At 52.1% G+C, this 70,163-nt stretch overlaps 1 protein-coding gene across 2 annotated transcripts; it reads left to right on the forward strand.

Annotated features, from left to right (window-relative positions):
- Positions 1–9,957: 9,957 nt before the first annotated feature.
- CTCFL (CCCTC-binding factor like) lies at positions 9,958–37,373 on the forward strand. 2 transcript variants are annotated; one of them, XM_047068987.1, is made up of 11 exons: positions 9,958–10,494; positions 11,190–11,415; positions 11,883–11,960; positions 15,442–15,612; positions 15,931–16,064; positions 18,790–18,910; positions 20,271–20,420; positions 22,571–22,731; positions 25,577–25,759; positions 31,371–31,494; positions 37,219–37,373. In XM_047068987.1, exons 1-11 carry the CDS (start codon positions 9,958–9,960, stop codon positions 37,371–37,373), a joined length of 2,040 nt encoding a protein of 679 aa, XP_046924943.1. The 2 variants fall into 2 exon arrangements, with proteins under 2 accessions (XP_046924943.1, XP_046924944.1); XM_047068988.1 differs by lacking the exon at positions 11,883–11,960 and adding an exon at positions 35,170–35,217 and having other exon boundaries at positions 11,205–11,415; positions 37,273–37,373.
- The last annotated feature ends 32,790 nt before the right edge of the window (positions 37,374–70,163 follow it).

Genomic DNA, 70,163 nt, shown 5'->3' on the forward strand with positions numbered 1-70,163 from the left:
CAGCGTGCTGGGTGTGATGTTGCACAGTAAATACGGAAGATGTCGCTGTCTGGGGAGAGTGGGCAAAGGGGACTTTTTTTTGCAACGTTCTGTGAACCTATAACTATTTTCACAACCAAAAAATTGAGAAACAGAGCCAGAATCCTTATGGTGGTCTCTGTGCCCAAGCTCCCAGTTTGGGCTAATTCCGTGCAACCTCACAGACGTGGGGCCCGGCCTGCACGCGTGCACACACACACGCACACCCCAAACCATGGCCCAAGGCCTTTGTGTGTGCAGAGCTCGTTGGCGGTTGGGAGGAGATACCCACCGCCTGTCGCTTACCAACATAGCCCTGTAAGCGATGTTCGAGCCATCTCCCAGGATCCCTGGGCCCTCCCTGTGCCCCCTTCCCCTCTGCTCTTCCCCCCCCCCCCACGCCCCATCCCTTCAAACAACAAACCAACAACAAACGCAAAACCAAAACAGGTGAATTCTTCCCTTCTGACCAGAGCGGCTCCGTTACCGCGTAGACGGGTCCCCTTTCCACCCGCAGTACGCGGACGGCTCCGCCTCAGGAGTGCGGGCCCCGGTGGCTCTAAACGGAGTCCTCTCCCCTCGGGTCAGCGGCAGCCTCTGTGACCCCAGTTTATCGGCCAGCGCCGCCACACTCATCCAGAGCTTTCATCTGCTTTTCTTCTCTTTTCTATATATATGTTTTAATGTTAATTTATTTTTTGAGAGACAGAGACAGAGCATGAGAGGGGGAAGGGCAGAGAGAGAAGGAGACACAGAATCCGAAGCAGGCTCCAGGCTCCGAGCCATCAGCACAGAGCCCAACACGGGGCTCAAACCCCCAAATGTGAGATCATGACCTGAGCCGAAGTCGGCCGCTTAACCGACTGAGCCACCAGGTGCCCCTCCAGCTGCTTTCCGAAGTGTTCACTCCTCCCTCCCTCCCTTCCCCCTTCCTCCCTCCCTCTCTTCCTCCCTCCCTCCCTCCCTTCCCCCTTCCTCCCTCCCTTCCCCCCTCCCTCCCTTCCCCCTTCCTCCCTCCCTCTCTTCCTCCCTCCCTCCCTCCCTTCCCCCTTCCTCCCTCCCTTCCCCCCTCCCTCCCTTCCCCCTTCCTCCCTCCCTCTCTTCCTCCCTCCCCCCTCCCTCTCTTCCTCCCTCCCTCCCTCCCTCCCCCCTCCCTCTCTTCCTCCCTCCCTCCCTCCCTTCCCCCTTCCTCCCTCCCTCTCTTCCTCCCTCCCTCCCTCCCTTCCCCCTTCCTCCCTCCCTTCCCCCCTCCCTCCCTTCCCCCCTTCCTCCCTCCCTCTCTTCCTCCCTCCCTCTCTTCCTTCCCTCCTCCCACAAATATTTGGCTGGGAGCACAGCCCTGAGGACCCCCAAGTGAAAAGCAGACTGTTCACAATAGAAGAGCAGCTTCTCAGCAAGCGGTCCACAGCCATGGATGGGGCACCTGGGGGCTCAGTCGGTTAAGCATCCAGCTTCCACTCAGGTCACGATCTCATGGTTCGTGAGTTCGAGCCTCACGTCAGGCTCTGTGCATCAGGCTCTGTGCTGACAGCTCAGAGACTGGAGCCTGCTTCAGAATCTGTGTCTCCCTCTCTCTCTGACCTTCCCCTACTCTGTCTCTATCTCTCAAAAATAAACATTAAAAAAAAAAAAGAGAGCGGTGTCTCGGCAGGCAGCCCACAACCACGGAGGGCAAAGCCGCCTCTCCCGAGTCCTCTGTCACCCTAGACGTAGACCCTTGCCCCGAGCGAAAACCGTCCCTTCGCCTTTCCAGAGTAACGATCCTGACTTTTAATTCTGTAGAAATGAATGTTGGGACGTGGGTCAGTCAAAAGCCAAAGCTAGCCTGGGCAGACCAGGTAAACTCTGAACATACTCTCAGCTCAGTCGGGGGGAGTCCACATCATACTGTTTTATTGTGACACGCGGCCTTTACCCCTTCTACAAATGGAGATCTTGAAGGAACGTCAGACGCCTCTGACGTCAAACAATATCGACAGCGAAACGGAACGGTAAACCGAGCCCACCGCTCGTTTGTTTTGGACACTCAGCTCGCAGGACCAGGTAAAACTATTGTGTAAAATGATTGCTCAACTCTCCGTTCGTGTTCATTCATTCGGCAGACAGCGGGCGAGTGCCTCACAGGTGGCGGGCGTCGATCCAGTCCCGGGGAGGGAGCAAACAGCAGAAGGTGACACGGAAAGGCCCCTGGCCCTGGGCGGAGCTGGCATTTTGGCAACATTTGTCGTTAGCAGACCATGAGCATTCAGTTTGGGGGGAAGGTGCCAGCAACATTCAAAAGCTGAAGAAAACGGGGCTGCCGAAGGACTATGGGGGTTTGGTGTTAAACAGAGAGATCAGGGGCGCCTGGGGGGCTCAGTCAGTTGATCACCCGATGTCGGCTCAGGTCATGACCTCCTGGTCCACGAGTTCGAGCCCCGCGTCGGGCTCTGTGCCGACAGCTCGGAGCCTGGAGCCTGCTTCGGATTCTGTGTCTCCCTCTCTCTCTGCCTGTCCCCTGTTCGCGGTCTGTCTCCCTCTCTCAAAAGTAAATAAATATTTAAAAAAAAATTTTAAAACAACAACACAACAAAAAAGCCACAGGGAGGTCAAGAAGGCCGCGGGGAGGGGAAGGTTGAACACCGTCCCGCAGGGGGTAGAGGAATAGCCACCCTGTTGAGGGAGCCGGGGACCAGAGGGATGGGGTCTCCGGGTGCAAGGGTACTAGTTTCGTGCTGCGGATGTAACACAGAGCCGCCCGCCGAGTGGCCTGAAGGGACACGCGTTTGTTCTCTCGCATTCTGGAGGCCGGGAGTCTAAAGTGAGTCAGCAGAACCACACGCCTTCTGGAGGCTCTACAGCAGAATCCGTTCCCTGGTCTTTTCCAGCCTCCCGAGGTGTCCACACGCTTTAGCTCCTGGCCCCTTCCTCCTCCTTCGAAGCCAGCAGTACCCCCCCCCCCCATCTCTCTCTGCTTCCATGACCACGTGTCCTTTTCTCTGGCTCTGTCCCTCCTGCCTCGTTCTTACAAGGCTCCTTGTGATGATACCGCGCCCCCCCCCCCCAGCTAGAGATGAGGAAATCTCCCCGCATCAACATCCCTAACTTCGTCACGTCTGCAAAGTCCCTTTTGCCGTGTAAGCTCACATAGTCACACACGCAAGGGAGGAGCCGCGTAGGAGAGAGGAGCGAGTGGCCCACGGTATTAAATGGCCCCGGAAGGTCGAGTAAGGTGAGTCCTGGGAACTGAGCATAAAGCCGTGACTTCGGGCTCACCTCTGACCTTGGCAGGAGCAACTTCCGTGGAAAGGAGGACATCCCCGAAGCGTCCTCGGCGCCAACGGGTGTCGAGCGTCACCGCCTTCCAGTTCTCGGCGTATCAGCCTCTGGTTAGCACACAGCCGGGCACGACTGAACTCTGCCACCAAATCTAGACCTTTCTCTAGTGCTAAACCTCTTTGAGAAATACACAAACGTAAAAAGAAGCTCTCCATCTGCCCTATGCCAGGAGATTTAGGGATGGCGTTCTTTGGGTTTTGTCGGTTTGTTTTTATTTTTTTATTTTTTTATTTTTTATTTTATTTTTTTTTTCAACGTTTATTTATTTTTGGGACAGAGAGAGACAGAGCATGAACGGGGGAGGGGCAGAGAGAGAGGGAGACACAGAATCGGAAACAGGCTCCAGGCTCTGAGCCATCAGCCCAGAGCCCGACGCGGGGCTCGAACTCACGGACCGCGAGATCGTGACCTGGCTGAAGTCGGACGCCTAACCGACTGCGCCACCCAGGCGCCCCTAAAGTTTATTTATTCATTTTGAGAGAGAGAAAAAGCACGAACGGGGGAGGGGCAGAGAGAGAGGGGAGAGCGAGAATCCCAAGCGGCGTCCGCACAGGCGGTGTGGAGCCAGACGCAGGGCTTGAACTCACGGACTGTGAGACCGTGACCTGAGCTGAAGTAGGACACTTAACCGACTGAGCCACCCAGGCGCCCCAGATCACCTCTTCTTTTGCACCAGCCACAGGTACTACTTAAAGAAATTATGCAGAGAAAAAAAGTCCTTAATATGGGCTCCTTCAGCCCCCCAGCCCCCAAATTAACCACCGTTAATGGGCTGCAGTACGCATATCCAGATTTCTCCCCCAAGATGTTTGTTTTCAGACTCCCTTTCACCAGACTAAATGTAATAAAGCTTTTACTTATGATCTATTTATTTCCCAAGTGCTGCTTCTCGTACAAGCAGGACAAGGCAGAAATTTTAAGGATAAAGTTCTAGAGAGTTCCGGAACACCTGGAACACGTTTGCACGATAGTCACGTTCCCCTGCTTGGACCCTGCCTCTTCCCTTCTCAGAAACATTCTACACAATTTTAAGAATTCTTTTCTGTGCCTCCTGTGTCCCCAAACCCCTCACCCCTGTGGCCAAGTCCATGAGTGATTCCGAACTGCTCATTAAATAAAAGTACATACGCTCTGTGTTCACACCAAAGTTCAAAGTGTAACGATCCATATAAAAAACAGCGTTTGCCCAACAGGTTAGCTGGCGTGTTCGAAAACGGATACTCCTTTGCCACCCATTGGCTGAAATCAGTGATAGCAAAAACTTAGGCAGAGGAGCTAGGCTGTTTATGTACTTTTTGGGTACAAGTTATCTTTATGACTTAGGGGAAGCCCAACGCATCATTAAGAGTGGATTAAATCACAGTTCACATACCAGTTGTTATCAGGCTTCAGAGTAACATAAATAAATTGAACAGCCAGCCGCGCGGAAAGAAGAAAAAGTTGGGGCCTCCTCTCCGATCCTAGTATCGGACAAAGTAGTAATTAACTCTCCTCTTCTTCCTGAGAATTGAGCTGATCATAGTAGCACGTTTCTTAGCCTTTCTGTTCTCTTCACTGGAAAAAAGGGGGTTGTGACATCGCCCCCTCCTAGGTTACCCGGATGATTCGAGAGCTAACTCAGGCCAAGTGCTTAGCTCACTCGGCTCACGGCCCCTTCCCGGTGTAGACCTGCTGACAATTCCAGCCCTTCTCACACCATTTCATCATTGAGCTCTTTTTCCCCTTGGGAACTTCAGATACCGAAGCGCTTACCACGTGCCTTGGGAAGATTCTGCGCTCAGGTTAGGGGCCTAGGGAGCTGTTGAGCGGCAAGGCTGGTGACACTACACTTGGGAGGCACAGAGCAGACAGAAGAATTTCGAAAGACGGCGGTAGCACCTGCTGGCCTCCCTCGTTCCCTGCTGCCCTACAGGACCCTGACTTATTTCTAACTTCCAAGGTAGTTTTATATTGGCCGTTTCCCTATCTCTGTTTAAATCTATGACATTTCTGAGTAGCATTATGGATCATATCCGTCCCACACGTGGGACATGCCTGCTTGGTCGCAAGCATGCCCTGGAGGTAATGCTGGTAAGCCAAGAGAGCCGTCTGAACAGAAGGTACTCGAACATCTGCTTCCCGCAGCCAAGCCCTAGCGTGGCCTTCCCCACTCGCTGTATTTTGTGTGCTATGCACCATATACTCGGCCAGGACCCTTCTCCGCTTGGAGCCACGCTGGCTGACTGAGGGCTGATGACACGGACCCCCCCCCCCCGGGAACAATACCGCCCCAAACGCTAAAACGGCAATGTTACAGAGGGCCGCGAGAACCTTCAAGGAACCCGCCGGGCGGGCAGGGGACCCAGGACAAAAGGCATCACTGTCAGGGGGAGGCAAGTGACCGACAATTGTACGACAGGCACCGAGTGAAACCGGGCTGGCCCATCACCACCCTGGGCACCGTGAGGAGACAAAGGAGCACTTGCCTCCGGGAGAGGATGCCATAGCCGCGGGCACACCGGGGGCCACCTACGACGCGCAGAGCAAAGCTCCGGGTTCGAGGCCCAGCAGACACACAGCCCAGCTAACGTCTGTCGAGGCCACTTGAGGGGTAAGTAGGAGGCGGGTCGTAATGGAGCGGGGACCGGGAATCGCTGGAAAAAGGTTTGGGAAGAGGGACATGGGAGGGCAGATCAAGGAAGGAACGGAGGCGAATCTGAGGAGTGTGGGTTGGACGAGAAGGTCGTGGGCCCGGGAGTTAATTGTTTATTTCATTCTAGACTAAATGCAGGCAACCTGCCTCGTGCTCTATCTCGATGCCCTAAGCAGCAGGGATCGTGAGTCCACCTGGCAGAAAGCGCCGCACACGCTCAGGGACAAATGGGATCCCACCTCTTACATTTCTAGTCTACTGGGCTCCCCAGGCCTTTTGGCAGAAAGCCAGCATCTCCCTCCTGGGGTGTCTCCCTCCAAATGCTATCCGCCAACACAGGGAGGTCTGTGGAGTCCGAAGGGAAGAGTCAGTTCAGATTCCACAGGGAACGGGGATCGGAGGCGGCGCGTACTTACAGCCAGTTGCGGCCCGAAGATGCCGACACTGCTGAAATGTGACCTTGACCTTCCAGATTCTTCCAGAGACTGCCAGACGTGCCCACTGCCTGGGGATCGAGTCCGGCTACACGGCGGCTCCAAACACCGTTGCCCAGATCTTTTAACCCCATCCACAGGCACAGTCAGGCTGGCAGCCTGGCCCGGGAACGCTGTTTCAACGTCGGCCACCTCACGGCCCCGACGGTGGTTTTCCTTCATCGTGATCCACTCGCAAAGGCTCCTCTCCTTTCCCTGGTCAGTGGGGCTGCCTGGACCCTCCTGAAGGAAGGCGACCTTCTGAGGTGTCCCCTCAGAGGCCCCTCAAACAGGGCCCCTCAGAGGCTCCAAAGGGGTTTTCCTCTGCAAGCCCCCTAATGGGTTCCAAGATGGCTTCCCCTGGTGGCTCCCAAGAACGTCTGCCAAGAGGAAAGAAAACAAATACAATCTTTGGGGCAACTTCCCACTTCAGGAGCAAAGTTTAGAACACCGTAGGTTTGTCTCTTCTGCTTTACCTCCTGCCTCCCTTCCATCCATGTCACCCTCCCCGCCCCACCCAGGCAGCTCTCTTCCTGCCGTATCTCCTTGCCACCCCCCTACCCTCCACTCATCTCTCCCCGTCTCTCCTTAAGCCCCTACATTTCTCCTCCAAGTCTACCTTGGTTTCCCCTCTCCATGGCCATCCTCCCACTTGGCCTTATATCTCCTTTAAAATTTTCATTTTTAATTGGTAGTTGAAATTTCTTTTCTTTTTTAATATTTTTTTTAGTGTTTATTCACTTTTGAGAGAGAGCGACAGAACACGAGCGGGGGAGGGGCAGAGAGAGGAGACACAGAACCCGAAGCAGGCTCTAGGCCGCTCTAGGCTCTAGCTGTCAGCCCAGAGCCCGACGCGGGGCTCGAACCATGAGATCGTGACCTGAGCCGAAGTCGGACGCCCAACCGACAGAGCCCCCCAGGGGCCCCAGTAGTTGAAATTTCTAATCACAGATTTGTGGCCTAAACACTGGCAAAACTTTCTAGCTGCGAGAGTGTTGGAGCAATAACGCAAAATTACCAGAGAAGGCACTAAGTAGGTGGGGATTGTTCAAGCAGAAAAACTCATTTAAATGATCTAAAAGCGGTTGTTAGAACACGCTATTTTCCCATGACCTTCAAAGAACTATCTCCCCCATGGAGTACTTACTGTAACAGAAACCCCAGACATAGTATTTAAAACCGGCGATCCGAGAATCTAAGTCACAAAGGCATTACTGCGGAGTGCGAGCCCTGCATCAGGCTCTGTGCTGACAGCATGGAGCCTGCTTGGGATTCTCTCTCTCCCTCTCTGCCCCTCCCCCATTGCACTCTCTCTCAATCTCTAATTAAACAATAAACTTTAAAAAAAAAAAAAAGAAACTATTTCTCCTCTGAGGCTTTGGAAACCCATCAGAGCCTTCTCAAGACTGTCTCCTGAGTTGTCTGTACAGAACCCCTTCCCCCCATCATCCAAATAAGTTTATCCGCAATCAGCAAAGAAGAAAATTCCATTAAAATTGTATTCAAATCTTGAAAAAAGCGAAAACAAAATAGGATGATTCCCTGGAATGTTGTAAAACCATACCTTAAAAAAAAAAACAAAATCAACGTACGGCAGACTATCTTAATCACCCTTTGCTCCAAACTTGCATCGATTTTGGACCTAGCTGAAGACACCAACCAACTCCTTCTGGAGACCATCAAAATTATTAATTTCCATTAAAAAGAATTTATTGAGGTGAAATTCGCACGACAGGCAAGCCGCCCTTTTAAGCGAAAAGCCCGGCGGCGCACGGTGCGCTCCTGCCGGGTCCCTTTCTCCTTCGCTTTCCCCCCCGCTTCTCCCGCCCGCCCTGAGATGTTGGGGAAAGAACTTCGTAAGGTCTGGAAGGTCTGGAGATCGGGAGAAGACGCCAGCTGACCTGCAGCTCCCACTCCCGCCCGAGCCCAGCCCTCCCTCCCCTCCACGCTCCCACCAACCCCACCCGCTCCACCGGCTCCACTCTGCTTCCTTCGTGCCCCCTGTATCTCCTCCCCGGCGCCCCTTCCTACCTCTCCCCTTCTGTTCCATGGACTTCCACGCCCCACCCTTGTCTGGGCTCCCTGCCATTCTCAGTCCCGCTCACCAGAACCTCCGGAGCCGCCCCCCCCCCCCCGCCACGGGCTCCCCCACTGCCCATCCACCGCCCCTGCCCATCTACCCACTCGTGCTTCCGAACTCCTCGGAGTTCTCCCTCCCTGGCACGCCCCCACCTTATCCACGTTCCTACCCCAAGTCTCTGCACCCCCCAGGTGGTCCCTCTACTCCCCCTTCCCATCCACCTGCCCCCGGGATCTCTCGGCGCCCCCTGCAGGTCCTGCTGCACGTTCCCTCCTCGTGCATTCCCCCCCCCCACCCAGGTGCCCCCACCACTCCCCTTTCCCATCCACCTGCCCCCGGGGTCTCTCGGCGCCCTTTGCAGGTCCCATTTCCCTCCCTCGTGCATTCCCCCTCCCCCATCTTAGTCCCTCCCCCACCCAGGTGCCCCCACTACTCTGTCCCTAGGGTCTCTCAGCGCCCCCTGCAGGTGCCCGTATACTTTCCCCCCTATCCGTCCACCGTGTGCCCCTTGCAGGTGGCCCCCATTTCCGCTCCATATCTATCCGGGTCTCGGCTCCCCCTGAGGGTGCCCCTCCCCCTCCAACGCCCCCATCGTCCCTTGCATAGACACTCTCCCCTGGCTCCGCCCCTTGCACGCTGAGCCCCTCTTTCCCGCCCAGCCCAGCGCCTGCGCGCTGCCGCATTGACCCTCGCATCCAAGCGGCCTGCGAGCTGCAGGCGGTAGCTGACGGCACACGGCTCGCGGCTGGCTCGAGGCGGAGGCCACCCCGCTTCGAGAGACGGGTGGGCTTGGCGCCCAGGCCACGCCTCCCGGGTGAGGGGCCGCCCCGGGGGCTGGACGCCAGGCCCCTCCGGGACACAGGCTGGTGCCACGTGGGCATGGGCGGGCGGGGCTGGGGGCTAGGCGTGGAGGGCCGGGGTCGGGTGGGACCGGGAGTGGGGGCGCCCCAAACGCCGAGGGTGTGCGTGCCCGGGGCTGAAGCTCCGCCGAGATTGCATGGGCTCCAGGCCCAAAGTGCACGCGGCACAGACGGCGCTCGATCTGGACGTGCCTGGTGGTGGAAAGTTTGCTCAGGACCCATCCCCCCCCCCCCCCCCCTTGCACATGCGTTTGCTGAAAGCCCGCTCAGACCCGAGCTTTCTAGGCCTAGCGGCGTGCACGGCCCCGGACCCTGCTAAGCGCCCCCCCCCCCCCCTTTGCTAGGCCTGGAACGTGCATTTGCCAAAAGCCGACTTCAGGCCCAGCCCCGTGGGTTCTAGAATCTTCTGGACTAATGCCGGCTTTAGCGTAAACCCTGTTTAGGCTCAGCCCCTTCCAGGCCTAGGCTGAATCAACTTAGTCCTGACTCGTAGGCCAGGACCTTGGCATGCCTTGATCGAACCGCCCTGTGCCCTACCAAGACGGCTCGCTTCTTTCTTTCACAGGCCACGTCACGATGGCAGGGACTGAGCTCTCCGTCCCTTCTGAGCAGTTTACCAAAATCAAAGCATGGGAGTTGATGCCACCAAAAGCCCTGGAAGTGGTGCAGGAAGAGGGAGCGTGCAGAGGGAGGGAACACCTGGGCCCCGGAAATGTGGAGGCCCAGGGCACCTATGGGCTCCTCGAGGCCAAGATGCTGGAGGGGGAGCGGGGGCTGGTGCTCACCGCGGACGAGAGCGAGAAGCACATCGTGACCCTGCAGACGGTGCACTTTTCCTCCGAAGACGTGCAGCTACAGGACGTCGGCTGGCTGACACTGCAGGGCCGGGAAGGGGTGCAGGGGGCGGTCTGGCAGGCCAGCGGCGGGGAGCAGTCTCTGCTGTGGCTGGACGAGGGGTCCCAGCAGTGCGTGGCCATTAGCATCCAGGAAGACGCGTACACTTTGCAAGAGCTGGAGGTGATGCAGCTTCACGTTCTGGAGGGCAGTGTGGCCGTGGCCAGCGAAGACACCAAGTTTGTGGTGAGCTTGGCCGAAAGCACCGGGTGGGTCAAGGTACGGCCGGTTTTAACAAACAGACCCTGTACATAGAGGAAAAACTCCCAGCGGCTTTTCGTTTTTTGTGGTTGTTTTTTAAAAAGTGGCTCTTGGTGCGGTATTAGGTATGGACAAGCAGTTTAAAAATTGCACTTTAAAATTAAGCACGGTAAAAATAATGCCCTGGGAAGATCTTGGGAGACTTCTTTTCTTTCTTTTTCTTTTTTTGCTTTAATGTTTATTTTTGAGAGCGAGAGAGAGAATGTGGGGAGGGGCAGAGAGAGAGGGAGACACAGAATCCGAAGCAGGCTTCAGGCCCCCGAGCTGTCAGCACAGAACCCGATGCGGGGCTCGAACCCACGAACTGTGAGATCGTGACCTGAGCCGAAGTTGGGTCGGTCGCTCAATCGACTGAGCCACCCAGGTGCCCCCTTCATGTTCTTTTCTAAGAGCTTAAATAATTAGATTAGAATACTACAGGGTGCTGTGTGTGTGTTTTGTTTTGTTTTGTTTTAAAATTGTGTGACATTTTATTACCAAGACCCCTGATGCTTAGTAGTTACGGCTTAAGCATTTTGGTTGCACTGAATAATCTGTGCTTCTTTAGTTTTTTGTTCTTCTTTACGTATTCTGCGGTTTCATCACGGCAAAGAGTTTTATCGATTGTCATCGAGAGTATAGTATTTGTGTGAATACTCATTTTTGTTTATCAGCTTGAGAAAGGTCAGGGGGAGGACCAGCCGTCTGCTGAAGGAGGGTTCCGCGCCCAGACCCAGGAGCAGTTCTTTCTCGTGGAAGCCAAGCCTGGAGACGAAGGAAGTGACGAAATTGTTCTGACAATTTCAAACTTAAACGTGGGAGAACAGGAAGACAGACCTGCCTCCGGTCAAGGCCGTGTTGAAAAAGCCAACTCTACAAACAATCAGAAAAAGGCAAAGGGTAGGCCGGTTCGTTTAGCGTAAGAGACCCTGCGTCCCAGGGGGGCTGCGCTTTTCCTTCAGGGGAACGGGATGGGGGTTGAAATTTTATGGGGTCGCCTTTCGGTTGGCTTCCGAAATGTCAGGAAACGGCAGAAAATTTAAGCTAATGGTCTGTATGGGGAATCGAACCCCAAAGAGCTTTGTGTCTCAGACAGAAATGTTCTAAAGGCATTGTAAAAACCGTTCTGACAAGTGCTGCGTGAGAACAGAGAAGGTGGGCCCTGATCTGCCCCTAGTTTGCAGCTGGCGGGTGGAAACGGGAAGACGGGGGCAGGGGAATGCAGGGCTGATGGAGGTGAGGGCGAGGGCCTCAGGGCCGGGAGAAGGGGTGACAAGGCACCAGAGCGCCAGGCAGCAGAGCATCTGATGTTAGGTGAGGCTCAGGGAGAGGACTCAGAAACCATTAAGACGGGAGCACCATTCCAGGCGGCAGGAGACGGCCCGTGGGGGTAGCTCCAGAAGTACGTGCCTTCGTAGAGTGGACAGCTCCCGGAGAGCCCCGTGGTGGGTGCTCAAAGAGGGTGATGAGGCCAGGTTAAGAAGGACCTTGAAGCTCTTAGAGTCACGTTAAAACCGAGGTTGCCTGGCGGCTGCCCACGAAACAAATTGACCCTCAAAAATTGTTGAGCTTTTTAGAAAATACCAGGGTCTCGCTTACTTAAATCAAGAGAGTTCGTCCCCCAAATCTCAGTTTCTAGCTCATTTCTGCAAAGTCAAATCTGGCAACGCTCGGCTGTTTCCTCTCAGCCGCAGGTGGCCGGGGTGGGGAGGTGACTCAGTTTCGAAAGTCACTTAACCTGATCTTAACCTGTGGGTAGAAGCATTCATTTGGGTTTATCGCCTCTGGCCTCAGCAGGGCGTTGAGTTTGCAACCTTTGCTATGATGTGTGTCCCCGTATATAGCGTTTCTCCTGTATTTAAAGCAGGAGATTGTACCCCCAAATTCCCAATTCCTAGCTCGCTTTATTTTTAATATGTTCACAATTTTGTGCAACCCTCACCACTAATTCCAGGCTGTTTTCATCCCCCAAAGTATTCCCACGTGGCATTGGGACGTTCTGGACATTTCCCTTACATGGACTCGTGCACCTAAAACACGTGGCCTTTTGTGTCTGGGTGTCTTCCCTTGGCCTAATGTTTGCAAGCTTCGCCCACGTTGTAGCATTTATCAGGGCTTTGTTCCTTCATTCCTGAGTCGTACTGCGTCGTGGGTACAGCCTATTTTGTTCCCCTCCGTCCACCCATCGCCAGAGTGCCGCCGTGAACATTCGCGCACAGGCTTTTGTTGGAATGCTTTCTCTCTGTTCTTCCGGTTGCAACTCACGGTTGCAGCTGCCCCGATTTACAATCCCACCAGCAGTGTCAGAGGGTTCCAGTGTCTCCACGTCCTTGCTGACACTTAACTTCCCGTCTTGAAACCACAATAGCCATCCTAGTGGATGTAAAGAGTTATCTCATTGTGGTTTTGATTTGCGTTTTCCTGGCGCCTGATGATGTCGCATATATTTTGATGTGCTTATTGGCCACTCGTAGATCTTCTTTGGAGGAATGTCTGTTGAAATTTTTTATTTTTTAATTGGTGCCTGTATTCGTTTCCCGGTGCCTGCCGTAACAAAATACCGCAAGCTGGGTGCTGTAAACGACAAAAATGGATTCTCTCGTGGTCCCAAAGGCTGGAAACCTGAGATCGAGATCATGATGTTGGAAGGTTCTAGGAAAGAACATGTTCTGTGCCTTTTTCTGAGCATCTGGCCGTTGTCACAATCACGACATTTTTTAGCTTATAGATATATCACTGGTGTCTGCCCATGTTGTCACGTAAAACTCTCCTTCCCTGTGTGTGTCTCTCTCTCTCTCTGTTTCTTCTGTTCTCACACGGGTACCAATCATACTGGATTAGGACCCACCCTTATCTGGCATGATCATCTAAAGTTGATGACATCTACAAAGGTCCTATTTGCAGGTAAGGTCACAGTTACAGACATCTGCCGTTAGGATTTCAGTGTATCTTTTTGGGGAACGCAGGTCAACCCATGAACCTTCTATTCCAAGTTTATTGGGTGTTGTTGGAATTCGTAAAGTGCTTTTTTCTGAAGCTGTTGAGATGACCGCGTTTTCCTTCCCCTTCCTTTTGTGAATATGGCGTGTTGCAGTGATTTGTTTCCATACGTCCCACCACCCTTCCATTCCTGGGATAAATTCCACTTGGTCCTGGTGCACAATCCTTTTAATGAGCTACTACTGGGTTTGGTTTATTGGAATTCTACTGAAGATTTGAAGATTGGTGTCTTTGGTGTCTGAGTAATGCTGGCCTCATGGAAGGGTCCTACTTTTTTGTGCTTGAACTTTGAAAAGGATTGATGTTAATTCCCTTTTTTTTTTTTACGTTTTATTTATTTATTTTTGATGGAGAGAGACAGAGCACGAGTGGGGGAGGGGCAGAGAGAGACGGAGACACAGAATCGGAAGCAGGCTCCGGGCTCCGAGCCGTCGGCACAGAGCCCGACGCGGGGCTCGAACTCACAAACCGAGAGATTGTGACCCGAGCCGAAGTCGGACGCTTAAGCGACTGAGCCACCCAGGCGACCTGGATTGATGTTAATTCTTTAAGCAGCTGGTAGAATTCTCCAGTAAATCCCTCTGGTCCTAGGGATTTCTTTGTGGGTAGTTTTTTTGATGAATGACTCAATCTCTTTGTTTGCTATAGCGCTATTCTGATTTTCTGTTTCTTCTGGAGCCGGTTATGGTGGTTTGTGTGTTTCTAAGAATTTTCCATTTTCTCTGGGTTATCTGGTTTGCTGGCAGACAGTGGCTCGCAGTATTCTCTTATAACCTCTGTTCCTCTGTGCAGTTGGTAGCAATGTCCCCACTTTCCCTTCCTGCTTTTGCTCATTTGACTTGTCTCGTTTGTTTCTCAGTTGCAAGTCCGGGTAAAGGTTTGTCAGTGGTGATCTTTTCAAAGAACCTATTTTTGCTTTCATCAGTTCTGTTGTTTTTCTGTCTTCGATCTCATTTATCTCCACTCCAGTCTTCATGATTTCCTTCCTTCTGCTAGCTTTTGGTTTAGATTTCTCTTATTTTTCTAGTTCCTCGGGATGTAAAGTTAGGTTATTGACCCGAAATGCTTTTTCTTTTTTAACGTAGGTGTCTACGCCTAAAACTTTTCCTCCGAGCACTGCTTTCGCTACATGCTATAAGCTTTGGTGTGCTGTGTGTCACTTCCATTCAGCTCAGAGCATTTCGCAGTGTCTTTGTGATGTCTTCTTTGACCCATCGGTCACCTGTGAGCGTGTTGCTTAATTTCCACATATGTGTGAATTTTCCAAACTTCCTTCTGTTACCGATTGCCACTTTAGTGCCATCGTGGTCAGAGAGCATATGGTTTCTATATTTTTAAATTTATTGACACTTGTTTTGTGGCCTGACACGTGGCTTTTCCTGAGGAAGTTTCTGTTTGCACGTGAGGAGAATAATGTCCACTGTGCTGGTGTTGAGTGGTGTTCTGTAGATGTCTGTTACGTCTGTTTGGTTGATGGCGGGGGGTCTTCTGTTTCCTTGCTGATCCTCCGTCTAGTTGTCCTCTCCATTTGTAGAAAGTAGGGTGTTGAAATCTCCAAGCGCCTCTCTCCACCTTCACTTCTGTCAATTTTTGCTTCAAGTATTTTGGGACTCTGTTGTTGGGCACGTGTATGTTTATAATTGTTCTACCTTTGTGATAGATCGAGTCTGTTATCGTTATATAACGTCCTTAATTGTCTCTTGGAACATTATTTGCCTTAAGTCTGTTTTGTCTATTGCTAGAGTTGCCTCAGCTCTTCCGGTCACCGTTTGCATGGAACGTCTCCTGTTGGGTTACCATATTACGCGTAAAAAAAAAAAAACAAAAAAAGGATGTACCAAGTGACTTTGATGTGTTTCAGTGGAATTTCAACATCTAAACGAAAGATTTTTACAAATACACAAACTCTGTATCTTCTTCCTGCAGAAGCAAAACGACCCTTCTGCTGTGATAGCTGCGTGTTCACCTCTTCTAGAATTTCGAGTTTTAATCGTCATATGAAAACTCACAGCACCGAAAAGCCCCACATGTGCCACCTGTGCCTGAAAGCTTTCCGCACGGTCACTCTTCTGCGGAATCATATCAACACTCACACAGGTAAACCAGGGGAGAAGAATTATTTCCCATGAAGGATGCGTGTTAAGGTTTACGTACGAATGCGAATCCACCTATCTGCACTTGAGAGTAACATGCTTGTTTCGACCCCTTTGGTTTTGTCTTCTTCGATTGTGCTTAAAAACATCGAATGTTACAAAGATTTTCTTCTCACACGTGTCTGGGGGTAGTTAGGGTTTACAGGACCTCTTCTTCACTGTTAGAGCATTTTGAAACGGAGTCTAATTGATAGATTATAAATCCCTAGGAATATTTGTGGTGAAGTCTTATCTGAAAAGGCTGAACTATGTGATTTTACAGGAACCAGGCCCTACAAGTGTGGTGACTGTGTCATGGCATTTGTCACCAGTGGAGAACTTGTCCGACACAGACGTTATAAACACACTCACGAGAAACCCTTTAAATGTTCCATCTGCAAGTATGCCAGTGTGGAAGTAAGTCCGTCCTTGTCCGTAGAGCTTTGTGGCATTCTTTCTCACTTGACACGGGGCGCCTGAGTGGCTCAGTTGGTTAAGTGTCCGACTTCAGCTCAGCTCATGATCTCATGGTTTGTGAGTTCAAGCCCCACGTCGGGCTCTCTGCTGACAGAGTTTGGAGCCTGCTTCAAATCCTCTGTCTCCCTTTCTCTCTCTGCCCCTCCCCTGCTCACACTCTGTCTCTCTCTCAAAAATAAACATTAGACAAGAAATTTAAAAACTTGACGCAAAAGTTAAGTCACACTAACAGAATCTCTTACAAAATAGGCTTCGCTAAAGATGTTATTGGTAGGAAATCTATGTGGGAAATGATACTCGTTTTTATTTTATACGTTTAAAATAGAAAATTGGATTTTTTTTTTTTTTGATTACCAACTCGTGAAAGCAACATGAAAGGTGTACGAATTACAAATACAATCACTTCTACTTGGGAAATAATTCTCAAGCGTGTTAAGTTCCGTGTGGTGTTCTGTGGAGTGTAGTCAGTTCTACAAAATCAAAATGTATTTGCTCTAACATAGAACACAGATTCAGTGTGGGTTTTTGCTGCAACTTTGGACCTTACCTCCGGGGCCCCTGGTCAGATATAAAGCGACTTGTGTGAGCATTCAGACACGGCCCGTTTCCTGTCTTAATTACAGACAGACCACCTTTCTCAGATTTCCAATTATGTGTCGTGTTCCTTTGAATTCTCTTGTATTTATACTTTCTGGCAGGCCTAGCCGCACCCTAAATGAAACGACAGAAGAATGTGACACTTCCCTTCCAACGTCAGGTCTCTGCGGTCACCCTTTAAGGACTCGGCCCTCTGTCCTGAGTCTGAGCCCAGTTGGGAAGGGATCACACGCGCGAAAGGAACAGAGTTAAAGGGAAGGCCTCAAGTTTAAATACAGTCATGGTGCAACCGCGTTTCATCAACTAGGAAAGTTCGCGCACGGGGTCAGGATTTGGTTCCAGGAATTCTTTTCCCCCCACTGTTACTATTTTTAAAAATGATTTGCCATCGGAGTTAAAGGTGGTGGCTGCGTGTGGAAACCCCGAGAGGAGGTTTCAGAACTCAAAGCCTCCTGAGGACCCGAGGCCCGGAGTGGCCCCGTCGTTGGTGTCCTCCTGGCTCTCCGAGCAAGCTTGTGTGTTGGCAGAGGCCCTTCTCGGGGGTGGGCAGTCCGCGTGCAGCTCGAGGGCTGGTCGGCCTCGACAGAGGGACCCCCAGCCGCTGCCATCACCCCTTTTGTACAGTTTCCAAGCCTTTCCCTGCTGCTCGGTTCTGAGCGGGGAGCCGCCTAGGCCCCCCTCACCATCCCTTGACGCTTGGGCCACCAGGAAGGTACCGGAGCCGTAGGCAGATCACAGCGCTCCTGACACCTTGTCCACGCGCCTTGTCCCCTCCTCCCTTTGCAGCCACGGGGGACATCTGTCACAGCCGCCTTCGCTCCCTCTCACCGCTCCCCAAACTTTTTGTGCTGTTGTTGCTAAAACATCTCGCTTTGCCTTCTAATATACCCAAAGACGTCCACTTTTCTTCTAAAAATCCAAGCTGCATTTTTCGGTTTGGGCCTTGTTTTCCGTCCTAAGTCTTCTGTTGTTCTTGAATGTTCTCCAGGCTTCTGTATGCTTATCCCATACTGGGGAGCCAGACCCAAGTGCAGCCTTCCTGGGATGGTGCTCAGGGTTGATGCGGGCTTTCTGACCTCTGTCGCCTGAGCGTGGCTGATGGGGCCGTGTCCGCTAAAGGCAGATACGGGCCTGCCGTCAGCACACGCAGAAAAAGAGCAGTTCTAGAAGGCGCTCAGTCAGGCCAAAAATTATCAGATGGGAGGGAGTGTGTGGTTTGCCTTTTAACTAATTGCCTGGGATATGTAGTTAATCAAATTAGAATTTGTTTCCTTTTACTTTAAAGTTTCATCTTATAAACAAATCACTAACACACAGAACCTGCCCTTGATAGAAAGCAAGCCCTCCCTTGGTCCACGTGCCATGGGGGTCCACAGAACTGTGAACTTGAAGGGCCCATAGGGAAACGTCCCATCAAAGACCTGATGCCTCAAGCTTCCTGCTTTATTTACGCAGACAGATGTTTTCTGCCCTCTGTGCACCGCAGCCGGATCTAAACTTTACAGCTATTGAATGCACGTTGCCTTGGAAATGCAAATAAAATCATGTATGGCTTTGAGCAGCTAGGGTTCAGTTTTCCCTTTGTAAAAGTGAAGTTGGACCTGAGAGTCTCTCGAAATGACTGCTCGTTATCCACAAAGGATCACACACACACACACACACACACACACGAGAAACTTCGTCCACGACAGAAAATAAAAATAACGACCGGTTCATGTTTTTCAGTGTGTGAAATACGCTCTGAGGTTAAACTCGGGCCGATTTCTGCATCTTTTATAACTCTGATTAGTTGAAGACTCACCGCTTTTTATTAATTTCTTTTTGTTCCTTTTAATGTTTATTGTTGAGAGAGAGAGAGAGAGAGTGCGAGCGGGGGAGGGGCCGAGAGAGGGGGAGACACAGAACCCGAAGTGGGCTCCAGGCTCCGAGCCGTCCGCACAGAGCCCGACGCGGGGCTCGAACCCACGAACCCGCGAGATCGCGGGCTGAGCGGCAGTCGAACGCTTTGCCGACTGAGCCACCGCCCTGAGGTTTCGGGGGCACCAGCGGCCTTTCCTCTGTTCGCCAGGCGAGCAAGCTAAAGCGACACACCCGCTCGCACACGGGGGAGCGTCCCTTCCAGTGCAGCCTGTGCAGCTACGCCAGCAAAGACACCTACAAGCTGAAGCGACACATGAGGACACACTCAGGTGAGGACGGGCCCTGCGGGCGGCCCAGGGGCTCGGCCGGTGCCCTGTCTCCCCGCCGCCCAGTTAGAGCTCGGGCGGCAGAGTGAATTTCTTTGTGCTTTTCCCACACGGGGATCTGGACCCGCACGTCTGCGCCTTTTTGGCGCGGAGGGAGGCCACGTGAGTACCGTGCTGGGACCCCGCGGGGCTAAGTAGGACGCCGTCCGGTGCCTGCTGGCGAGGTCTGTCGGGGAGCTCAAAGTCACATGCTTAACTGACCCTTCAGGGTTTTTTTTTAAAGTTTATTATTTTATTTTGAGAGAGAGATGGAGAGTGAGAGAGTAAGCAGGGGAGGGGCAGAGAGAGAGAGCGAGAGAGAGGGAGACCCAGAATCCGAAGCAGGCTCCAGACTCTGAGCTGTCAGCACCGAGCCCGACGTGGGGCTCGAACACGCGGACCGCGGTATCGTGACCTGAGCCGAAGTCGGACGCTTAACCGTCTGAGCCACCCGAGGCGCCCCGGGGACCCTTCAGTTTTAAGGCAAAACGTAAAGTGTGCCGGTTTCGTGCCTCGTAATGCCCTTCACCTGTTGGCCCGTCCCTCGGCTGCCCCCCCCCCCCGCCCCGTCCTGCGGAAACTACCAGTTCTCTGTATTTATGAGTCTGTTTCTGTCTGTTTTGTTCCAAAGATCCCACATATAAGTGACAACATAGGTATTTGTCTTGGTCCATCTGCCTCTTTCACGGAGGCCGACGCCCCCTAAGTCCGTCTATGTTGCTGGAAATGGCAAGATTTCATTCTTGTTTTGTGGCTGAACGATATTCCGTTGTGTATTTACCACATCTTCTGTAGCCATCCATCTGTCGGACCCTGGGGCTGCTTCCGTGTCTCGGTGTTTGTAAATAATGCTGCAGTAAACGTACGGGGGCACACGTCTTTGCGAATTACTGTTTTCGTTTTCTTCGCATAAATCCCCAGAAGTGGCATTCGTGGATCGTGTGGTATTTCTAGTACTCGCTTTGTGGGTTTGTTTGTTTGCTTGTTTGTCTTTTTGGTACGAAGAATATGTTTCTGTGGACATCTCGGTTCTTGATGCCACGGCAGGAACCGGACAGCTAAGTGACGAGTCAGCCGCCAGATGTTAGGAGAGCCGCCCGTCTGGGCCACTGTCCACACAGCCCTACTCGACCCAACGCTGTCTGTCTGGGCTTGATTCAGCAACCCGGCACAAACTGTGGGGCTAAACGGTTGAGGGAAGGGTGGAGAAAGGAGCCCTGGGGACAGCAGAAAAGCTTTCGGCTCCCAAGACCTTTGGGGGAGGTTCAGGGCTTGCTGGGCGAAGCCGCCGTGCAGAGGGTCACTTTTGTCATCCGTGTCACAGGTGAGAAGCCCTACGAATGCCACGTGTGCCACACACGCTTCACGCAGAGCGGCACCATGAAAATACACGTTCTGCAGAAGCACAGCAAGAATGTCCCCAAGTACCAGTGTCCGCACTGTGCCACCATCATCGCAAGGAAGAGCGACCTGCGTGAGTGTCTGGCTTAATGAGCTTCCTTTACGGTATTTGCGGGCTCCTCGGAGGCGCATCCTGGACCCTGGAGCCCTGGGCCTGGTTACGGGGAGGCAGCTGGGCTGCAGGACCTACTCCGGAAGAGGGAGGTTTTTTCCCCCAGCGGTCCTGTGGCGCCATCTAGTGGCGAGACTGAAGCGGTGCGGTTTCACGGCTCGGCTCGGAGCGCTGGCCGAGGGCCCGTTCCGTTGCAGGTACACCTGATGACAGTCACAGGTATTTCAGCTCCTACAGCATTTGCACAGGTCTCGTTTCATCCCACCCTAGGCCTGCTTCTACAGATGAAGCAGATGATGAAGGAGCTTAGAGACATAGAGTGATCTGTCCCCAAGTCCCCCGAGTCCGGAGGTGCAGGGAGCCCGCAGGTGGCCTCGTTATAGGTTCTGACTCTGTTAATGTCCCCACCAGTGACGCTCCGCAGACTTTTCTTAGGCTCTTGCTGTAAGCCTCAAAAGTTCTGGCGGCCGAAGTGGCAAAAGTGAGGACCAAAACCAGTCCTCCCCTTAAGGAACTCCCTTCAGCAAAGGAGGCCAGCCAGGGCCTGAAATCCTTTATTGTGACATGGTTACGTCCCCTTCGTGGCACAAAACACCACAGAACCCGCCGTGAGCGACTCCGAATGCCAGGGTTAGGACTTGGGGTTTTACCCTGCCCGCAGGGAAAACCAGGCATATTCAGCAGTGGGGTTGTGGTGGGCACAGCCGTCAGCGAATGAGCATCCCTGCTTTGTCTCGGGGTCCCTGGGCTTCCCATTTTCCGTGTACTTCTTTTTCCAAAGTACGTAACGCTGTGATGCTCAAAACACGTTAGCAGACGTACAAGTCGCCGGTTTGCCCGGAGAAAACCCTGGAGACGAGGTGCACTGTTTGGAAAACATTTCTGAAAGGGTGAGGGTGTTTAATGAAGCTTTAACTATTTTTTTTGAAGTTTTTTTTTTTTTACATTTTATTAATTTTTGAGATAGAGAAAGCACGGGGGGGACAGAGAGAGGGAGAGAGACAGAATCCGAAGCAGGCTCCAGGCTCTGAGCTAGCTGTCAGCACAGAGCTGACTCGGCGCTCGAACCCACGAACCGCGAGATCATGACCTGAGCTGAAGTCGGACGCTCAACCGACTGAGCCACCCAGGTGCCCCAAGAAGCTTTAACTTTTAAAAATCTAGAACATTCTGTCAGCGTTACTGGAGTTACCGGCGTGCCACAAAACACAGCCCAGTGGGACTTTGTAGGGCACAGGGGTCACAAGCCTGTTGCCGAGAAAGGAAACAAGTGTCTGACAGCTCGACAGAGTGATGTAGGTTACATCTCCTTTCAGCAGGTGGCCCTCCCCATGTACCCCTGTAAGATGCTTTGTGAGCGAGTGAAGTCTCCCTTCCTGCCGCTGTGGGAGAAATCAGACTCTTACATGCCTGAGACAGCACGACTAGGGTGCGCCCCCGCCAGCTGTCCCTTTTTGCTTGGCCTCTTACACAAAGGATCACAAACCACCGTGCTTCAGACTCCATTCAGCAGAAATTATTCCAGAGCGTGTCCAATCAGACCTTACCGCGAGTCCTGCAGGCGTTAGGACAGAGGAAAAAACACGGCATTGACTCTTAACACAACACTTGGACTTTTTTTTTTTTTTTTCAGTTAAAATCCAGAGGTTGTGTCTTTGTTATGTAAAACCACCGCAAGGTTCTCCTAAAAACCTGCCCACGCCTCGCTGATAAGGTTCTCAAGGCGCTTTGTTAAATGAACACAATAGGTGGGACGTGCCGTGCCTTAAGTGACATTGAAATCCACGTCAAAAGAGTCATTCCTGGGCTTGGCAGCCTGTGGTTCCTTCTGGGCAGTGCTGCACAGGACCCAGCAGGGAATGACTTCGTTCCCCGAGAGACACTTGGCAGTATCTGGAGGCATTTTGGTTGTCACAGCTGGGAGGAAAGGAAACTTAACTGGAATCTAAATATTCTCAGTGCCCAGGACACGCCCGCCCCCCCCTCCCGCCCACCCCACCAAGAAGAAACCAGCTCCATAGCACTGAGGTCTAGAAGCCCTGCCTCAGAGGGGAGGGGAGAGTAGCTGACCGAACACCGTTCTGCCGTATAACGTTCTGTAACTATTCTAGGTGTCCATTTGCTCAACCTGCATACTTACAAAGCCACAGAAATGAAGTGCCGTTACTGTACCGCCGTCTTCCACGAACGCTACGCCCTCGTTCAGCACCAGAAAACCCATAAAAATGAGAAAAGGTTCAAGTGTGAATACTGCTCTTATGCCTGCAAGCAGGTACTCGGTTTCAGCCAGTTTGGGGAGGCGGTGGGAGGCAGTGGTGTACGGAGGGAGGGAGGGTTGGGGTTCCCCATCGCTTTGAAAATCGTGAAAAAAAAAAAAAAGATCATGCTTTGGTGAGAGAGACGGTTCAGAATAACCCGAAAGCAGCCGTGAGCCAATACTTGAAAGCAGCACTTCGTCAAAGTGTGGTTTACAGACCCCTGGAGGTCCCTGCAGCCAGTCGGGGCCGTAAGATCAAAGTTCTTGTCATTAGATGACTGATTCATGCCGATACATTATTTGCCCTTTTCACCGTGTTGACATCGGCCGTGAAGGCGCCACAGCAGCAGAGGTGACTGAGAACAAGCAGAGCAGTCACCCCAGGCTGGTCTGGCGTCTGCTGTGTTCTTCACCTTCATGCACAGCCGCAAAAGTGAAGGGTGGTTCTACTTAAGAATGTCCTTGATAGAGAGTAACAGTTCTCAACTTCATTCAGTCTTGACCCAGGATACTCATCTTTTTTTTTCTTTTTTTGATGTTTATTTATTTTTGAGGGAGAGAGAGAGAGTGTGAGTGGGTGGGGGCAGAGAGAGAGGGAGACACAGAATCCAAAGCAGGCTCCAGGCTCCCAGCTGTCAGCACAGAGCCCAACACGGGGCTCGAACTCATGAACCTGAGATCATGACCTGAGCCAAAGTTGGACGCTTAACTGACTGAGCCACCCAGGTGCCCCTAGTTACTCATCTTTGAATAACAGAGCCCCTGTGCTGTCTTCCAAAGCACAGCACCTGTCTGCAGGGAATCACCTGTGGCATTGTGTGAGTTGCCAGCCCAACTAGCCACTTTTTTCGTGAACTGCTGTTTTCACTTGGGAGAACAAGGGATAGGCAAACTCTGCTGCTTCAGTCATTGGACATTTGGCAACATGCAGTGCCTTTTTCTTGAAAGTAAATGAAGTGAGGGGCGCCTGGGTGGCTCAGTCGGTTGAGCGTCCGACTGCGGCTCAGGTCATGATCTCACAGTCTGTGAGTTCGAGCCCCGCGTCGGGCTCTGTGCTGACAGCTCGGAGCCTGGAGCCTGCTTCGGATTCTGTGTCTCCCTCTCTCTCTGCCCCTCCCCCGCTCATGCTCTGTCTCTCTCTCTCTCTCTCTCTCTCTCTCTCTCTGTGAAAAATAAATAAACGTTTAAAAAAAAAAAGTAAATGAAGTGAGTCCGTCACTTCAAAGAAAATGTGGTTGCCAGAGATACAATCTCATCTGTCAGGAGGAAATTACAATTAGAAATCTGTACATCCACCACCATGAGCTTGACAAGCTTTCTGACACTTGAAGACTTCTCTAATGAGATGGGAGTGATTTTAAGAAAGCATTTTTTTATGTAGTGGAGTGAAGTGTGACAACGTGTAGAAGCCCTCCATAACTCGGTAAACTGATACTTTTCCAAATGATCAGTCTGTTATTTTAGAAAATCATGCATAGATAGAAGATTCACTCAAAGTATAAGATCAATGAATTTTCATGTAATGGAGTACTAAAAGGACCCTCTTCCCCACATGTCTTTCCTCTCACCCTCCCTCCCAGGACAGCATCGCTCAGTCCCACTTTGAAAGTCAAGGTCCCACCAAGGCCACGCTGTCCTGGAAGGGGGGTGGAGGCAAGACGTGTGGGAAGAGAGCACCCCCAAGAGAAAACGTTGTAGGAATATAGTTTGGTTATGAACGGTAACACAGAAGTGGGTGTGTGTTTCCTCTGCATGGTCATAGCATTTTTTTTTAATTTTTTTTTTTAATTTTTAACATTTAGTTATTTTTGAGACAGAGAGAGACAGAGCATGAACAGAGGAGGGGCAGAGAGAGAGGGAGACAGAGAATCTGAAACGGGCTCCAGGCTCTGAGCTGTCAGCACAGAGCCCGACGCAGGGCTCGAACTCACGGACTGTGAGATCATGACCTGAGCAGAAGTCGGTCGCCCAACCGACTGAGCCACCCAGGCGCCCCGGTCATAGCATTTTAAATAAAACAAATAAAATGGGTACTTTCGCTTGACTTTATATATATTTTTGTCATGCTTCTCCAAAATTTTTTAAAGCTTATTTATTTATTTGAGAGAGAGAGAAAGGGAGAGAACGGGGGAGTGGCAGAGAGAGGGAGAGAGAGAATCCCAAGCAGGCTCCACACTAAGTGCGGAGCCTGACACGGGGCTTGAACTCACGAACGGTGTCATCATGACCTGAGCGGAAACCAAGAGTCAGATGCTTAACCGACTGAGCCATCCAGGTGCCCCGGCTTCTCCAGGTTATTTACTTGGGTCAATCTTAGTTAAAATTCCTAATTATTTCTTTGCTAAGAACAGTTATTATCAGCTTTATGCTTTTAAATGGATATTGAGGTTTGTCCTAATATTTATCAGGAAGTTAAGAGGCGTAAGGTACTTCCAATGCCAAATAGCCATGGAATTGAAACTCTGATGTTAGATTTTAAGTTTGCAGGTTCCTTCCGCCCTTTGTAAACTCGGGTCATTGCAGATAGTTCTAGAAGAAGGGCTGCTAGTCCATGAGGCCTCTTGGAGGGACGAATGATTATCGTTTCCCTCCCGAAGGAACGTTCTACCACATTCCCTGAGGGGCTGTGGGACCCGCGAGGCCCTCATCAGTGGCCTGATGGCGGACAAGTTTGTTTCCTAGATAGCCAGACCGTGCTGCCCGCATCACTAACCGCATTGACATTGTGTGTGCCATCATTTTTCGTAATCGCGCATTCATCCTTAGGGAGGGAAAAAGGTGTATAAGAAATAACGTCAAGGACTGAAAACAAAATCCCTGTAAATATTAAACCTCTCATTTCCCTCCCCTCCTCTCCTAGGAACGCCATATGACCGTTCACATACGTACCCACACCGGAGAGAAACCATTTACCTGCGTCTCGTGCAATAAATGTTTCCGACAGAAGCAACTTCTAAACGTGCACCTCAGGAAATACCATGATGCAGACTTCATCCCGACTGTTTACCAATGCCCCAAGTGTAGCAAAAGCTTCTCCCGCTGGGTAAGCTCACTTAACTCACAGTAAACCTTACTTCTTGCAAAGATTCCTCTGTTTCACAGGCTCTGACACACTCAGGGAGTTTAAACCCAATTATAGAAACTTGCCAGGGCTTAAGACGGCATCTGCCTGGCCTTGGGGAAGTGGTTATTCGTTTGTTTGGAGTCACAAAGCTCTTGCAAATCGTATGAAAGTGTGGTCTCCCCTGTCCATGAAAAAAGACGGCTCTACAAACAAAACCTTGCAAATGGTTTTAGAGAATTCTCATACTCCCTGGAGTCGGCAAGAACCACTGCTCCTAAATGTAACATTTTAACATTGTTCCTGTGAATTAGATTTAGGCTGTTTCCCAGAGAGGATGCAATTTTCGAAATGTCTTAGAGATGTTCTTCAAATAGTATTGTTGGTACTCTGCTAAGAAATGTGTTTACTCTTCGACGTTATTCTCTTTAGGTGCTGTGTGAGTGATCTGTTGCCATATGACAAATCGTTTCGAAACTTAGTGGCTTAAAACAACATTTATTTCCTCGCACTTTCAGTGGGTCAGGAATTGGGAGGGGCTCGGCTGGGTGGGTCTGCTTCATCGTCTCTCAGGAGGTTACGGTCAGGATGTCATCAGGATGTCCACACCCAAGATGGCGCCCTCCCATGGCTGTTGGCAAGGGTCTTCAGTTCCTCACCACGTGGACCATTCCATTGGGCTGCTCAAGGGGTCTCATGACCCAGAGTAAGCGAGAGGGAGCAAGGGGGAGGCCACTGTGACTTTTGTCACCTACTTTTTAAAGTGACCCATTACCTCTGTTCATTAGAGATGAATCACTAGGGGTGCCCTGGTGTCTCAGTCGGTTAAGCGACCGACGGGCTCAGGTCACGATCTCGTGGTTCGCAGTTCGGGAGTTCGAGCCCCGCAGCGGGCTCTGCACTGATGGTGTGGAGTCTGGTTGGGATTTTCTCTGTCTCTCTCTTTCTGCCCCTCCCCAGCTTGTGCACGCTCTCGATCTCTCTCTTTCTCTCAAAATAAGGTAATAAACATTAAAAACTTTAAAAAAGAAGCAAATCACTAGGTCCAGCCCACACCCAAGAGGTGGGGGATGAAGTTCCCTTTGAAAGAAAGAGTGTCACAGAATTCGTGGACATTGAAAAAAATACCACAGATGATGAGCCAGATTTCTAGACAGCGTATATGCTCCAGGCTCGCTTCATGAAAGTTCTGAATTATCTGTAGTTGACTATTTTTGTGGGGAAAGCTTTATACCTTTTCTCTTTGTCTTTTTCTGGGTAGTGTAGTGGGGTAATTCCAGAGTGTTAATACTCTTAGTTCAAAATTTCAAATACAAGTTGTGACAATAGTCCGAAAACAGCATTCATACAGACTTAGCGTTGTCAAGAGTCAACATTGGAAAGATTCTACCTTTTGGTGGGAAGAATAAGAAAACAGAGAAGGGGTTGAGTCAGCCTCATAGAATTCCTCCGAGCAAACAGTCAGAAGTCTCGAAAGTTTTTCTTGCATTCAAGAGGGCGCATGGGGACTTGGATCTAGAATACAGACATCCCTCGGAGATATTGCAGATTGAGATATTGAGATATTGCGGTAAAGCAAACGTCACAATAAAGTGAGTCAAAAGAATGGTTTGGTTTCCCGGAGCATACGAAAGCTACGATGATGCTGTGCCGTAGTCCATTAAGTGTCCAATAACAACATGCCTTAAAAAAAGCATATATCGTAATTTAAAAATACTTCACGGCTGACAAATGCTAACCACCAGAGCTTTCGGCAAATTGTGATAGCTGATCACTGATCACCGTAACAAATATAATAATAACCAAAAAAGCTTGAAATATTGTAAGAATTGGAGCCCTCCTCCGTTGCTGGTGGGATTTGAGATAGGTGAGGCCATTGGGGCCCCTGGGTGGCTCAGTCGGTTGAGCGTCCGACTTCGGCTCAGGTCACGATCTCATGGTCCGTGAGTTTGAGCCCCGTGTCGGGCTCTGTGGTGACAGCTCCGAGCCTGGAGCCTGCTTTGCATTCTGTGTCTCCCTCTCTCTGCCCCTTGCCCGCTCATGCTCTGTCTCTCTCTATCTCTCAAAGATGAACAAACGTTAAAAAAATTTAAAAAAATAATAATAAAGCTAGAGTAATCACAGCAGGGTGTGTTAGTGAAAGACCAGACACATGGGTGGAGCAGAGAGCCCAGACAGACCCTGTGAACACAGTCTGCCGATCTCTGACCAAGGAGCAAAGGTGATGCAATGGACAAAATACCACCTTTTCAGCCAACGTACTAGAGGAACTTGAATCCACGTGGAAAAAAAAAAAAAAAAAACAAAACCTAGACCAAGACCTTATGCCTTTCTCAAATATTAATTCAAAATGGTCACAGACCAGGGCGCCAGGGCGGCTCAGTCAGTTAAGCATCCGACTCTTGGCTTCAGCTCAAGTCATGATCTCGCGGTTTGTGAGTTTGAGCCCCGCGTCGGGCTCTGTGCTGACAGCTCGGAACCTGGACCCTGCTTCGGATTCTGTGTCTCTTCCTCTCTCTGCTGCACTCATGCTCTGTCTCTCTCTGTCTCTCAGTAATAAAAAAAGTTAAAAAAATTAAAAATAAAATAAACTGAACAATTTCTGATTGGAGAAGACATGCCACAGACAGGGAGAAAATATATGCCAAAGTCACCTCTGATGAAGGACTGTCGTCCAGAATACACAAAGAGCTCTTAAAACTTAAAATCCTAAGGAAACAGACACCCCCGTTAACAAATGGGCCGAGGACGTTGTTACATACAGACCCCTCACCCGAGAAGACGCACCGGTGGCAGATAAACCCGTGAAAAGATGCTCCGTGTCGTACGTCATCAGGGAAATGTAGTTAGGACGAGGCCCCACCACGTACCTATCAAAATGGCCCAAATCAGGAACCCTGACGACCCCAGATGTCGGCGAGGATGTGAACAGCACAAGGTCTCATTCGTTGCTGGTGGGAATGCGACGTGGCACGGCCTCTTGGGAAGAGTTTGATGGTTTCTTACAAAACTAAACGTAGTCTTACCATACGGTCCAGCACTCACACTCCTGTTCACCCGAAGGAGTAGAAAACGTAAATCCACACAGAAACCCACACGTGGGTGTTCGTAGCAGCTTTATTCCTAACTGGCAAAAGTCGGAAGCAGCCAAGACACCTTCCAGTAGGTGATGGATAAGTGAACTGTGGTCCATCCAGACGATGGAGTGTTATCCAGGGCTGAGAAGAAACGAGCCATCAAGCCATGCAGCCATGAAGACAGGGAGGAACCTTAAGCGCGTATTACTAAGTGAACGAAGCCAATCTGGAAAGGGTATGCGCTATGATTCCAATGATGCGACGTTCTGGAAAAAGCAGAACTGTGGAGACGGTAAAAAGATCGTGGTTTCCAGGGGTGGGGGAGCAGGGATGAACAGATGGAGCACGGAGGGTTTTTTAAGGCAGTGAAACCAACCTGTGTGATACTAGAACAGTAGATGCTTGCCATTATACGTTTGTCCACATGCACAGAATGAACAACACCAAGAAGGAACCCTCGTGTAAACTGTGGACTTTGGGCGATTATGACGTGTCCAAGGAAGTTCATCAGGTTGTAACAAATGTACCCCCGGTTCTGGTGGGGGTGCTGATAATGGGGGGGGGGGAGGCTGTGCCGGTGGGGGCAGGGGTATAAGGGAAATCTCTGACCTCCCTCCCAGACGCGCCATGAACCTAAATCTACTTTAAAATATGAAGTCTTTAAAAATAAATAAGCGCCTCTCGGGATATTTGAATCCAGTTTAATTTCTAGAAAGTAAATCACTCGCAAACTTCCATTCTTTAACACGCAACAGGCAAGTGTATCTCCGTGCCTAAATGTCACAGGGCAAGGCCCCCTGCCTCCCCAGTAAAGAACCCGTGCCCTGGATTCCAAATGTTCGCTCCCTCCTCTCTTGAGAAACATTCCTCTGACACATGTCTGTCCTATCGCTCTGCCCTCGGAGTCGCAACTAATCTAAACGTCATATTGGTTTACTTAAAATCTTAGCCCATTTACTGTTTAAAGGCTAGACGTGTTTTTGCTTATTAATCCAAAACCGACGCCCGGAGTCGTTAGCCAGGAGCCTCATGAATTTGGGGGGAGGTGGTGTGTGTGTGCATGTGTATGTGTGTGCTTGGCTGGGGAAGGGGCCATTGTTGTCGTCATAGTCTCGAATCTGTGGCCCCCGAAGGCTTAGTTTGTGCACAGTCATCATATAAACCCAGGGACTGGACAGCGTTCTTCTGTATGGGGCCGGTAGTAATATTTTCAGCTTCGCAGACCATTTTCTGGCCCAACTGTTCAAGTCTGTTGGAGCCCCCAAAACAGCTATAGACGGACAATTCATAAATGAATAGACACGGCAGTCTTCCAGAAAACTTGCTTTACAAAATCCAGTTGGCCAGCTGGATTGAACCCTTGGGTCATTGTTTTCCCACCCGGAATGGAACCAGTTTAAATGACCTGTAACATCCCCCTTCTCCTTACACGTGAATCCTTCCCCTTCTGCCCATAAACCAGGACGGTCCAGTGGAGCACCCACTTAAGCTGCAGTGGAAATTAGGGGGAAGGTTTTATATAATCACCAAGTTGAATGGCACGTCAGCAGTATCTTACTTTAGCATATGAACTTTCCAAACGATGAAAAAATTTCTAGCTTAATTTAAACCATCCTAAGTGTTCGCACGTAAGAATACATTGGTGAATAGTCTTGATCGAGAAATGTCTGACTTCCCTTTTAATTCTGAGTGTTGTGTATACATTCAGTTGCCCCTTGTGGGGGCAAGTGACCATGTGACTCCGTCGGTTAAGTGTTCGATTCTCGATTTCGGCTCAGGTCGTGATCTCGCAGTTTGTGAGATCGAACCCCAAGTCAGGCTGTGTGCTCAGAGCACACATTGGGATTCTCTCTCTCTCTCCCTCTCTGCTCCTCCCCTGCTTGGGCACTCCCTCCTCTTTCAAAATAAACAAACATTAAAAAAATAACCCCACGCATGTTAGATCAGGAGAGGAGCTGGCAGGCCAGTAAAATATACATGCTATGTTACATATTTTCTTAAAATTGACAATCTATTGAATTTCTGGCTCAACATCAAACCTCACTTTGGACAGGGGACACATTCTAGAAGAACAGATTTTGTCTTCTCATTGACCTCTATGATAAAAAAAAAATTGGCTGGACCTAAACACAACAGAGGGGTCCCCTTTTATTTTATTAAAAAAGTTTTTTTTAATGCTTATTTATTTTTGAGAGAGAGACAGAGCGTGAACGGGGGAGGGTCAGAGAGAGAGGGAGACACAGAATCTGAAACAAGCTTCAGGCTCTGAGCTGTCAGCACAGAGCCCGACACGGGGCTCGAACTCAGGAACTGCGAGATCCTGACCTGAGACCAAGTCGGACGCTCAACTGACTGAGCCCCCCGGGGGCCCCTAAAAGCCACCTTTTATTGTGCAAGACTCTACCAGGTACATGTTGCCCCATTTTCCCGTACCCGGGTCTCTAACTGCGGAATTTGAAATGACATTTCCGCCGGTGATGCTGACTCCCATGTGCTCTGTGTCGTCTCGCCGACAGAATAATATGCAGAGACATTCCGCGAAGTGTGACGCGGGCCAGGGAAAGCCGGCCGCCTCGGGCAAAGTGAGAAGAGTGAAGAGGAGAAAGCTGGCCGTCCTGAAAGAGGCAGGAAAGGAAGACGGTAACTCATTTTAAACAAACTGGGTTTTAATTTGAGAGTGATCTTGTTATCGCTTCCCGGGTGCTGAGTGGTCCCGTGCAGGGGATTCACCCAGAAGCCCTAAATGCTGTCCCCGAAAGGTCCTGGGCCCAGCCCTGTTGCCGCTCCCTGCCACCTCGGGCAGGTGTTGAACTTCAGTTTGCCCCCTCTGGGTCATTGGCAAAGTGGAAGCGATTACTCGCGCAGGTGCAGAGAGCCCCAGGAGGCGTCCACGGCTCTTGTCACCGGGGTTCCTGGCAGACAGTCTAGCGAGGCTGAAGGCCGCCCTCTTCTGGAAGCCGGTGGCCTGTCACCTCTGCCTGGCAGAACTTCTGGGGCGCCGTGTGCGTGTCCTGGGGCTGCTACAGCAAATGGCCACACGCTGAGTGTCTCAGAGCATCACAGGCTCACTGTCTCCTAGCTCTGGGGCCCGGAAGTCCCAACTCAAGGTGTCGGAAAAGGTTGTCTTCCTCCTGAAGGTTCTGGAGCGATGCCCTCCTGCCTCTCCCAGCTTCTGGTGGCTCCCGGGGTCTCTCGGCCCATGGCCACATCCCTCCAGTCTCTGCCTGTGTCTTTGCACGGCTTTCCTCCCTCTTCTGTCTCTCGTTGTCTTTCTAAGGACACTTGTCACCGGATGTAGAGCCTGTCTGAAAGCTAGAATGATCTGTTCTTGAGACCCTTAACTTCATCGTATCTTCAGAGGCATAAGGTTACATTCACAGCTTTCAGGGGTTAGGATGTGGACGTATCTTTTTGGAGGGTCGCTCTGGGCATCACAGTCTTTATCGTCTGGCCTCCGGGAGCCGACGTGGGTTCCCAGGTTAGAGCAAAATGGGCCTGAGTCCAGCGTGCCCTCTAAGATGTTCTGCTCCACGAGGGGACAGACCTAGTGCTCCGTGCAGGCGTTCCGTTTACGTCCTCTGTTCCCTTCATGAGGATCCTAGAACTGGAGAGATCCCAGACTGAGACCACACGACCTTCCCGCAAAAACAAACAGAACATGTTTGCGTGGCCTCCTTATTCTAAAATCCCCTACATTTTGATCCCAGCCCCAACCCTCGAGCAGCGAATGTTCCCGCAGACGGCAGTCAGCCCTTTCCCTACCTCAGAGTCACCTGGTACGATAAGGGAATGGCCCGGCAGAATTTGAATTCCGGGTAAACAGTGAATACGCGTTTAGGGTGAGTATATCCCATGCGCTGTTTGAGATATACTTGTACTAAACAGTTACGCATCGTGCTTGGAACGTGGACAGCCGGGCTGGAGTTCTTCTGACCTGGGCTCTACAACCTGCTCAGGCCTTCCTCAGTGTTCCTGAGTCTTCCTACCGGGGGCCGGAGCTCCAGCCCTCCTCCACCAGCTCCCGGCTTCTCCAGCAGCAGGGGCAGGTCAGCCCGCGGTGCTTGGGGGGTGACCCAGAAGAGAAGTGACGGTCACAGCATGGATATAAAACTGATGGTGTCATAAATACCACCTTCCGTGGTTTCCCCGAGGAGCGCCACCGCCCCTCCTGTCCCAGGTGTGAGGCCCCACGGTGACCCTGTCCCCGCTCCCGACTCCACACTTCCCCTCCCTCTCCTGCTGGAGAAGCTCCTCCTGCCTGCCTGCCAGCCTGGGACACACGCGAGAGGCCTAAGGAGAAACGAACCCCCGCACGACGCCCACCCCTCCTGGTCCACAGAACTCCCATCACGTTCACCACGGACTCGCCCCCGCCCCTCCCGGGTCCCTCCATCTGGCTCCGGCCCCAGCACACCACTGGGGTCACCAGGGGCTCCCTGTGACCACGTCCCGCTGGCCTCTCCCTGCTGCAGCCATAGGGCCACCGACTGGTCCCCCTCTTGACCCTCTCCCCTCTTGCTTGCTCAACAGGCATCCATCCTTCTGGAATTTTCTCTGGCTCCTCCAGCCACCTCACCTTCTCCTCTTCTCCTCCCCACGGTTTTTCTCGCCTTCAGTCCGCCTCGGTACCACGTCCACACCTGCATACGTGACTCTCACCCTCTCCCGTGGCAGGTCACTGGTGGTCTGGGACCGCAGCCCCCACGCAGCCCCCGGAGGCTGGGGAGCGAATGTCCCGCTGCCTCGTGAGCGTCTCCCCCCTGCTGTCTCAAACCCAGTTCGTCTAAAACTGAAGTCTTGACACCCCGCCGCTGCCCCCGCCCCCACCCTCAGCCTCGTTCTCTCCTGCAGGCCTGATCCACGCTAGTGTTGGAAGCCAGGGCACCCAGGCAGCTGCCTCCCCTGCTGCCGTGGACCGGGTCCACCTGTCTCCCCAGGTCTGGGACCCCGTCTCAGCACCTGTCCCCCATCCTCGCTGCCCACCACCTGAACCCCTTCTCTGTGCACCAGCACTCTGAAGACGGGGCCTTGGGTGTGGCCAGCCGCTCCCCGCCCCCCCCCACCCCAGCCAGGCCAGACTCACCCTCTCCTTTGCCCGGCATTCCTGGTAACTCGTCCACGGACCCCCAAGATCTCAGCCCTGACCCTTGACCAGGTCGCCCCGCCTCACGTACGCCCCGGGCCCGGGCCTCTGCTTTGCACACCCCCACCTGGTGCTCAGCGTCACAGTTACCTGCTTCTTCAGTGCCCGCTCCCACCCGCACTGAGCTCCCCTCCAAGGCGGGCCTGGCCCTCGGGTCCACACCAGGCCTGGCGTGAGCGGGGTTCATCCATTCCCACTTACGATCGAAAAATGAGCACAGCCCTTTACGGGACAAGACAAGTAGGTGAAACCCAGCTCAGATCTTCCAACCACCGTATAGAGATGCAGAGGCCAGGCTGCTGGGACCCTTTTGCTCCCGCTGGGCCGGACCCTAAAGCGTCCAGACACGTGTATGACTTCCCGGTTAGTTAGGCACCCACCGGCTCCCGCCTCATACCTAAATGCAGTATTTTCTTTTCGTTATCTAGTAAACCAAGTCCTTAAAAAAACCTTTGACCAGGGGCGCCTGGGTGGCTCAGTCGGTTGGGCGTCCGACTTCGGCCAGGTCACGATCTCGCGGTCCGTGAGTTCGAGCCCCGCGTCGGGCTCTGGGCTGACGGCTCGGAGCCTGGAGCCTGCTTCCGATTCTGTGTCTCCCTCTCTCTCTGCCCCTCCCCCGTTCATGCTCTGTCTCTCTCTGTCTCAAAAATAAATAAACGTTGAAAAAAAAATTTAAGGGGCGCCTGGGTGGCGCAGTCGGTTAAGCGTCCGACTTCAGCCAGGTCACGATCTCGCGGTCCGTGAGTTCGAGCCCCGCGTCAGGCTCTGGGCTGATGGCTCGGAGCCTGGAGCCTGTTTCCGATTCTGTGTCTCCCTCTCTCTCTGCCCCTCCCCTGTTCATGCTCTGTCTCTCTCTGTCCCAAAAATAAATAAACGTTGAAAAAAAAAAAAAAGAAAAGAAAACAGCAACAGCGATAAGAGTAATGAAAGTGAGAACAAGAACGTTGAAATATTTTTGTTAAAGTCTATGTATTGCGTGTGAGAAAGAGAGACAGAGAGCGCGCATGCACAGGGGAAGGGCAGAGAGAGAGGGAGAGAGAGAATCCCAAGCAGGCTCTGTACTGCCTGTATGGAACCCAACTCGCTTGAACCCGCAAACCGTGAGGTCAGGACCTGAGCCGAGATCAAGAGTCAGATGCTTAACGGACTGAACCACCCAGGCGCCCCGGGAGAGCATGCAACTCTTGATCTCAGGGTCATGAGTTCAAGTCCCACACTGGGCTCACTTAAAAAGGATATTTTGGGGTGCCGGGATGGCGCAGTCGGTTAAGCGTCCGACTTCAGCCAGGTCACGATCTCGCGGTCCGTGAGTTCCAGCCCCGCGTCAGGCTCTGGGCTGATGGCTCAGAGCCTGGAGCCTGTTTCCGATTCCGTGTCTCCCTCTCTCTCTCTGCCCCTCCCCCGTTCATGCTCTGTCTCTCTCTGTCCCAAAAATAAATAAACGTTGAAAAAAAAAAATTAAAAAAAAAAAAAAAAACCTTTGACCAAATTTCATCCGAATAAGCCTTCCGTAGAAGATCAAATGATTGGGGACGGACTAAAGGTTTTTGAAAATGTCACCCGTGGTCCGTGACCTGTTCGCAGTGGGGCAGAGTTAGAGCGTCACAGCCTCCGTGCTGGCCACAGGCCCCCGTGGTTGGGTGACTGCCCCTGCCAGCACTGACCCTGAGCCTCCTGGACACTGGCCGGGAAATAAATGAAGAGTGAAGTCACAGGGGTGAAAAGCAGGTCCACATCTCTGCCCCCTCCCGCTGGGGCTCGGGCTGGTGTTTGAACAGGAGCACCACTTGGAGCAGGTCACCTGGGCACCAGGGGCACCTGGGAATGCTGCCTGCCCGGCGCGCTCACCTTCCAGAAGGACGGAAACAGGAAGGCCCTCCCGGGTTTACTTTAACACGCGGCGCGTATGAAAACATTTCTCGTACTTTTTTTTAATGTTTATTTTTGAGAGAGAGAGAGAGAGGGCACGAGCAGGGGGAGGGACAGAGACAGAGGGAGACCCAGAATCCGAAGCAGGTTCCAGGCTCCGAGCCGTCAGCACAGAGCCCGACGCGGGGCTCGAACTCACGAGCTGTGAGATCAGGACCTGAGCCAAAGTCGGAGGCTTAACCGACGGAGCCCCCCAGGCGCCCCTCAAATTGTGGATGGTCAGCTGTTGGACCCCAAGCAAAGCGTGAATTGAAACGAGTAACCCAGCTTAATGTTAGCAAAAACTACGACTTTGTTTGCACGTCAAAGGTTTCGCACCTGTATTATCCAGATAATGGTCTGGCGTCTACTCCGCTGGGCCGGCGGGTCAGCTGTAGGCCACCTGGCTGTTCAGGGTAGGTCTTTGCAAGTGGCAGTTCCTTTGCGTTTGTAAGAACTCCGTCTTCGTAAGAACTCGGTCTTTGTGCTCTCCCCACACTCCCCCCCCCCAAAAAAAACCACAAGCAAACACATCTTCAAATGACCTTGAACCGACAGGAGGTAAAGCTTCGGTAGGCGTGGGCTCTTTGCCGCTCCGTGGGTGTTCTTGGGAAGTAATTTGGGAAATAGGGAGAGGGATGAAAATACTCGGATTTACAGCGATCTTCTATTTTTAAGCGCCCAGGGTTGGGCTGGCTATAAGCCGCAGGAGGGTGGGCGGGCTGGTTGTGGATCTGGGCGCGGCTCACAGGGTGCACCCAGCCGACTCTGCCCGAGTTCCCTGGCGGTAAGGACAAGGGCCCTGAGAGCTGCTGGCTGTCTTCCTTTCGGTGGTGTCGTTCCACGGGCACTGAGGCGAGACAGGTGAGGGGCTCAGCCACCCTCTGGGTCCGTAGGATCTGCCCTCAACCTACAGCAGTGGCTGTCAGCGGGGGGCCCTTCTGCTTCCCAGCAGACGTATGGCCATGCCCGGAAACGTGTCCGGTTGTCCCAAGTGAGGAGGAGCGTTCTCCTGGCCTCCAGAGGGTAGAGGCCAGGTGTGCCCCCAAACACCACAACGCACAGGACAGGCCCCCAGTGGAGAATTGGTCCAGCCCTAAAAGCATAGAGGGCTGAGGTTCAGAAACCCCTGACTTCACGCCCATAGGTCCCATCAGATTACTTGTACTGTCTTATAAATGGAAAGAATCATTTTCTAAAATGTTTGCTGCTATGTTACAAATCAAAGGACTCTTTCCAAAATGTAAATGCACTGATTTTTTGGACTTTATTTTAAGTTTGCCAAAACTCTGCCTTCCCCCCCCCCGCCCCAGCCCCAAAAGACGCCACTAAGGAGGTCTCTGCTGTGAGCGTGAAGCAGTACCCAGGAGAGACGGTTCCAGTCTGTTATGGAGGCATCGCGGTCGGAAACAAGGGCCTGGACGAAGACCTGAGCTGTGAAATGATCCTCCAAATGATGGACAAGTGACAGAGCTTCCCAGTTCGCGTTCGTAGCAGTCAGTTCTCCGACAAGTTCGAACTTTGCAGCACGTTCTTTGAAACAAGTTCATGACGATGGACGGTCTCGGTTTTTCCCAAGTGTGAGGTTAGTGCCCAGAATTCTTTGCCTATTTTTTTGGACTCGATATTTAAACACAAAAACACTGCAGGTGTTTCATAAAAGGCCCAAATCTTGAATTGGAGGATAAAACCTCAAAGCTATGAATTCACTCACTTGATCCTGCCGAGGTGGCCTGCAATGAAGGGGCCGTGATTTGGGGCCGTAATAGTTACGCAGTTGTAGCACTAAGACTATTTAGTGCTTCAGCAAACAGCCAAAGCTGGGTACTTTCACCATTACATTTCTTTTTTTTTTTTTTAAGTTTTAATTAATTTTTGAGAGAGAGAGAGAGAGAGAGGGAGACACAGAATCCAAAGCAGGCTCCAGGCTCCGAGCTACAGAGCTCGAACCCACGAACCGTGAGATCATGACCTGGGCTGAAGTCCGACGCTTAACTGACTGAGCCACCCAGGCTCTCCTCACCGTTATAGTCCTAACATGAGTTTTTAAACCTAAACAACTAGTTTGATACCGTTTTTTAAAATACAAATGAATTTTCCATAAAATTTAAAGTCACCGTAATACCTTCAATGCGTTCTCAATTCAACAAGAGAGATCTTAATGTCTTAAAAATAACCGAGTGGAAAATGGCAACCTCTGGATTAGAGAGTGATGCCAAATTATTTTAGTTTGGTGACTGAGCAAGGTACAGTTTGAGAGTTTGTATTCTTCCTAAATTATGTTTTTTGGTGGGTGTGAAATTTTCCCTTTGGACATTCACTGTCACTGCCCAGCATGTCAGTTCGTCTCTCTTTTGTTTCGCTAAAATTACTTCGTTTATACTTTTTAAGTAATTAGCAGAGAGAGAAGAAAACGTGATGAAATGTGTACCTGTGAAGAATTTGTACTCTGTGATGCCCTGTAACGGGCGGGGGAGTGTTTCTCTTTAGCCAGTTGACGAGGCTTTTCCCAACGCCAAGCATTAAGCGAAATGCCTCGTTAGAACCTAAAAGTAATACCCACCTTCATAGTGATATATTTTTCATACTTTTCTTCTTAGCTCAGCAGCTGCTTTTGCTCTGAACTTCTCCCCTTAGTTTAACATCATTGATACGGGTCCCAAATTCCAGTTTCTTGGCTTGATTGAGATAGAATGGGCAAATAAAATTGGGAGATATTAAAAATGTGCATCATGATGATTTGATACGTGGGTACATTGTGGAAGCGACGCCTCCCATCGGTGAACTAAATTCAAATTCTTAAGATGCTGGTCTGCTCTCCTAAGCCCAGAGCCCGGTGTCCCGGGAACGTAGAAGCACTTTCCAGCGGGAAGGGCATTCTTTTCATGGCAGCACAGTAGTTGAGTTCACATAGTAAGACTTGAACCCTATGGTCTCTTGCATGCCGTCATTGTGACTGTTTGACCTCTTGTAACACTTCCTTCCTTTTTGTTGTTTCAAGATGTTTTGCATAACTCAATAAAATGAAATGACTCAAAATGGCTCTCTTTGTTTTACGTGAATGGCGGTTCTTAAAAACGTGGATGTGGAGAAACTGGAACCTTGGGCGCTGTTTGGTGGGAACATAAACCGGTGCAGCCACTATGGAAAATAGTATGGAGGTTCCTCAACAAATTAAAAATAGAATTAGCAGGGGCGCCCGGGGGGGCTCGGTCGGTTGAGCGTCCGACTCTTGGTTTTGGCTCAGGTCACGATCTCACGGGTCCACGGGATCAAGCCCCGTCTCCGGCTCTGCGCTAAGAGCGTGGAGGCTGCTTGGGATTCTCTCTCTCCCCGCCTCTCTCTCTGCCCTTCCCATGCATGCTCTCTCTCTCAAAATAAATAAGTGGTGAAAAAATGGTTACGAGAGTGAATTCTTATTGTCTGTATTTTACCACAATTAAGTTTTTCTTGTTCTTTAAGAAGAACACAAGAAACGTGTTTGAAAGTACAAGACCGATACGTAGCTAAACCCCACCAACAACTCTTCAGCCGTCTTTTGTAGGTAATTTGCAGGATATCGCGTGCATCACACCTCTCTCAGAATAAAAATAAATAAACCTTAAAAAAATAGAATCACCCTATGAGCCAGTACCTTGGTTACATACCCCTAAAGAATTGAAAGCAGGGTCTCGAAGAGACATTTGTATGCCCACGTTCGCAGCGCCATCATAGACAATAGCCCGAAGGTGGAAACAAGCTAAATGTCTATCAGTGGATGAATGGATCAATAAAATGTGCTCTATCCATACGGTGGAATATAATTCTGCCTCAAAAAGGAAGGAAATTCTAACACAGGCTACAACACGGACGAACCTTGAGGCTACTATGCTCGGTGAGGTCAGCCAGGCACGAGCAAATACCCTTGTGTGTGGGACTGAGAGTCGCCCAGTTCATAGAGACAGAAAGCGGAACAGTGGCGACCAGGGGTTGGGGGCAGGGAATGGGGAGTTAGTGTTTAGTGGGCTAGGGTTTCACTTTTGCAAGACGATAATCAGAGCTCTGGAGGTTGGTTGCACCACAGCGTGAACGTTCTCAACACTACTGAGTTGTACCCTTAAAAATGGTGTGCAGGGGGCGCCTGGGTGGCTCAGTCGGTTGAGTGGCTGACTTCGGCTCAGGTCGTGATCTCGCGGTCCGTGAGTTCGAGCCCCGCGTCGGGCTCTGGGCTGACAGCTCAGAGCCTGGAGCCTGTTTCAGATTCTGTGTCTCCCTCTCTCTTTGACCCTCCCCCGTTCATGCTCTGTCTCTCTCTGTCTCAAAAATAAATAAACGTTAAAAAAAATTTAAAAAAAAATGGTGTGCAGGAGGGTTTGGTGTTGATCTGGCTGCATTTCAAGGACGAGAGACGCAAAAAAACTCCCATGCTCTTCCGCCTTCTTGACCCGCTCTGTACACTTAGGGTGCCTGGGCGGCTCAGTCGGTTAAGCGTCCGACTCTTGATTTCGGCTCAGGTCTCGATCTCCCAGTTCGTGGGTTCGAGCCCCGCGTCGGGCTCTGTGCTGACAGTGTGGAGCCTGCTTGGGATTCTCTCTCTCTCCCCGCCCCCCACCCCACCCCTCCCACGCATGCCCTGTCTCTCAAAATAAATAAATAAATGCTTCTAAAAAACGGTTAAGAGAGTAAATGTCTTCTTACATATTTTACTACAATTAAATGTTTTTGCTTTAAAAAGAGCACAAGAGGGGCACCTGGGTGGCTCAGTCGGTTGACGACCAACCCCGGCTCAGGTCAGGATCTCACCGTCCGTGAGTTCAAGCCCCACGTCGGGTTCTTGCTGACAGCTCAGAGCCTGGAGCCGGCTTCGGATTCTGTGTGTCCCTCTCTCTCTGCCCCTCCCCCACTCGCACTCTGTCTCTCTCTCAAAAATAAAAAAATGAAAAAAAAACATTAAAAACATTTTTGTAAAAAAGTTAAAAAAAAAAAAAAGAACACAAGAAACATGTTGGAAAGTACAAGACCAGTATGTATCTAAGCCCCACCAACAACTCTTCAGCTGTCTTTTGTAGGTAATTTGCAGTATGTTGCATGCATCACACGTGGATGAGATATTACGTGGAATTAAATTCAGATGCTCGGCTTTGGTTCAGTTATGTGCGCAGACTCCCACCAAGACACCCGGATAAAAGGAGAAACTCATGAGCTCCTCAAGTGCATGATTGGGTCTCTGTGACAGGAGCAAGGACAATAGTCCCCACAAGAGGGCAGGCATGGCTTTCTTTTCCAGCATTGGGACAGGCTCCTTGAGCTGCCGGAGACTGATTAGACTCTCCAGGTACAACAAAGTCCTGGAGATTAGTTTGTTGGGTTTTGTACTGCACCGAAGAATGAAAAAAAAGTGCTCTGCCTTCAAAAGAAGCAGGAGGATTCTTGCACTTGACGTTGCTAAGAGAGGGGCCTTTGCAAAACCTTCGTGTGAGGACACTTTCCTCGGCTCTGCATCTTCGAATGCTTTTAAAATGGTTTTGGGGGCACCTGGGTGGCTCAGTGGGTTAAGCCTCCGACTTCGGCTCAGGTCACGATCTCACAGTCCGTGGGTTCGAGCCCCACATCGGGCTCTGTGCTGCCAGCTCGGAGCCTGGAGCCTGCTTCGTATCCTCTGTCTCCTTCTCTCTCTTTCTGCCCCTCCCCCACTTGTGCGCGCACGCGCGCGCGCTCTCTCTCTCTCAATAAGTAAATAAACTTTAAAAAGTAAAAATAAAATAAAATGGTTTTGAGATCCAGCAGGAAACCACCCTGGAATGTACACCACTTGCACAATTTAACGTCTCCGTTTGCGGGGAAGGGTGTTTAGGTTGCAACATTGTTTGACAACAGCTCTACGGTATGAAGGATGCTTTTTCAACAAACCGAAGGCCTGACAGATGCCTCTATTGTTCGAGGTCGGTCACTGAAAGAGTCGGGGAGGGAGGGGTCAGTCCTGATGAAATAGAAGCAGTTTGTATTATAAAGTTCCTACCTTTTGAAAATGGCGAGAAATTCTTTTCCAGATGTTGTTTCGGCTACAAACACTGACACATTTCGATAACCACTGAGAACCTCACTGAGCAGCCCCTGCGAATGTATTCTTCAGGACAAATCGATCCTTGAGGGGCCGGGCTGTTAAACACGTCCAGTGAAAGCCTTAGGACCCTCGACTGAAATCCTCGGCTGTTTCTACGTTTCCCTATCTTTTGATGGCAGTTGATATTTAATTGAGTGTATCAGACAAAACAGAGATTTTTAAAAAAAAATTTTTAATGTTTATTTTTGACAGAGCATGAGCAGGGGGGGGGGCAGAGAGCGAGAGGGAGACACAGAATCCGAAACAGGCTCCAGGCTCCGAGCTGTCAGCGCAGAGCCCCACGCGGGGCTCGAACCCATGAACCGTGAGATCGTGACCCGAGCTGAAGTCAGACGCTTCACAGACGGAGCCACCCAGGCGCCCCACTGAAAAAATAATTTTTTTTTTCAACGTTTATTTATTTTTGGGACAGAGAGAGACAGAGCATGAACGGGGGAGGGGCAGAGAGAGAGGGAGACACAGAATCAGAAACAGGCTCCAGGCTCTGAGCCATCAGCCCAGAGCCCGACGCGGGGCTCGAACTCACGGACCGCGAGATCGTGACCTGGCTGAAGTCGGACGCTTAACCGACTGCGCCACCCAGGCGCCCCTGAAAAAATAATTTTTAAAGAGATTCTAGGATTCTTCTATTAGATAAAAACAGCCATCTTGTCCGTTAAATAATTTGTCGTAAGCAGGGAAAAAAAGTTTCATTACACGGGCACGCCCAGATTTGCTGCTGGGAGAGGAGGTTTTAAATACAGCTGCCCCCAGGAGTTCAAAGATTGGTTTTAAATGAAATCCGGGAACGCACATGCGTGTTCTGTCCCAGCCACGGAGCCTCATGAGACCAGCTTACAGTTCGGATACCAGCTCCTTTAAAAAGCTAGCGTGTGGGGGGCATCTGGGTGGCTCAGTCTATTAAGTATCTGACTTCGGCTCAGATCATCATCTCACGGTGTGTGAGTTCAAGCCTCATGTTTTGGATACTCTGTCCCCCTCCCCTGCTGGTTCTTGCGTTCCCTCAAAATAATTAAGTAAACTTAAGAAAACAAAAAAAAGCTAGTATTTGAAAGCAGGACGCTTTTGGAGGAGGTGGAGAAAATTAGACTTCACTGGTAGACGTGTCCCCCTGAGCAGGGAGACCCAGGATGAACGCTGGCGACCGCAGGGTCAGCCCCGCGTGACTTCCCCCAAAGTGGCCGCGACGGCTGACCTCGCTCCTTGTTGACTTTGCGAGCCTGGATTTGAGAACGTGATCCCAAGAAATGTCGATATCCAACACCCTGTGGATGAACGAATCCGTGTTGTATCGGAATACCGAGCGTCCAGTCCCTCAGAAGCGCCAACTCTGAACGCAAGTTTTTAAGGAACCGAGAAGGGCCAGGTTACGCACAAGTTGCCAGGTTGCCATCTGGTGCGTCGGCTGGAGGAGGTGGGGGGGGGCAGAGGTCTGCAGGGAGAGGAAGGAGGTGCTGGGCACGCTGCTGGGCAGCACAGAGAGGGATACCCAGTCCGCGACAGGAGCCAGCGGGCGGCACCTCCACATGTGTGTGCCTACAGGGGCTCCCCGTCCTCTGGGGGTGCTTCCTGCTCCCGCGGCAGCCTGTGCCGGGCGCCCAGGTCGCCACTTGGATATGTACTTGTCGTCGTGCGGGTCACCTGCTCACGCCATCTGCCTTGGCCAGCGGGGGTCCTCCTGAAGTGTGGCTCTGCGTTTGTCTTGCCCCACAATACACCTGACCTCCATCTGATCCCGTCACCTGGGCAGGGGGGCAGTTCGGCTCCTTCGAGGCCCTCAACAGCAGTGGCTCAGAAATCTCTGGGCATTGGGATCACCTAGGGAGCTTGTGAAAAATACAGACTCCTGGACCGGAGCCCTGCAGGCCCACGGAGTTGGAATCTTGGGGGACAGCACCCGAGAATCAGCATTTTCCATAGCAGTTTGGGGCCCTGGAGGGGGGTCGGGGGACCAGCCCTCCAGGCCGGGTTTCTTCCCCGTTTCCACAGATGTTGGAAAAACTGAAGATGCTTTCAGTAGCCAGGCCCCGAGCGTCTCATTCTAGGTGGTTCTGCCCCAAAAGAGGGGCTCGGCCTCTCTCTGGTGGCCTACCAACTGGTTTTCGTTCCAGAAGGAATGCAAGAAGGCAGAGCTCGGGAAGTGACACGTGGCCCGTGCTGTGGAATTTGCTGGGCCTCCTCCGTGGTTTGGCCCTGAGATCACGCGCTCAGGTGACCTGGCAGCAAATGTGACAACAGTTTGGCAGTGACAAAGCATAACCCGTGGGCGGGGGAGGGGGACGGCCGCAAGATTCGGGATCTGTCGCCGGCACAGGCTTTGCTCTTCTAGGCTGACGGGACCCACGTCATGCAAAGCACGAACGAGTCTAATTGACCGCTGGAAAGCGCGTTCGTCTGGCCCGGCCAGGTTTTTGTCCCATGTCGGAGCGATGTGCCGCTTTGAGTAACACAGACCCGTTTCAGAATAAGATCAGCTGTCTCTTCTTAAACTTTTTATTTATTTATTTTTTTTTTCAACGTTTATTTATTTTTGGGACAGAGAGAGACAGAGCATGAACGGGGGAGGGGCAGAGAGAGAGGGAGACACAGAATCAGAAACAGGCTCCGAGCCATCAGCCCAGAGCCCGACGCGGGGCTCGAACCCACGGACCGCGAGATCGTGACCTGGCTGAAGTCGGACGCTCAACCGACTGCGCCACCCAGGCGCCCCTCTTCTTAAACTTTTTAAATGTTTTATTTATTTTTAAGATAGAGACAGAGCATGAGTGGGGGAGGGGCAGAGAGAGAGGGAGACACAGAATCTGAAACAGGCTCCAGGCTCTGAGCCATCAGCCCAGAGCCCGACGCGGGGCTCGAACTCAGGGACTGCGAGATCGTGACCCGAGCTGAAGTCAGATGCTCAACCGACTGAGCCACCCGGGTGCCCCAAACAGCTGTCTCTTCTTAAAAATTATTCCTACCTTTTGTTTCAAGGGGTAGGAGGATCTCAGCATGGATGGATGGATGTCTCCTGATACTTGTTCATTATTTTTGCAACTGTCTGTTTAAAAAAAAAAAAAAATTCCACCAAGAGTCAGAAACTAGTCATGGGAAGGTGGGGACTCCAAATGTGGCCAAATGGAACTTAATTTACTAATCACGTGTTTTATGTAAGCGAAATGGATACCAGAATTCTTCTTCGTGCTATTTTCCAAGAACGCTTTTCTTTTTCGTTTTCTTGCATGTTTTTTATTTTGTTTGAGGTGCAGCACACATATGGTATAATCCCCCTTTGTGTACGATTCTATGAGAAATGAATGGTCATGTAACCGTCACCACGGCCAAGATTCAGAGCATCGCTCATCTCTCCCCAGATTCCACCTGGCTTTGTAGCCAGCCACTCCCCCATGCCCTGCCCCGAGCAAAACCACTGCTTTCTTTAGGTCCCTGGAGTTGTCATTCCCAACGTGTCACAGAGATGGAACTCAACGCTGTGTATTTGGGCCCGGCTTCTCGTATTCAACAGTCTGACTCTGAGACTCAACCCTGCTGTTGTGTGGGTCTCTTCGCCCTTTTATTTGAGTCGTGTACCACTGTATGACCCTCTGCGATTTGCGTTTCCATTCACCAGCTCAAGGACACGTGAGTCGTGTCCAGTTGGGGAAGATTATGAACGAAGCCATTATCAACATTTGTGCACAAACACGTGCCTTCGTTTCTCTGGCGGTGAGAATTCTGAGTCCTAAGGTAGATGCATGTCTAACTTTATAAGCAATTGCCATGGGGGCGCCTGGGTGGCTCGGTCGGTTGAGCATCCGACTTCCGGTCAGGTCATGATCTCTCGGTTTGTAAGTTCGAGCCCCGCATCGGGCTCGCTGCTGTCGGCACAGAGCCTGTTTCAGATTTTGTGTCCCCCTCTCTCTGCCCTTTTCTCTCTCTCAAAAATAAATAAATACTATAAAAAAAAAAAAGTGCCAACAACTGCCAAACTGTTTCCCAAAGCGGGTGTACCATCCGGTCCCCCCGCCAGCCGGAAATGAGCACTCCAGGAATGAGTATTCCGGTGGCCCCACATCCTCACCAGGTTTTGTGAGGGTTTGCTCCGTTACTTGGGATACCTCATGGCGGACTTGAGTTGCATCTCACTAATAAGTTGTGATTTGGAAAATCCTCCCATAGTCGCACTGTCACCTTCCTACCTTCTTTAGCAAAATGTCCGGTCAGATCTTTTCATAATGTTCTACAACAGGAATGTTGGAGAGTTATTTATAGATTCTGGACACAAGTTCTCTATCAGACACATGTTTGGCAATCTTCTCTCACAGTTGGTGTCTTGCCTTTTCATTCTCTTAACAGTTTTCCCCAAAGAGCAGATTTTTTTTTTAATTCTGATGAAATCTAACTTATTTTGTTTTTGATGAGTCCTTCTGTTAGTGTCCTATATTTGGCGTAACTCAAGGTCACGGGATGTTTTCCTAGGTTTGCCTCTAGAGGTTTTGTGATTTTATGCTTTGCGTTTAAGGCTGCTGTGCATTTTAAGTCAGATTTTGTTTACGATGCAAGGTGCGGATCGAGGTTCGTTTTTTCGCTGTGGATGACTAGGTGTTCCGGGGCCATTTATTGGAAAAACTATGCTTTGTGTATTGAATCCCCCTTTGCAGCTGTGCTGAAAACAAATTGGCCACACATGTGGGGCTCTATTTCTGGACTCCATTCCGTTCCACCGGTCCAGCTTTTTGTCAGGACCAGGCTGCCTTGATTCCTATAACGTCGCGGTAATATCGAAACAGAAAACGTGAGTCCTCCGACACTGTTCTTTTCCGTCATTGTTTTGGTTATTTGAGATCTTTTGCCTTTCCCAATAGACTTTCAAATACACCTGTTAATCTGTACAGGAAAATGTTGCCGAGACGTAGACTTATAGATCCTTCTGGAAAGAATTTAGCATTTTAACAATATAGTCTTTCAGTCCATGAACACCGTTTATCTCTCCATGTAGTCGGGTCTTCTTTGATGTCTCTCATCATTGTTTGTAGTTTTCAGCATATAGAACTTGCACAGATGTTGGATACATACCAGAGTTTTTCATGGTTTTTTTGGTTTGGTTTGTTTTTTGGCACTATTGTAAATTGTAGTGTTTCTAAAACTTTGACTTCTTATTGTTCATTGTTAGCATAGTTGAGTTTTGTATATTGACCTTGTATCCTGCAACCTTGCTAAACTCACTTATGATACACTCTGGTAGTCTGTAGATTTCCTTTATGTTTTGTATATAGACTGTCATGCCATCTGCAAATAGAGACAATTTTATTTTTCCCTCTCCAGTTTCTCTCTATTTTTATTTTCTTGCCATATTACACCATCTACGATCTCCAGTATGACACTGGAAGTGGTAAGAAAAGACACCTTTGCTTTGTTCCCAATTTAGGGGAAGGATATCGAGTGTTCTTGCCATTAAGTATGATGGTACCTATAAGTTTTTCGTAAATGCCCTTTATTGGATTGAGGCCATTTCTTTCTGTTACCAGTTTGCTGAGAGTTCATCATGAATGAATGTTGAAATTTGTCGAATGTTTTTTCTGTATCAATTAAGATGTTTATATGTTTTTTCTCTATCTGTTGATATGATGGATTACATTGGCTGAATTTCTCATGTTGAACCAGCCTTGCCTTCAGGATAAACCTTCCTTGGTTGTGATATATTATCCTTTTTTATATTTTGCCAGAGTTGATTTGAGAATGTTTTGTTGAGCTTTATTTTTTCATTTAGGTTCATAAGCAATATTGGCCTATGGTTTTCTTTTCTTGTGATATATTTTGTATTAGGATAATGCTAGCCTTATAAAATGACTTAGGAAATGTTCCCTCCTTTCCTGTTTTCTAGAAAAGTTTGTGTAGAATTAGGATCATTTCTTCCTTGAATGGTGGTATTTACCAGTGAAGGCACCTAGTCTGGTGTTTTCTTTATTAGAAAGTCGTAGGGGTGCCTGAGTGGCTCAGTTGGTTAGCGTCTGACTTCGGCTCAGGTCATGATCTCACACTTCATGGGTTCAAGTCCTGCTTCGGGCTCTGTGCTGTCAGCTCGGAGCCTGGAGCCTGCTTTGGATTCTGTGTCTCCCTCTATCTCTGTCTCTCCCCTCCTTGTGCTCTGTCTGTCTCTCTCTCAAAAGTTAACATTAAAAAATTAAAAAAAAAAAAAAGAAAGCTGTAACTGTGAATTCCATTTCTTTGATAACTATGAGATTATTCAGGTTATCTATTCTTTCTTTTCTTTTTTTTTTCCCAGCCCATCCCCCCACCCATCTCCCCTCTGGCAACCACCGGTTTGTTCTCTGTATTTAAGAGTCTTTTTTGTTTGTCTCCTTTTTTTTTTTTTTTTTTGTCTCTTTCATTTGTTTGTTTCTTAAATTCCACATACAAGTGAAATCATATGGCGTGGTCAGTCCGGCTAGGCGTTTATCAATTTTGTTGATCTCTTCAAATAACCAGTTTTTTCTTTCATTAATTTTCTTTGTCATTTTCTGGATTTTAATTTTGTTGACTTCTGCTCTTATCTTTATAATTGCATTCCTTCAGTTTACATTTGCCGTTCTTTTTCCTGGTTTCCTCAGGTAGAAGCTTGGGTAACTCACTTGAGACCATTTTCATTTTCTAACGCTTGATGTTATAAAATTCCCTGTAGGCACCACTTTATTTGCATTTTATAAATCTTGAGATGTTGTATTTTTATTTTTAGTCAGCTCAAAATAATTTCTACTTTCCCTTGAGATTCCCACTTGGATCCCTGGGTTATTTAGAAGTATGTTTAACTTTCAAATATTTGGGAATTTCCCAGATACCTTTCTGTTGGTGATTTCCAGATTTATTACATTATGATCGGAGAATGGACTTTGTCTGATAGCATTTCTCTGAAATTTGTCAGGGTTTGTTTTATTGTCCAGAGTAAGGTCTACCTTGGAGAATGTTCTGTGTGCCCTTGAGAAAAATGTGTATCCTGCCGTTGGGCGGAATGTTCTGAAATGACAGGTCAAGTTGATTGTATTGGCCAGGTCTTTTATATCCTTACTGATTTTCTGTCTTTTTGTTCTTTCAACACCTTAGAGAGGAGAGTGTTGAGGCCTTCAACTATAATTCTGGATTTGTCTATTTGTCCTTTGGGTTTTTTTTTTTTTAATTTTCATTTTAAGCTTATTTATTTATTTTGAGAGAGACAGAGACAGCATGAATAGGGGAGGGACAGAGAGAGAGAGAAAATCCCAAGCAGGCTCTGTGCTGTCAAGGCAGAGCCCCATGCGGGGCTCGAGCTCACAAAACCACAAGATCATGACCTGAGCCGAAACGCTTAACTGAGTGAGCCACCCAGCTCCCCCTATCCTTTGGGTTTTTGCTGCATATGTTTTGAAGAGGCATGCCGGCCTCCACTTGGGTCTCCGTGTTGTTAAGTGTTGTGCCCGTGCACTTGCTGAAATTGCCTGGTAAAGTTGCAAGGTCCTGAGAAATGAGGGCTGGAGACGGAGGCCTTGAACATAACGGCCGCCGGGCGCCGGGAGGAGCCGACCCTCCTTCACTGCTGGTGGCAGAGCATTTGGGGCCAGCCTCCCGTAGGGCCTTTCAGTCAGTGAGGTGGGGGAGGTCACTGCATAAAAAGAACTGATTCTAAACTGGGACTCAGGATCTGGAGCGGCCGCGCTCATGTCCTCACCCCACCCCAGGTGACCTCAGGCAGAGCCCTTGGCCTCTTGGACCCCCATTTCCTCAAGTCCCTCAACACGCATAAGTTGAATGCACCTACTGGATGCTGGGAAAACCAAATGAGATAAAGTGTGGTTCTTGCCTTGAAGATGTTTATACCCTCTCCTTCCTTTTTTTTTTTTTTTAAGTCTATTTATTTATTTTGAGAGAGCGAGAGAGCACAAGTAGGGAAGGGGCAGAGAGAGAGGGAGAAAGAGAGAATCCCAAGCAGGCTCTGCACTTGCAGGGCCTGAGGTGGGGCTTGAACCCACAAACTGCGAGATCATGACCTGAGCTTAACCGGCGGAGCCACCCCGGTGCCCCGGTGTACTCTCTCTTTCCCTGAAGAACACACCAGCCCCCACCCTCCACCCTCCACCCCTGCGTGTGATATCCTGCCTCCTCTCTGCTGGTAAACCTTTAACAACCGCTTTGGGTGGGAGAACCCTATTGGCGGTGTTTGCCCAGATTCCATGGTGGAAATACCCCCTCCGTGGCACGTTTCAAGTTACAAGGGTGACTCAGAAGAGACACCCAGGCGCGCACCGTCATCCGGCATTTCCGCTGTAGGGCAACAACAGACGTTGATAACCCCGAGGGCATGGAAAGTGTCGCAAAAATAAGCAGGGAGTGATAAGTTCTGAGTATTTCATCACCTTGGGTTTGAATATAATTCATTTAATTATAAGCTTATATTATTGGATTTTAATCCTGGCCACATACACCAACCGATATGCAAAACTGATCATTCAGCCATCAGCTGTGCGGGTTCAGAGGTGCACAGAGACCCGATCCCGACTCGGATAAGGCTCAGACAAGCTCCCCCAGCAGGGAACGAACTGGTTCGTGTCACAGGATGATCCACAGTAACTCCTCAGCAAGGGGTCTTGGGTTTTCTGTTTTCAACAACGTCTACAGTAATCTGGCTCCCTGCGGGGGCGAGCGACCAGCCTGGGAGAGCCTGGGGCCTGCAGGGCTCTGATTGGCCAGCCCTGGCCACGCCCCCTCCGGGGGCAGGGGGTGGAGTTAGCAGCAGGGGACCCGAGCCCAGAGCAAGCGTCAGGAAACCTCGGAGTGACGGGCGCGGGGGTCCCCTGGTCAGCGAGGGTCTACCACGCACAGCCTCGGAGGCGCTTGGGTAACCGGAACTCCCTCAGAAGCATTCAGGTTGAGGCTTTGCAGTCTTGGGATGTTCTCAAACTTTCGGTGCTCAAGGGTTTCAGAGTCCAGATGTAATCCGTGTTTGTTTGCACAAAGGAAACAGTAAATATAAGCGGTGGATCCGAACACAGTTATCGCCCCAGCCTCCAGCGCCACCCCCCCAACCCCCTTGCCCTCGTGGGCGCCCCGTCGGGGCTCTGCCTCCCAGACACACGGGCACGAGGGGGATTTTGTTGCGCTTTTGCGGAAGTAGACCCAGACCACACACGTGACCCTGCAGCTTGCTTTTTCTCACCGCTGGAGCTAAATCTTGGGGCTTCCCTCCCAGTCAGCAGAGAGAGCCCTGCAAACGCGAGGGGTGACTCTAGCCAAGACTGGCAGCTGGAGGCCTTTTCATTCATTGCTCCTACTGAAGACCTTTCGAGACTTCTAAATTTGGTCAGAGTGTCGGAGGCGGTGCAGGGTGCCTGCGTGCTAAAAATACCAGCCCCGGTCTGGGGTGGAGGCTGCCCCCGGGGTCCTCCACAGGCACCGTCAGTCCCCTCCTAAGACCCTTGGACTCTCTGTGCCAACACCGGTGCCCCAGGCCACGCAGATGGCAGCGCGGCGCTGGTCCCCAGGTGACCAGGCTGGAATACCCAAACCGCGCCAAAGGGAGTCACTCCCTGCTGTGGTCTCGTGACCTCCTCGCTCAGTACGACCGCTGCAGGATTTGGACCAGGTCTGGGTACCGCTTTACTGATACTTATTTTCAACTCGTTTTTTGCTTATTTCTTGTTTCTTTCTTTCTTTCTTTCTTTCTTTCTTTCTTTCTTCTTTCTTTCTTCTTTCTTTCTTTCTTTCTTTCTTTCTTTCTTTCTTTCTTTCTCTTTTGAGAGAGGAAGAGAGTCCGTGCAGGTGAGAGGAGAGGGGCAGAGGGGGTGGGGGAGAGAGAATCTCAAGCAGGCTCCGCACTGTCAGCGAGAAGGCCTATCCAGAGCTCAAACTCACAAGCTGTGAGACCATGACCTGAGCCGAAATCAAGAGTCAGATGCTTAACCAGCTGAGCCACCCGGACGCCCCTCAACTCACTTTTAAAAATTAAATACTTGAGGGGCGCCTGGGTGGCGCAGTCGGTTAAGCGTCCGACTTCAGCCAGGTCACGATCTCGCGGTCCGTGAGTTCAAGCCCCGCGTCGGGCTCTGGGCTGATGGCTCGGAGCCTGGAGCCTGTTTCCGATTCTGTGTCTCCCTCTCTCTCTGCCCCTCGCCCGTTCATGCTCTGTCTCTCTCTGTCCCAAAAATAAATAAACGTTGAAAAAAAAAATAAAAAAAAAATAAAAATTAAATACTTGAGATGAGCACTGGGTGTGGTATGTAAGCCAATTTGACAATAAGTTATATTAAAAATTAATTAATTAATTAGTTAATTAAAAATTAAATACTTTTTTTAGTAGGCTCCACACCCAGCATGGAACCCAGTGCAGGGCTTGAACTCATGACCCTGAGATCAAGACCTGAGAGCTGAGATCAAGCTGAGCTCAGTCCCTGACTGAGCCACCCAGACACCCCAAATACGTTTATTTTTCAATAAAACCTCGCAACACTACAGTAAATGGAAAATCAGTATCACCCGTCATACATAGTAATTATATAGAGATAGACATTATCGACCATGATAATAAATAATGTTATCATTAGCCTTTTTGAGCCTTTGCTCTGTGCCAGGAGCTGTTCTAGACTCTATGATATTAACTGACTCAGTGAGTTGCTGCGGTCCCCCAAGGGAGGCACCGTGTTGTCCCCTCCCTCTGTCATGAGTTAAGAGGCTCAGAGCGGCGGCCCTGAAAATAGACTCATCACCCTGGAAACCAAAGGCGAGGCCACCTCAGTCACGCTGGCGCCCATGGGCGGGGCACCTCAGCTATGCCGGACTTTGAATCTCATTTGCTTCTTGCCTAATTCACCCATCTACTCAACAAGTGTTCGCTGAGCACCTGCTGTGTGACCTTGCCGGGGAAAGAGAGGATTAGGACTCTGTCCCTGCCCTGGAAGAGCTTGCCTGCTCGTCGGGAAGGGTGCGTATGGACCAGCATGTGGTTGGGGCTTCAGAGCTGGGCGCTGGGAGGGGAGAGGGCATTCTCCAGCCTGGGCTGGGGGTGGAGGGGTGATGCTGGGTGAAGGACGGTAGGAGACAGGTGACGTAAGGGACGGGGAGAGGGAAAGGGAACATGGCAATTCAGGTCCGTTAAAAAGATGGAATAAAGTAGGATTCATGTCTTCAATGACATCCCCGTTATTAACATACTAAGAGGATTTCACCTCAGTTTTCCCCATCTGTAGAATGGGAATAACGGGGCCATCCTCCCAGAGGAACACCCACGAGGATAAACATGTCACACAGCCTCCAAAGCATTCTGCAGTTCCTGCCACACAGTAAATGCTCAAAATGTCACTACCCATAATGACGATGATGATTACTGCTTCTGGCAAGTGCTGGTGTTTTCCGTTTACCATAGCAGCGTGGTAAAGGTGTTTTTTTCTTTAATTTTTAAAAATATTTTATTTATTTTTGATAGAGAGAGACAGAGCACAAATGGGGGAGGGGCAGAGAGAGAGGGAGACACGGAATCCGAAGCAGGCTCCGGGCTCCGAGCTGTCAGCACAGGGCCCGACGCGGGGCTCGAACTCACAAACCGTGAGATCGTGACCCGAGCCGAAGTCAGACGCTCCACCGACTGAGCCACCCGGGCGCCCCAAGTGTTTTTTTTTTCAATGTATTTGATTTTGCAAAGTGAGTTCAGAAGTGGTACCCTCGCAGCGCGTTTAAGCTAATATCCACATCACTGTGTTCTCATTTGCATCCGCCCTGGAATTTTACAAGCACACAAAAAAATTCACCCGAAATGTCCACACGTCCCTTTTATCGTCCTGATGCTCTATTTAGAAAGAAATGGAAATCCAAGACTATTCTTTCAAACTCATAGCAATGCACTGACTTGATGGGGAACTTCAATTCCTTACCAAATGGTAAAAGCAACCTAATAATGAGCAATATTTCTAAGTAGCACAGCTCCCAGTGTGGGGCTTTCTAAATCTGATCTAGACGGGCCAAACATTCACCTTTCCCAACCGAAGCCTCTCTTTGCAGAGCGATACGGCTTTGCAAGGACATCTGTCGGAGTCACCACGCCTCAACTAGGAGAAGATGACTTTTTCCCCCATCTCTCCCCTCCTCCAGCTGTGCTCGGTGTGGTGTCGAGGAATATGGGGGCTTTGGGGAAGATGAAAAATCTGGAGTTACTGTTGAATCAGGCGAGAAAAGAAAGAGCGCAGGCTGAGTGAGACCAGTTGGGTCTCAGGTTCCTGCTACCTCCTCCCATTTGTAAGGGACGGTGAACTAGTTACTGTTTCTGGGCTTCAGTTCCTGCCTGCCTCAGTTTCCCTCTCGGTAAGGTCACCTCTTGGATTCTTGAGATTGTGCGTGCTAAGCAAGTATCTCCTATTATGATGATGATTATTACTGCCTGTATAGACTGGGGGTAATCCCCCTTTTGCTGCAAGGAGCTTTGGGGATCACATGGCATAGCCCCGGACAGCATCTGCCCTTTTGAAGCAGGCTTAGAACTCTGGCCAGAGCTGTGCTGAGGGGGAGGGGGTGGGGGTGAGATCCAAAGTCAAAGCCACCTCAAAAGGACTATAAAAGGGAAACCGAATCCAAAGAAAAGAAGGTTGAAGTTGCTGCTTTTCAGAATTTTTCTTCACAGGCAGTGCAACCTGGGGGAGACCCGTGCCAGCCCCCCCCGCCCCCCTCCGTGCGCCCCGTGCCCCTGCACACACGAGGCCCAGACAGAGCCACGGCTGACGCGGGACGCCTGCCGAGCCCACAGGCGGAGTGTGAGGGTCAAGCATTTACTACTCCGCTGCCCCCATCACGCTAATAACAGTGGGATTACCGGCCCACGGGGAATGTTCCAGGCTCTCCCCAGTCCAAGCAGTCGGCCCTGATTCTCTCGTTTAATCAACCATCCCTGGAGGGAAATGCCGGCGTGACTCACCTTTTGCGAGAGAGGAAAGCAAGGCACAGAGAAGTGAAGAAACATGCTCCAGGCTGCACAGCTCACGGATAGAGCGAAGATTTGAACCCAGGCCGTGCGGCTCCGAAGCCCAGGTGCTCCAGCCCCCGGTGGCCTGCCTCCCCGGCCGCTGCCAGAGCTGGGCGCTGATGTGGGCACCCCACAACCCGGGCCTCAATGGCACAACGACCCTTGGTCATTTGGTCCTTAGCCTCAGACGCACGGCCGCCCTCTGGTAGAGCCAGGCCGAGGGTGGACGGCGGAGAGGCGTTGCCTTGGGCACAAAATTTAAGGAGGCGTCGTCGGACGGGGAAGCGTGTGCCCCAAAGAGTGGACTGGCCTCGGCGAGCTGTGCGGAGGGGCAGGAACAAACTAGGGAGGCGGGGGACCTCCCGAGGCCGGAAATAACAAAGACCGGTCCGGGACGACTCGTACTCGGGGAAGTGACACTGGGGCCTTGGGCTCTCCCAGTGCCCCCCTGACCGCCCCGCTCACACCTGACCTCCTCGTCTGCGCGGGCCTCTGAACACCTTCAGACCGGACGCAGCTGGGAGCGTCACTGCTAGATGGCGATTCGGTTATCTTGAAAAACGAGCAAAAGGAGGCCCGGAAGGGTCAAGGCCACACAGCCAATCAACTTTAACGGAACGATGCTGTGACCTCGGGCTCCCACCCGTCATCAGACAGTCCTTCCGTTTTGGTTTGGCAGAACAGAGCAGAAACTGTGGCTTATCCCCCGTATCTGTGTGCCTCTCTCACCCCGGTTATGATTTTAGCCGGTCAAATGACCACCCAGGACAAAGACACGTTTCCCTCGCGGTGAGGCACGGCCATGTGACACAGCGGTGTGGGAAGTGTTCTTAAAAGGAGCAGGGGACACCCTCCTCTGCTCCTGTCTCTTTCCTCCTGGCTGGAAAGAAGATACGATGGCTGGAGCTCAGGCAACAGTTTTGGAGCATGACGATGGCCAAGTCACACGCTGAGGAAGCCTGAGACCTTAAAAACTTTGTGAAGCCTCTCTAGCAGGGCTGTGTTCCTTCTGGAAGGTCTAGGGAAGAATCTGTTTTCTTGCCTTTCCTGGCGAGGCCACCCAAACCCCATGATGCGTGGTCTCTTCTCCCATCTATCTTCAAAGCCAGGGAAGGCCGGTCTTGTCTCTCTCACGCTGACGTTGGCCCTCCTGCCTCTCTCTTCCACATTTAAGACCCTTATGATGACTCCCAGCTCCTCCGGATAATCCAGAATAATCTCCTCATTGAAACATCGGCTGATTAGCAACCTTCCTGCCATCTGCGACTTTAATTCCCCCTGCCAGGAGAGGTGACACATCACAGGTTACAGGGACCAGGATGGGGACATTTCGGGACGGGGGCACTATTCTGCCTCTAAAAGAGCAGGGATGTCCTAGTCCCACAGATACTACAGTGAAGAGAGAAGATTCCGGACGTGAAGCAAAGGCCTCAAAGCGGCCACCTGCTGGCTCGGTCCCACCAATGGGCACGCCTGGTCCTCCCCGCTTTCTTTACCCTGAATCAGCTGCTGAGGTCCCACTGGCTAATTTCACATGAAAATTCACAGTTCCTGTTTCCCTTGACTCAATAGAGGGTCCCGCACCCTGGGTCTGCTTCCTAAGACGTTGACATCAACTGCGTGGGCTGTGGCCGCCCCTCGAGGACAGGCCACGGCTTCCCCGCAGTCCTCACCCTCCATTATCGCCTGTCGCCCAGTCTGCTGCCTCTGGTCCCGGGGCCTGCCTGACCCCCGCAGGGAACGCAGTTTGTAACATTTACTAAAAAACATCTCAGGGTGCAGAAGTTACCCAGTAAAGGGTCGTTAGTATTTCCCCTGTTCGAGAAGACACATCAACATGGCGATTCTCAACATGGGACGTCCCTAGGGAACTTCTACGGATCTCAGCGTCCGGACCAGTTTCACCAGGACATCTGGCGTGGGGCCCGGCTCAGCATTGCCACAGCTCCCCAAGAACTCCGGCCAGCAGCCAGGCGGAAAACCGGGGCGTTCGCAGACCTTCGCAGGCCGTCAGGGCTCAGGCGACCTCAGCACAACCGTGGAGCAGGCCTCTATCCCCGGCCGTCCCTCCCAGAGAGAAAAAGAGGGCACATGTGAAGATTGTGAAACCATTCGTGAAACGCCGATGGCTGTAACCAGGAGCCTTTGCTGCCCGAGCATCCACTTCCCGCTGCAGATACCGGAAGGCTGGCTGGAAGCTTCTGGAAGCTTCCATCACCCAGGCATTCCTTCGCAGTGACCACCGGGGGCTCCTCAGACCAGTGAGGGGCAGATTCCAGACGCCGTAGCTCCCTTCTTTTTTTTTTTTAATGTTTATTTATTTATTTAAAAAAAAATTTTTAATGTTTATTTACTACTGAGAGACAGAGAGCATGAGCAGGGGAGGGGCCAAGAGATGGAGAGACACAGAATCTGAAGCAGGCTTAAAGCTCTGAGCTGTCAGCACAGAGCCCGATGTGGGGCTCGAACTCACCAACCTGAGCCGAAGTCGACACTTAACGGACTGAGCCACCCAGGCGCCCCTGAAGGGAGAGGTATTTAAACAGAAGAGAGAGGGGCGCCTGGGTGGCGCAGTCGGTTAAGCGTCCGACTTCAGCCAGGTCACGATCTCGCGGTCCGGGAGTTCGAGCCCCGCGTCGGGCTCTGGGCTGATGGCTCGGAGCCTGGAGCCTGTTTCCGATTCTGTGTCTCCCTCTCTCTCTGCCCCTCCCCCGTTCATGCTCTGTCTCTCTCTGTCCCAAAAATAAATAAACGTTGAAAAAAAAAAATTTAAACAGAAGAGAGAACACTCAGCCGGGCTGTCCACGGGGGTTCTGCAGAGACATCACCCGTCCTACACACGGGTGCCCCGGGTGCCCTTCCCTGCCCAGCTAGCGTGTGACCACGTTCCTGCTAAGGCCCTCCCCCAGCTACTGGGCACTCCCCCCCCGCCCCCGCCACCCCACGGGATGGAACCCTTCCAGGGCCACAATTCAAATGCTTCCCAGGCCAGGCAGACAACCAGGATGGGCAGCAGAGAGAGGCAGAGTGCCAACATTGCCCATTACTCATAATACTGACATCCTGGATGCTAATTTGCAATTTTTAGAAACGTCCCCATTTGCTAGAAAACGCCATCGGCGGCTGGGTTTGCCTGAGGACCTCCATTTCCCCTCTCCGGTGGCTGCTCTGGGTTCCCTCTTGGTTCTCCTTAGAACACTGTGCCTCCCCGAGGCCTCCCGTGACCCAAAATAGCCACAAGCGGGCTATTTTTGCAGGACTCTGATAGCACAGGTCTGAGGGGCCAAGAGACGGGTCGGTGCTGGGGTTGGATCCTGTATTATCCTTTATCATCCGACGCTGCGCGGGCTCAGAGCGGGGGACTGGAGGCCTTCAAGAAGCCCAGGAATGTTCCCACTGGTGACTGCCGGGGCGGGAGGGGGCGGGGGGTTCCAGGCAGCCCTCGGTGGCCATAAATAGGACAGCCCGTGCCGGTGAAGCCCAGCAGGCAGGTGGCTGCAGGGAGGAAAGCAGGTCTCTGCTCCACACGCACGCAATCTGGTCCTCTCCCAGGGCCTAAGGGGGACATTTCCCTAACATTTGCATGGCAGTTGCTGGGGTCCTCAGTCAAAATGCATGCAAATCCAAGTTCTGTGCCGCAAGGTTAATCCTTGATGGGCATTGTCTCTGACATGCTCCAGAGAGCTGGTGACCTTTCATCCCCCAAATGCATGCTAAGCACCAGCTTTGGGCGGGCGGTGAGCTGGGAGCTGGGTTACCAGGGAGAGCGGGACAGCCTGGGCTCGCCCGCCAGTGGGGGACATGGCCCTACGGAACAGTCCGGGGCTGTCACAGTGACTGGTGATGGCTGTCAAGGGTGAGGGTAAAGTTTATAGTTTTATTTGTTTAATTTTAGTTAGGTTTATTTATTTTGAGAGAGAGAGAATTAGAGAAAGAATCACAAGCGGGCTCCACGTTGTCAGCACAGAGCCCGACGCGGGGCTCGAACCCACGAACCGTGAGATCGTGACCCGAGCCGAAGTCGGACGCTCAGCCGACTGAGCCACCCCGGCGCCCGGGTGAGGGTAAAATTTAAAGAGGGTTCTGCAAGAATGTTCTTCACAGCTTTCCTTAGAAGACCCTCAGACTAGAAATGCTCATCAACAGGGGAAGGGGAAACAAATGGGGCTGTATCACGACAGAATATTCTAGATCTCTGAGAACAGGCGAGGCACCCAGCCACACATACTTGGTGTCACGAGAAGGAAGCCAGACCTCGAGAGCCTACTATCCGCTCCCACACATGAATCTCAAAAGCAGGAAAGTCAATGTATGGGGTTGCAAATAAGGACAGTGGTTACCTTTGGGTGGGGCGTGGGACCGGAGAGGCCCAGGGCAGCACCCGGGGTCACCTGCTGTCTCTAGATCTGGCCGCTGGTTACCCCGTGTGTGTACTTCGTGAAGTCTCATGCACCCGGTCAGTCAAGATTTGCACCCTTTTCTGTATGTACATTTCGTGTCTCAATAACAAGTTGACACGAAATAATAAAGCAGGGAAGGGAGGAGAGGAGGGGAGGGTGGTTGGAAATTGCTAGACCAACTAGTGGGACTGTGCCCTGCCCCCTCTGTCCCATGGCGTGGCCAAAGGATAGAGGTTTGCCAACAGCACGTCTACTCCCCAGATGGGCCGCCTGGGGTGCTGCCCAAGCCGTGGACCGCAGAGCTTCGGGAACCCCCAGGGCAGCCGGGCCCTGCGCAGAGACCTGGAACTTGGGGGCAGGGAGTGGGAAACCCCAGCCCGCGGTCGCCCCAGGGGAGACCTGGCCGCCCCTCCCGAGGAAAACATAAGATGGGGATGACAGAACGATGTCCTTGGAGCCTGATGGATAACGTCCCCGTGTATGTCCTGAATGCTCCACAACAGTTAAGTGCCTCTGTTGTGATCAGCAGCATTTATTAGACGCCTACTGGGTGCCGGCACACGCCGATGTGATTCCAGCGCTTACCCAGAGGAGATGCTTTGCAAAACGTCAGTCGACTGAATGGTCTGTTGATTTGTTACAGTAACCCTTGCGGGGACTGTCACAGCCTCCATCTACCACTCGGGGGCCGGCTTCGGAACCCTCCCCTCTTGAAGCCTCGGTTTCCTTCCCTGCGAGACAGATCATGAGAGTGACTGACTCGCTTTGCCAACAGCCCCTTGGGCGGGGCGATTCTCTGCTGTGGGGACCGTCCCGCCTCGGAGGGGGCGTAACAGCCGCCCCGGCCTCCATTCCCACAAGATGCCAGCAACACGCCCCTCCCGGCAGTGACAACCAAAATCTCTCCAGACATCAGCAAGTGTCCCGGGGGACGGAATGCTGGTTGAGGGCCTCTGGGTTGCAGACACGAATGCCATAGGATGGTGGGGTGCGAAGGACGCGGCAGAACCCCCCACAATTAGTAACCACCGTCAAAAGAGCGGGGAAAATGCCGGGGCGAGGATTTGAGCTCAGGGCCATCTGACCTCACACCAGGGCTCGCTTCTGACCTTCACGTTGCGCTTGGACGCCCAAGGCCTTGTCGGGGTGCGGGTCCTGGTGTGGCGGGTCTGGGGCGGTGACCCTTGCGCCTGGCGGCCCCCTCCCCTGCCCGAGCCCTTGAAGCGTTGATGGCCCAGAGGGGGGGATCCAAAGGGGCATCTGCGGGGGCGCCTGGTGGCTCAGTCGGTGAAGCGTCTGACTCTTGATTTCCGCTCGGGTCGTGATCTCGGGGTTTGTGAGATCGAAACCTGCACTGGGGGCGCTCTCTCTCTCTCTCTCTCTCTCTGTTTCTCTCTCTCAGAAACAAATAAACTTAAAAAAAAAAGAGGAATGTGCCACAGGTCTCCACTGCACTAAATTCCTTTTTTTTTTTTTTTTCCAGTTTGTTTATTTTAACGCGGGGGGTGGAGAGAGAATCCCAAGCCGACTCCACGCTGTCAGTGCAGAGCCCGACTTGGGGCTTGAACACACAAACCGCGAGATTGTGACCTGAGCCCACCCCCCCCACCTGAACCCCAAGAGCGCCTGGGGGAGGGGTGCGGCCGCAGGGAAGTCGGGCTGCCGGGGGTTCGTGTGGTGATGAGGTGTGATTTCAGCAAGGAAATTGGCCAAGTCAGTGCAGGATGTCAGAGAAGGTTCCTCAAACTGAGGCAGCATGGGAGGTAGAGAGGAGGGTCTGACTCACCTCCCAGCGCTTTGGGTCGATACAAATATACCAACATCTCCACGCAGCGTTGCCGATTTTTCCAGAATCGCTTCAAAGAAAGAAACAGTGCCAGGCGGAGATCATGCTACCCCGGGAGGATGAGACAAGACCACGTGACCTCTACAGTCTTCTTGCGAACACCCAGAGCCCTGGCCCAACCACGAGAAGAACGGCAGGCCGGCCCCGACTGGAGGACATCTCACAAAACCTCTGAGCCGAGTCCCCAAAATGGCCAGATCAGCAAATCCAAGGAATGATGGAAAAAGCGTCACAACCCCAAGGAGTGAGGAAGCACGGCACGTGTCCCGGACAGGACCCTGGAGCAGGGAAGGGACGGAAAACCTGGTGAAGTCCACATAAAGTCTAGAATTCAGTGAATAATAATGTGCCGATGTCATGTTCTTTGGACAAATGTAACCCGGTCGTGGAGAAGGGTAACGTTCCGGGAAATTCGGGAAATTCAAACTGAGGGAGGGATAATCCGGGAACTCTCTGTACAGCCTTTGCAACTTTTCTTCAGAGTTCAAGGGCACCCTTGAAGTGCACAGGGAGCCCAGGGAGCTTGTATGTACAGAAATGTGCAACGTAAAAAATTCAGACCTGCTTTTCAGCCCTTCTCTCCCAAGTCCACACCCCAGGAGCTAAAATGTGATGTGTGGCTTTTCCTTACCTTCGAGAGTCCTCTTTTCTTCTCTTTTTTCCTTTCCTTTTCTTTTTTCTTTTTTTCTTTTCCTTTTCTTTTCTTTCCTTTTCCCTTTTTTCTTTTCTCTTTTTTTCCTTTTCTTTCCTTTTCCTTTCCTTTTCTTTTTTCTTTTCCTTCCTTTTCCCTTTCTTTTCCTTTTTCTTTTCTTTCCTTTTCCCTTTCTTTTCTTTTTTCTTTCCTTTTCCTTTCCTTTTCTTTTTTCTTTTTCTTTTCTTTCTTTTTCCTTTCCTTTTTTCTTTTTCTTTTCTTTCCTTTTCCCTTTCTTTTCTTTTTTTTTCATTTCTTTTCTTTCCTTTTCCTTTTCTTTTTTCTTTTCCTTTTCTTTTCCCTTTGTTTTCTTTTTTCTTTCCTTTTCTTTCCTTTTCCCTTTCTTCTTTTCTCTCTCCTTTTCCTTTCCTTTTTTTCCCTTTTCTTCTCTTTTCTAAGTTCATTTATTAATGTTGAGAGAGAGAGAGAGAGAGCTCACATACGAGCGGGGGAGGGGCAGAGGGAAATGGAGAGAGAATCCCGAGCAGGTTCTACACTGTCAGTGTGGAGCCCGACGTGGGGCTCGATCTCACAACCGCGAGATCGGGACCTGGGGCAAAATCGAGAGGCAGATACTTAACCAAAGGAGCCACTCGGGTGCGACGCATCCTTGTGGAGGAGTCCTAAATCGGGGTGGGGAGGGTCTCTGGAAGAATCCACACTTGGTCACAGCTCGGAGACCCACACGGTCTGAGCTTCCACCCCGCGCGAGGCCCTCTTCCTCCTCACGCCAGGAACTGTCACTGGCCCCATTTTCAGGAGGAGGAGACTAAGGCCCTGAGTCACAGCCAGCGGTGAGGAAGGGAGGATGTGGGCCTAGGACCCCAATGGCAAAGCCCACGCGGGTCACACGACGTAGCAGCGCCTCCCGGGGCTTCTTTCCCACCAGGGGACGCACCCCCCTCGCGCTCCCTCTCCCCACGGACCTGGGAGCTGCTAGAAATGCCCCGGGCGCTGCCCCCGCTGGCTGGGTCAGGATGGGCATTGTAGGGAGCTTCTGGAGCCCGTGGGCACAGACACTCTGAGAAGCCTGTTCGGACCCTGTCCCCTTGAAAGGGACTCCAGTGGGAGGCCCAGGCCCATTGTGACTCCAGAGGACACACTGAGAGCCGGGACAGCAATGCCAGCAGGCCCCGGGCCTGGGCTCAAGGACGTTCGGGTCTCACGCTTCAGCCGGGCACTTAATTAGCATCTTCCTCTTTCCAGCCCGGGAAATGGCTTTAAAAAGCTCCCTTAGAACCCAGCCCTGGGAACCCCGGCACACCAGTCCCTCGAGTCCCCGGGGAAGCCAGGGGAAGACGCATGTGTGCAGATGCCCGGGCCGGCTCCTGAGCACACATGGCTCTCGCGGCGGGTCCCGTGGGCGGCCGCCCCCCTGCCCCAGTGACGCAGGCACGGACCCCAGCACTACGGAGACTTATAGCAACCCCAGCACAGAGGGGGCTGGGAGACGGCTGGGGAGGCGGGTGTGGACGCAGGACGTGCTCTTCTCTCCTGCGACCTCTGATCTTTGTGGGCAGGGAAGCTTCTGGTAAGGGTCTAGGCTCCGTGGCCTGGGTGCAGGACTGCCTCGGCCGCCCACAGCCCGTGTGGCCTTGGCAAGCTACTGCGCACACATCCCAGCCTCGACTTCCCCGTCTGCAAAATGGAACTCACAGGGGTGCCCTGAGGACTGAGACACTCAGTTGAGAGAGACCGACAAGCACCTGACTCACACCTGATGGCCGCTAGAAAGGTCGACAACTGACGGAAAAGCGGGAGGAGCCAAATGGGGTGAGCTGGGACACCCGGACGGGTTTGAAGGCAGCTCTCGGGGGACCCTGAACCGGAGTGGACGAGCCACGTCAAGGGGGCACCGCACAGGAGGACACAGTCATTCCTGAACGTGGAGGATAAGTGTTCTTCCCAGTTCAAAGTCCAAGGGCAGGGCCCGGTGAGAAGTGAAAACTCAGGGCACTTGTTTGAAAAGTATGGGGAATTTTTTTTTTTTAAACAATTTGTTTTTTAATGTTTATTTATTTTGGAGAGAGAAAGAGAGACAGAGCATGAGCAGGGGAGGGGCAGAGAGAGAGGGAGACAGAATCGGAAGCAGGCTCCGGGCTCCGAGCTGTCGGCACAGAGCCCGACGCGGGGCTCGAACCCACGAACCGCGAGATCATGACCTGAGCCGAAGTCGGATGCTCAACCGACGGAGCCACCCAGGCGCCCCAGGGGAAGGGGGAATTTCAAGGCAGTGACAGCAGAGCAGGAAACCGAGCGTGGGGGCCCTCGGAGTACGGGCCCCGGGCAGCTGACCGGGTCACATGCCCATGAAGCTGGCCTCGCCCAGGGGCCTGGCTGCCTTAAAAGTGAAATCTGGAGACCGCTGTCAGCAGATGCCTTTACCCCACCAGCCAGGCCCTTCCAGCCCACGCCCCTCACCGCCCCCGCCAGCGGCTCCCCATTAGTCAAAGTGCAAATCGGTCTGGCAGTCAGCGCGGCCCGCACCATTATCAAGAGGGGCAGAGCGAGGAGGGGAGGGGGCGCTGGGAAAAGTCAAATCGTCAGCGGGCAGCTACGGGAGATAAGCCAGGCGGCGGCTGTCAGCCTCCAAGCTGCCCAGAAAAGGCGCTTCCCTGGTTCCCGTGGTCCCGGAAGAAAAGCAGCTCAGACACCGGGACATCCACTGTCCCAGGCGGTGGCAGCCCCTCTGGGTCTTCTACACGTCCCCTGGGCACCGTGCAGGTGGAGCCCGGCACTGGGTAGAGCCCCGCAGCACGGGGGGCCCTTCCCAGGACATCCCTGGGGTGCCTCTGGCCCATGGCGGCCAGGAGGACAGGCCTTGAGCCTGCAGACCGCGGGGTCCACACTGGGGAAGGCTCCTGCCTGAGGCCCCGGGAGCTTCTGGAAGCGTGCAGATGGGGGCACAGAGGGGAAAGGAAGGAAACAAAGCCAAAGAATTCTGGGGGCGCCCGGCTGGCTCAGTCCGTGGCACGTACAACTCTTGAACTTGGGGTTGTAGGTTCGAGCCCCGAACCTCTGGGAGTAGAGATTACTTTTAAAAAGATAAGATCTTAAAACAAAACAGAAAAAGGATTCTGGCAGGGGGGTCACTGCCACAGCCATCAGGGGACAGTTTGGGTGGGCGGTGGGGGGGGGGAGGGGGGAGCCAGGTGACAGGAGGAACTTGGGAAGGCAGGGCAGGGGATTAACCCGTCACCTCACACCAGGAGAAACACCAAGAGAGGTGGCCGCAGAGCCCAGGCCCCATTCCCAGGGTGTCCACCCTCCGGGGCCGTTACAGACAGCACCCCCCGCCAAGCACGCTCCCTGCCACGCCCAAGCCCCCCCAACAGTCCTGGTGACCAACCACAGAGCCCAGGCATGCGGCCGCCCCGTGGGCTCCGCTTTTGGCAACAGTTCTGTGACGTGCCCCTGTCAAACTTCGTCTTCTAGAAGAGGAGCCCGAGGGTCCGGGAGGAACCTTCTCTCTGGGCTCGCACAGCTGATCAGTGACAAAAGCAGCACGGACGCAAGTCACATTCAGGTCCTTTCGTCTCTCCCCTCCCGGCATCCGATGCTCTGTCTCTTCCTGCTGCAACGCAGAGAAGGCCAGGGTCCCCGGGGGGAGTCCCGGGGGCGACAGGGACACAGCGGTGGGGGCAGGAGGCCTCACCTGGCTCAGTGCTTCTGAGTCACAGGACATCCGACGTTTGGAGGGCAGTCTGGGGTCCGTCCCGCGCTTCGAGGGTGGGCTGTCGGAGGTGGGGGGGGGGTCACACCCCCCGGCGTGTGTGCTCAGAAGGGCCTGTGCTTGGTCTCATGCTCTGGGATTTTTTTTTTTAATTTTTTTTAATGAAGTCTGTTTCATTTTCTTTTTCTTAATTTTTTTTTTCAACGTTTATTTATTTTTGGGACAGAGAGAGACAGAGCATGAACGGGGGAGGGGCAGAGAGAGAGGGAGACACAGAATCGGAAACAGGCTCCAGGCTCCGAGCCGTCAGCCCAGAGCCCGACGCGGGGCTCGAACTCCCAGACCGCGAGATCGTGACCTGGCTGAAGTCGGACGCTTAACCGACTGCGCCACCCAGGCGCCCCTCATTTTCTTTTTCTTAATGTTTATTCGTTCTTGAGAGAAAGAGAACGAGCGTGACTGGGGGAGGGGCAGAGAGTGAGGGAGACCGAGAATCCCAAGCAGGCTCCGCCCTGACAGAGCTGAGCCCGATCCGCGGCTCGATCCCACGAACTGTGACATCATGACCTGAGCCCACATCACGAGTGGGACGCTGAACCGACTGAGCCACCCGGGCGCCCCAGCATCTTGAAATCCTCAACAGTGTTTGAACGCGGGCCTGGATTTTCGTTTCGCACTGGGCGCCACAAATTCCACTGCCCATCCTGCCCCACCGTCCCGGGGATCGGGCAAAGGCAGGGTCCCGCCCGAGGTGGAACATTCCAGGTGCTGGCTGCTCAGGCCACCCTCACCTTGATGTGCTCGTGTCCGGGGCAGGTCCGCAGCCTCTGGCTGGGCGGGAGCTGGGAACTTGGCTGCAGCCGGACCCTCCCGAAGATGGGTCGGGCCTTACCTGGAGTCCCGGGAAGAGGGTCCCCCCGCCCCCCTGCCCAGGACCTGCTGTCTACTCCCAGCTCCCACATGGAGAAGTTTCCAGCCCCCTCTCCTTCCCAGTCTTGGGCAGTCTCGTGCTCCCAGGGACGGCTGCACCTCCTTCACCCCGCCCAACTTCTTCCCTCTGTCCACCCACCTCAGGGAGGGCCCACTGCTCTCCCCCTGCACACGGCACACACATGCACAGGCTGTAGAAATTCCCCGCGTTGGCTTCTTGTCCCTGAGTGGGGTGGGATGCGGAGGCATTTATGCCACTCCTTTGTGTCTCGCCAAATGCAGAGACAGCTGTCATTCTTGCCACCACTCTGCCCCGCCGCGTGCCCGCCAGTGTGCACGCCCACATCTGGAAAGAGCACTTAGAACGTTCTACGTTGCATCCCTGTGGTTTGGGCGGGGAAAGCCCCACTCCCAGAATCCAAGGGTGCCTGTGCGGTGCTGGCCTGGCCAACCAGCTTATTGCATAGGCCTCAGCCTCTGGTTCAGGGAGAACATTACCCAAATCGACATGATCTGAGTTAATTCTGTGAAAGTGCTGCGAAGAAAGAATCTGACTTTCTCCTGGGAGGCCAGGTGGGGAGATAGATGTAAACCTTGCGCTATCGGGGGCCAATTGGAGAGGAAGACAGAGCCAGAGATGGAATAAAATCAAGTCCTGATGACAGCATTTGAGCTCCCGGATCCAGCCGTGCCTGAAGCCCATTTCAGTTTGCATAAACATTGTTTCTCTTAAGTCGGTTCCGTCGAGTTTTGTGTCACTCGTGGCCGAAAGAGCCCTGAGCCACATACTGCCTCCCTCTGCTGTGAAGGATACAGCTGCATACGAACAGAACTCACATTTGGCTCTCACGGTTGCTCAGGACTTGGAGAAATTCCTAAAGTTAGCCAAAGGAAGGCCTTGGAAAGCAGCCTGTGCCTCACATCGATTTTTTCTCTCTAAGGCAGTTTGGCCGGGAGTCCTTCCAAAGAGTGCTCTTGTGTTTTCTGGCGGCACGGAAGAGGCCGTCTGCCTGCGGCCGGGAGAATCCTGGCCCCGGGTACGGGCGCCCTGCAGAATTCCCTTCCCTTGAACGTGGGCCGGGCTGTGAATATGACGGAAGATCACTCCCATGATTCACCAACAGGGAGATGATCCTGGATGGGCCTGACCAAATCAGATGAGCTCTCGAAAGGAACCAGGACCCTTCTGAGATCCGGGAGTGAAAGTGGGAGGGGGCCTAAGGAGGGCGGTCCCATGGTGGAGACTTATGGGTAGCTTCCAGAAGCTGAGAGCCGTCCCCGGCCAGCAGCGCGTGGGACAATGGGGTCTCGTTCCTGAGCTGGTCAACAACTCGAGGGAGCTTGGAGGTGGGTTTTTCTGCAGTTGAGGCCCCAGATGAGAACACGGGCCGGCCAACCTCTCGTGTGCAGCCTCACCAGACCCTTGACAGAGAACCCAGCTAAAAGGTGCTGACTCCTGACCCACGGACACCCTGAGAGAATAAATGGGTGTCGTCTCAGCCACGGAGTTTGTGGTCATTTGTTATGCACTGAAAATTAACACACTCCTCTGCCTGGCTCGCTCTCTCTCTCTCATTTCACTCAGGCCTCTACTCCAATGTCACCTCCCCGGAGGCTTTCCCCGTCCCATGTCAGGTGGGCCCCTGTCTCATCACCCACCACCCCCTTACCCGCATCAGTGTTCTTCACGGCCCATCCGCCTGCCACGGTGTCTACACCACACGCCTGCTGACTTGTTCCTGGAAGTCCAGGAAAGAGGCCTTGTCCCGTCCGTGCCGCTGGGCCCAGAAACTGGTACGTGAGGAGGCTTCTCTAAGCGCGGACCGAACAAGTGAGTGAGTGAGTGAATGAATGAATAAATGAACAAGGAAGTGAATGAAAACCACCAGCTTAATTGGCCACGGGTACTGCCACGCTGCAGCTCTTGTGGGGAGCTGATAAGACCGTGGTTTCCTGTTCCTCTCGAGCAGCTGAGGCAACTCCCCGTGACCCCTGTGGCCAGGGCCGTGACACCCCCTCTCACGGTGCGTGCAGACAGAAGGCTGGGGGACCTCGTCCCCAGCCGCCCCTGGGGACCCAGGCCTGCGTTTCAGTGCCCGTGCTGCCCGTCCCTCCCCCCAGTCTGTGCCATGCGGCCTCCGCTTGTTTACTGACCTCCCCAGACCTTGGCCTTCTCATCTACAAAATGGGGACAGGAAGGGGCGCCTGGGGGGCTCAGTCGGTAGAGCGTCCGACTTCGGCTCAGGTCATGATCTCGCGGTCTGTGAGTTCGAGCCTCACGTCGGGCTCTGTGCTGACAGCTCAGGGCCTGGAGCCCGAAGCTTGCTTCAGATTCTGTGTCTCCCTCTCTCTCTGCCCCTCCCCCGCTCAGGCTCTGTCTCTCTCTCTCTCTCTCTCCCTCTTACAAAATGAATAAAACATTAAAAAAAAAAAGAGGGGCGCCTGGGTGGCGCAGTCGGTTAAGCGTCCGACTTCAGCCAGGTCACGATCTCGCGGTCCGTGAGTTCGAGCCCCGCGTCGGGCTCTGGGCTGATGGCTCGGAGCCTGGAGCCTGTTTCCGATTCTGTGTCTCCCTCTCTCTCTGCCCCTCCCCCGTTCATGCTCTGTCTCTCTCTGTCCCAGAAATAGATAGACGTTGAAAAAAAAAAAATTTATAATAAAAAAAAAAAAAAAAAAACAAAACGGGTACAGCAAGAGTTTACCTGGCTTCCAAGGTGGCTTGAGGATTAAATGAACTCATACGTGTCCAGGCTGAGAATGGCCCCAGCAGGTGCCCGGTAAGCGGGTGCCACCACAGAAACAAATCTGCAGTGCTATGGAGGAGGGTGGTGTTCCATCAACCCCCCCCCCCACTCCTCCCTTCTTGGGGCGAGCCGAGGTCCGTGTTTGGCCTGGTCTGGGGCACGGCCAAGCCAGAGCCGGGAACAGGACAGACCGTGAGTACGACGGTGTCCCAAGGCCACGGGCAGAGGGGCTGGTAATAAGAGAGGGATTTGGGTCACCATGCGACCGCCTCACCTTTGGGGGGAAGTTGCCCGGCAGAAGCCACAGGATCCCCCTTTCCTGCCCCGAGCAGACCCCGAGTCCGTCCATCCCCACCACCAGCCTCACTCAGGAAGACACGGGAAGAGACCGAATGCGCAGCCCCCGGCCAAGAGGCCAGGGAAACGCAGCTCTTCGGGGAGGACCGATCGGTATCTGCCAGCGGAAGGGGGCACAGGCCTGGGCCTGGGGCTGCGGTGGATGGGCCTCCGGGCACACTGGCTGGGCGACCCTGGTCAAGGGCGAACACCTGCCAGTCCCATCCCCGGGCTCGTGTCCCAGCGGGGACCACACCGTCCAGGGGTCGGGCCCAGGGAGGGCGGAGCTTGCGTATTTCTCACAGGTGGTGAAATACACCAGCCACGTTGCCATCTCTCGCCGGCTTCCACCCCAGGCTCGTCCGTGCCACTCCTTCCTTCCTCCCTCGAGCTGGGTCCCCAAGTGCGGGCCACAGCAGAAGTGTCCTGGAAATGCAGTGTCGACAGCGTGTTGCCTCAGACGGCCTCCGTTGCCTTATCTCAGCCCGGCTCCCAGGCCCGGCTGCCACTGCATTTCATCACCTGCCCCCATAAGTGAGCCGCCGGGACCACGGAAACTGCGCTCGGCACTCTCAGAGGA

Source organism: Lynx rufus, unplaced genomic scaffold (genome assembly GCF_022079265.1).
Source record: "Lynx rufus isolate CCGP_SWC_20201006 ecotype Redwood Valley unplaced genomic scaffold, mLynRuf1.p SCAF_8, whole genome shotgun sequence".
In the NCBI taxonomy this organism is placed as follows: Eukaryota; Metazoa; Chordata; class Mammalia; order Carnivora; family Felidae; genus Lynx; species Lynx rufus.

Bases quoted from the DNA above. Each gene is read 5' to 3' on its own strand.
- CTCFL (XM_047068987.1), top strand. From the start codon at position 9,958: ATGGCAGGGACTGAGCTCTCCGTCCCTTCTGAGCAGTTTACCAAAATC. The intron at 15,613-15,930 runs GTAAACCAGGGG...GTGATTTTACAG, and splicing joins TCATATCAACACTCACACAG to GAACCAGGCCCTACAAGTGT. The intron at 16,065-18,789 runs GTAAGTCCGTCC...TCTGTTCGCCAG, and splicing joins GCAAGTATGCCAGTGTGGAA to GCGAGCAAGCTAAAGCGACA.